This window comes from Helianthus annuus, chromosome 8 (genome assembly GCF_002127325.2).
Source record: "Helianthus annuus cultivar XRQ/B chromosome 8, HanXRQr2.0-SUNRISE, whole genome shotgun sequence".
Lineage (NCBI taxonomy): Eukaryota > Viridiplantae > Streptophyta > Magnoliopsida > Asterales > Asteraceae > Helianthus > Helianthus annuus.
The window spans coordinates 108018252-108090340 of NC_035440.2; the positions used below are offsets into that span (position 1 = coordinate 108018252).

Genomic DNA, 72089 nt, shown 5'->3' on the forward strand with positions numbered 1-72089 from the left:
TAACCTCTGATTTCTTCATCCAAATTTCTAAAAAAAAAGAATCATCACAAAAATTCAGAAACTAAAAAAAAAAGAAAAACAAATGGGAAATTGTGTGAGAAAAGATTCCGGCTACCAATGGGGTGGTGATTACTGGGGATCTCCGGTGGCTTCACCGGAAAATGCCTTGATTTCCCGCGAAACTCGCCGGAAAAGTGAAGTGGCAGAAGACGGTGAAAGTTCCGGTGACCGGCCGGTGACGGAGGTGAAGATAAAGATAACTAAGAAACAGTTGAAGGAGTTATTGTGTATGAAGGAGGTGCAGGGGCTTACGATGGAACAGGTGTTGACTCAGCTGATTAAGGGTGGTGATGGAGTGTTTGACCTTCATCAACGGTCATGGAGACCGGAGCTTCGTAGTATCCCTGAGTGATCCTCTACATGCGCATGTATGTTTAGCAAGTTTTAAGGTTTTCTTTTTTTGTTTTGTTTTGTTTTTTGTTTTTTTTTTGGTTTAGCAAATTAAGTGAGGTTTAGTTATTGCACATACTTTTTTTTGTTAATTGAGGTTTAGATGTACTCATGTACATATTTACATTTGAACCGAAGCCCGTTACGAGTTACCAGCTAACCCGAAACTAGCTTGGCCCGGCCTCATAGCCGGGCCTTTGTTATGAAGCTTGAGGTTCGAGGACCATCAAGCTCTAGTTTTGGTTAGTTTGGGTGTGTTGAAGTTCAAAATGTCAAATATCTTTTGCGTGTTTAATCACGAGATTGTAAGTTTTTGGTTTGACGCCAAATAGGTGGTAATCGTGTTGGTTTGATGGGTTGGCAGGAGACGGGTTTGAACTTTAAATTGATGAAGGGACACAAACCCACATTTACTTGTGTCCACAACATCGGCCTCAACACATTACTCTTTTAAAGTTAAAGTCGTGTAATGTAACATATTTATCTAAACGAGTCAAACGCGAAAACGGGTTTACTGTAATTAAGTTGTGCTTGTTCGGATTCAGTGTTTTGAGTTCTATGTATGTTTTGAGTAATGTAAATACCTATAGTAAGATACTTATGATATATATATATATATTTTTTAATTTGTGCAAATGTCGACCATACGACCCAAGATTTTGTATTGGGGCAAATAACTTAAAATATTACTATTCTACAATAAACTAATAGAAGATAATGACATGCAAAAATATATAAAACTATATGTATATTGATAATCATAAAACAACCTTTCCAATCATACATGATCAAATATCATATCGATAAAACAAATAATATAATACAAAGTCTAAATAACAAAATTTATAAAGTCAACTACAAGATGGACGTAGGCAGGACTAGTATACAACGTCCACCGACCTCTCAATTTATTATTTTCATGTGAAACTTATATTACGATTTTTCGACCGGCCCTGAGATTTTTAAACGAACTTAAGGTCAATCTACACACGTTGCACGTGAGACGCAAAGTAAAAAAGAAAAGAAAAAGGAGTACTGGATTTGATTAAACACATTATTTCGTTAAGTTATCATTATTTCGTGACCAAACCCAAAATAAGAATGTAGCCTCGAGTTAAGAGAGACCTGAGCACCGAATAAAACCGACCCGTTTAATTACGATATTGACAAGCGCTCGATTATTGAAAAGAAATGAAATATGTTAAGAATAATTAATGATCACTAAACAAGTTTTATAAAATCAAAATCTATACCATATAATAAAAGAAACCAATGAAAGGACACATGTGCATCTATTTTTTATAGTTAATTAATATAATTAAAAGATAATTATAGAATTAAATTTAATATAAATTTAAACAATTCGTATAGGAGATCTATACTATATAATAAAAGAAACCAATAAAGGGACACATGTCATTCATTGAAGCCATCAATTAAAAGATAATTATAAAGTTAAATTTAATATAAATTTAAACAATTCGTATAGGAGATAATCTAATATTTTAAAATATTTATCCGATTTAATAATAATAATAATAATAATAATAATAATAATAATAATAATTTCTCTAAATGAGTGGGTAATATTATAAAATAATTTAGTAAAATTAAAGATGTTATTTTGGAGATTAAAACGGAGTATATAATAAAAGAAACCAATAAAGGGACACATGTCATTCATTGAAGCCATCAATTAAAAGATAATTATAAAATTAAATTTAATATAAATTTAAACAATTCGTATAGGAGATAATCTAATATTTTAAAATATTTATCTGATTTAATAATAATAATAATAATAATAATAATAATAATAATAATAATAATTTCTCTAAATGAGTGGGTAATATTATAAAATAATTTAGTAAAATTAAAGATGTTATTTTGGAGATTAAAACGGAGTTATAGACAGAAGAAAGATGGATAAGTTGTTAGGGAAATATCATTAAGAATATAGAGATCAGAAATAACTTAGGTAAAATTAATTAATGTTAACGAGTCAAAAAAATCCTAGGAGGCAAATCATGTGAAAAATGATTGCGTACACCAAGAAAAGTAGCCACCAGATATATTTTTTTATTAAATTTATTTAACTTGTGTAATAAACGCGGTTTTTTAAAGATATAACATTTTTATTTTTTACCATACAAAATTACATTTATGCAACTCGTGTAATACACGGGGTTTTTAAAAATATAAGTTTTTTTATTATGTAGTATATAAAATTAGATTTATTCAATCCATATAATATATAGAGTTTATAAAGATATAACTTTTTATTGTTCGATATATAAAATTACATGTGCTCAACCCGTATAACACATGAGATTCTTAAATATGTAACTTTTTTCATTATTTAATATATAAAATTAAATTTGCTCAACCCGTACAATACACGGGGTTTTTTAAAATACAATATTTTTTTATTATTTAATATATAAAATTACATTTATTCAACCTATATAATAAACGGGATTTTTAATTATATATTGTTTTATTATTTGATAAATAAAATTATATTTATTTAACCCGTATAATAAACAAGATTTTTAAAGATATATATTTTTTATATTATTTGTTATATAAAAATACATTTATTCAATCCGTGTAATACACGGAGTTCTAACCTAGTAATATAGTATTTTAAAATATTTATCATGTAAAGACTTTCATTTTCTTGTTATTTGAATAGTGCGTTCATGTAAAGTTATCTGAGGTGTTAGTGTTTGAAAAATATTGATTATTTTTCTAAAGTCTTATTAAGATAAATATTCAATTATTCATTTACTAGGTTATGGACCCCGTGTGTTACACGGGTTAAATAAAAAAATATCTCACGTAAGTAAAAGATGATAAATAACATAAAAAAAATGCTTAAGACCACTCATAATCAGAAAAATGTTAATTTCTTTAAAATTTGAAGAAAAAAATAAATTTACACAATTTGAGATGCTGATATATCAAAGATAATTATTACTATTTATTAATATATACATAAGCTAAAACTTACATTTAACTTTTTCATTATTTGATATATAAAATTAAATTTATTCAACCCGTACAATACACGGGGTTCTTAAAAATATAACTTTTTTTATTATTTAATATATAAAATTACGTTTATTTAACCCATGTAATAAACGAGATTTTTAAATATATATTGTTTTATTATTTGGTATATAAAATTACATTTATTCAACTTGTGTAATAAACTAGATTTTTAAAGATATATTTTTTATTAATTGGTATATAAAATTACATTTATTTAACCCGTATAATACACGGGGTTATAACCTAGTATATGATAAAACAAATTAAACTCCTTTAAGGATTTTTATACCCGTGTAATACACGGGGTTATAACCTAGTATATGATAAAACAAATTAAACTCCTTTAAAGATTTTTATAAAATAACTTAAAGTATATTGAGTACCGTATTAATATACACTGTAAAAGTATAACGTATTAATATACACTGTAAAAGTATAAAATTATTTACTTGGTCTCCCACATGTATTATAATTTTAAATTAATATTGACTCATTTGAAACTAAAGTTAAGGTTAGCGGTGTAAACTAGTCGGGCCAAGCCTGATCCCGACTAGGCTCGAGCTCGGCTCATCATGTTTTTATGAAGCTAGAGCTTGACTCGGTACGTGCCTACTTATTTGAGCTCAAGCTTGGCTTGAGAGTAAAACTCAAAGTTCGAGCTCGGCTCGAGCTATTTTAAGAATAACCTCAAACGAGTTAAAAGATCGGGTCAAGCTCGCTTCAATATCACTTAAACGAGCCAAAGCTTGGCTCGTGCGCGGCTCGCCAATGTTATCATCATTATTATTATTATTTATTATATATAAAAAAATTGCCGATCTGTCAGTTCTATAGGGTATGAAGCTCTTTCCTAGTATTGGGTTCAGGAATTCATGCTCGCAGGTAAAGAGACTAAAGAAACAGAAACCACGCAAAGGTGTACTAGTATCAAAAGTGAGTAGACAAGAAGGCTGTCATTGGGGGGACCCTGCTTTGAGACTCTATTACCTATAAGATATCAGTAAGACGTGATATGAGGAAGTTAATGGAAAAGTAAAGCATAGTCCTTAGGTACAAGATCAGAGGAGTCAAAGAGGAGATGCCCTACCGGATTTTGTTTGGTTTCGTTTAGACTCGTGAGTCTAAACGAGTTTTGTATTTCAGGCTCGAACTCAAGCTCGTTAACTAAACGAGCTCTATTTCAAGCTTGAGCTCAGGCTTTGGCTCATTAAGGCTCGGCTCATTCGAACTTTTAATCAAGCGGATCAGGAGTAGCTCTTGAGCCTTTAGGCTTGTTTACACCCCTTGTTAGTTTAAGACCGTAAATTTTCGGTTGTGTAGTTGGAGGGTTTTTTAAAGCATATAGTTGGGGGAGACCATACTTTCTATCCTCTTGGGCATAGAAAATGTTTGTTCTCGTCTCTCGTCTCATCCTTTTCATATTGTATAAGTAGTTTTTCCTATAAGTGTAAATTTGTTTATTTATTTATATGCGAACAAATGAATTTCAAAAAACAAAGTTACAAAACCGCCAACAGATTGAGGATCAATCATCGAATTCGGTTTTCACTTTTAGGCTTTATTCTTTGCTTTTCTTCTAATCCAATGCATTGACTACACATTTAACACTTATCTCTTCCAAAGCAAAAAGTACACTAAAAAGTAACACACCTATTCTAAAATGACATCTCATATTCCTAAGATACAAATTCAAGTTCTTGATGGAAAAGCTATATTATTTGTTAGCTTAATTGTAAACAACATTAAACACATTTTCACTAATTATCACTTTTAGGATTAAGATAAAATAATCTTTGAACACTTGTCACTCTATAAATTTTTATTACACTTCTTATAATTAGGAGTACTTTGTAGAATAACTTAACCCATCACTTTTAATACATCAGTGAGATGAAAAGTTATAGTCACCTTGGTTTAAAAAACCATTGAGTAATGCATGTTTTGGTTTGGGTCGGTTTCAAGCCAAAACCAAACAAAATCGAAAATTCAGTTTTATGGTTTTTAAAAACCATTTTGTTTTAGGATATCAATTTTTCCATTTAGGATTGAAATTTTTGAGCCTGAATGTTTTTGTTAATTTTTTATTATATGTTTGAGCCTTTTATACACCATTTTTTTCATAAATTACTTGACATTCAAAAATAAAATTTACAAAGAACTTGTAACCGAAACCGATCTCTTATAAAATCTAAAAAGCAAAACATTAGTTATCGAGGCGGTTTTGATCAACAACAAACAAACCGACCCATGTTCACCCCTACTCTTGGTCCTCCCATAGTCACCAACGTACACAAAGCCCTCCAACTGTTCGATCAAATGCTTCTTTGGGCAACCTCAGCCTTCCCTAATCGAACTTAAGCCAATTACGTTTATCTTAACGATGAAACACTATGATACCGCGCTTTTACTTTACAACATCTACAAGGTTTTTGTTCCCCCTCCAAATGATGATTTGTTCATCTTTATACAAGATAGGGACACAAGGCACCAAATCCTGTGCAACAAGACACAAATACCATAAAACTTGTCTTCCAAGAAACATAAAAATCAAAACTTTTGTCGCAAGTTTTGTATGTAAAGTGGAAAACACATACCCTTAACTTCACAGCAATCCTTTTGCAGTCACTCATACCCACATGGGTACAATCAATCCTTAAAACTTCTTTGGATTCAAAGGCCTCTCTCACTTTCTCTACCACATTAACATACACGCCGTTTCTTGCTGTGCAAGGAACGTAACACACTACGTCAAACTCCAGTCAACCAGAATATTATGACATTTAAAGGGTATTTAAAACATTGATTTATTTCATATATACCCTTACAAACTTGAAAATTTTCATATATATATATACCCAATCAAAACTAAAAATATCATATATGCCCTTACAAAATAGTTAAATATCAAGTATATCCAATTTATTAAAAACAATCTAACAAATAAACTTTTACCCTTATTTTTTTAACTTCAAGTTTTCATATATGCTCATCTTTTAACTTCATATTTTTTATATAAGACATTTTAAGCTTAAATTTATTTTTACCCATTTTTTATTTTTATTTTTTCCCATAAACAATAGTATTCTCCATATATAATATTAAAGCTATAAATGAGTATATATAATATTTGAAGTTAAAGATCATATAGGAGATTTCAAAGTTTTAGAAAAACAAGGGTAAATTTGTCATTTATTAAATTGTTTTTAATGAATTGGGTATATCTGATATTTTAACTACTTTATAAGGGTATTATAATATATGATATTTATAATTTTAAAAAGGTATATATATGATATTTTACAAGTTTGCAGGGGTATATATGAAATTGCCCCTTAATAATACATTTGTTAACCAAACCAACAGAACGAACAATGAAATCACATACTTAGTTTCATGGCGGGTGGAGAATTAAGTCCTCGGTTCCTCATTTCCTTCGTTTCTTCAAACGTCAACCCATCAGCAACATTCTTTATAAGCTTGGGATAAATCGGTGGATACGGCTTCCACAGCATTAAGGGAATAACGGGCCTATCTTTAGGGTTATAGTGTCGTCCCCGATACAATAGCAAGATATTAATTTGTCGGTATATAATCTTCCCACCAGATTTATCCTGCAAATTTCTACAAACCAGTCAGCCAAGAGCTTTTTTAGAAGATCTGAGCACGTAAAAGAGCATATGCTAAATGGACAAGTTGAGTAACGGGTCGGGTTGACCTGAAACACCTTTTGACCATAATTAATTTGTATTATTTCTGTTTAAGATATTATTACTAAAAAAGAAACTATTACGATTAATCTGGTTTTAAAACAAAACATGATTTAGTAGGTAGTATACTTGTATGCATTTACAATGAAATTTAGGTGACTTTTGACCCATCGGGATAGAAAATAACACGATTTTGTAGGTTTTATGAAATAAAAGAGCTAAAATTAAGATACACTATTAGAATAACAATCAATTTAAAAAAAAAAAAAGACGATTTAGTAGGTTTTATGAAAAAAAATGCGGCAATTAAAATACACTACTACAATAATAATCATTTTTTTAAACACATTTTAGTATGTTGTATGCATTAACAAATAACAATATGCTTTGGACGACTTTCGACCAATTTGACCCGCTAAAGCAAGTCAACCCTTATATAAGTGTGTGGCGGTTGAAAATGACACTTCTAGTAAAAAAAACTATGATAAAGAAAATCTACATTACTAGAATAATAATAATGTAGTAACAATCAAACTTTTTAAATAATAATACAATTTAGTAGGTTGTATGGATTAACAATACACTTTGAACAACTTTTGACCCGTTTACCTATTTTACCCATTTAAAAGGGGTTCACCTCAAAGTAAAAGGAAGACTAATTCAAACCTCGAGATGGAAACACACGTTGTCCATGTCAAGAGTTGGGACGCCTAAGCATTTGATCCTCACAGCTTCGGCTTTTTTCCAATGGTTATGGATGTCATCGATCATGTTGTGAGTGACCCCGCCCTTTCCTAACACAACATATGTTTCAGTAATCACATGTTATTAGATAATCAAAAGTTAAGATATAATCAAATGTCCCCTTCTTTAGCTTCAACAAACAAACCCTAACGTTCGCTTATCTCGAGAGCCAAGAATCAATATCTCTTAAGAGTAGTGGTGTAACCCAAACAAGACCCAACATGGTAAATAAAGTGATTATCACAATCTGAAGTACCCTAGATAACTTCATAGTGTTTGGCAAAAGTCATAATGACTATGATTAATTGATTATGATTTCTTACGGTAAAAACTGTTAATGACTAGATTTGCACATGGTTTTAGAAAGCGCACCTCACATGTAGGCACGAGGCAACGCCTCAGGGTCGGCATTTCTTGCACATGTGGGTCAAAATTGGTCAAAACTGGGGTATGTAGCAGGAGGCTTTTAAGTAAGAACAACCAAGTGATGAAGAGATTATGAATGGTTTACTGGCTGACATACGTAAAAAAAGGTGATAAGGATGAGGATGAAGCTTTTGGTAGTACATAATTCTTATTTGGTTGGACCTTAACCAACACTCGCATAAGTGAAGCTCATGCCTTGGCTTCAAGACCTAAACACCTCTAAGCTCTTAATTTGTTTACGTAGGTAGAAGTATAGGTGGCAACCATGACCCATTCTTCAAAGAACGGGTTGATTTAGGAAAAATAAATTGTATATGAGTTCATTTGGGTCACCTCAAACTAGTCAACAGATGAATTTGGGTCTACATCATCATCATCATACTCAGTAAATCCCACCAATAGCAAAGTTAAGGTAAGGTCTGAGGAGGGTAGATGTAGATAGCCTTACCTCTACCCCGTAGGAATAGAGAAGCTGCTTCCAGTGAGACCCCCGACTCGATTGTAGTTTTGTATCAAGCCTTGGACCTAAGAGACATAACACTCAAACAATCGAGACAGAGACTGATTGGTGCATGTACCCCCGTGTCTTTCAGCTATCAACGTCACTACATGATGCATGATTAACCATCCGCTGCTTTTAACGTTATTTTCACGAGATTAGTAAAAAAATTGGGTCTACTCTAACCCAAATTAGTCAACAGGTCAAAACAAGCAACTATTATAAAACTTGTTAGCTTAAAAAGGGTCCAAATGAACCTGTACAAAATTAAGAAGTTTTAAAAGTTAACAAGTTTTATAATTGTTGCCCATTTGACCAGTTGACTAATTTGAGATGACCCGAATGCACCAAGATATATCAATGTCTATACGGCTATGTGCTATCAAAACATCGTGTGGGCTCCGGAGGTGCCACGTCAGGGTCGTGGGGTGGGTACACCGTACACCGCCACAGGGCGGCGCGGTTGAGGGCGTCGGGTGATGTGGGAGGGCAAACCACGGCGTGAGCAAGGTGCTTAAGGTTTTTTTTTCTTAACATTAAATATATACACACCCAACCATATCTCGCCACCTCAATCGCCAACCAAGCTCCCTCCACTACACACCTTTAGGGGATTTTAGGCTAAAATAAAAAGTGCGCCTATAAGCACTTTTTTCTCAACCAAGCTCCCATAACACATAGTAACAGAAATTCACCATCTATAACCTGATCAAACATTGCATTTCTACAAAAAAACATGTAACAAAACTGCTGAGTACTAAAGATTTAAGATTTTACCCAAATTGATTTGTCTAGAGCAATCACTATGCCGATACCGTTCAACAAGCTCCAACACTTCCTCCTCATCCAACGGTTCCCCAACAATCTTCCTCCTCTCTTCTTCAACTTTCATCACATCCACCACCTCCTGCAACGGCGCCGCCGTGCCGGTCCATTTCCGGTCAAGCCGACCCGGCCCGAAAGGTGAGAACTTGGGTGTTTCCCGGTACCCAATTGGGTCAACAGATAGGTTTGTTTCAGAGTATGAGTACCTGAAATCAAAGGGTAAGTTGGACTTTAGAGGATAATTGTTTTGGGGTTTGTTGTTTGGTGAATCTTGTTTGTGGGGTTGCTGATTTTGGGGTTTTTTGGGGATTGGGGAGAAAGGGGGGTCGTCTTCAAAATGGGATTTTGTTAATTGGCGGGAAATGATGAAGGTGATTGGTGGTTGTTTGTGGTGGCGCCGCCGTGAAATAAGTTTTAGCATTTCCGGCAACTCGGCAAGAACTCAAGACGACCTAAACCCCAGCAAAATCAAGCCTTATGGCTATATTTATGGCTTGAACATATGAAGGAAGACATGAAAACAAGCCGCAAGCGTGGATTCTGGTTTTGTCTAAACTCTAAACGGGTGGATTTGGGTTTAGTCTAAATGGGTTGTAGTTATTTTCTAGTCGGACCCCTACAAACATTACAGCTAAATGGATTGTGTTTTCGTCAACGCAATGAGTTCCGGGTTGCCTCATTTAGCCAATTAATTTAGTATAGACCGGTAACTCACACGACCTGTGTGACGGCCTTTTAATGATAGTCTAAGTTCAAACTAACTTGTTTCACCCATTTAATTAAATATGACGGCTATCAACCATTTTAATTGTAACATAAAAATATGTTTTATAAGATTGCCTACCGTCAATTTGTTACCACAATGTGTTTACAACAAGCCAAACCGTTTATGAAACTTTAACATCATTACAACTTGATTAAACCTGTCAACGCGCCCAAAATTACAACTTGATTAAGCCTGTCAACGCGCCCAAAACCCGTCAACGTGTTTTATTCATATAGAAAATGTGTAACATGAGCGCAAATATTCGGTTACACGATTTTAAGCGTGTTTGTTAAGATTGTTAACTTTTATACGAAATAATATACGGGGAAAATCACGAAAATGGCCACTGCAACGCCGTTTTTTTAAATTTGGCCACCTGACACCCCTTGACGAGCCGTTTCAATATGCTGAAACGGCACAAGAATTTTGGTTAACGGCCACCCAATCGTTGTTTGACACGTGTCCGACAAAGCCTGTAACGACTTGAGAAGCATCCAGTTAACGCCACGTGTCCGACAGTGTGGAAAGATCTTAGCCAAGCCGTTACAATCGGCTCATGTTCAAAGATCTTAGCCAAGTTCCTTCAACGAGCCAAGCCGTGTTCTTACGATGTAGCCGAGCCGTTACCGTACACGCATGGACCCCACTTCTGCCAGCCGAGCCGTTACAGCTGGGTCCGAGCCGTTTCGCTTACCTGTTTGTGCCGTCTCAACTGCTCCGAGCCGTTTCAGCTGCTCCGAGCCGGTACAGCTGCTCCGGGCCGTTTCAATATACGGTTCGAGCCGTTTCGAGCCGTTTCAATATACTGTCTTTTAAAGGTTCTTTTAAATAATGAGCAACAACATTTGGGTTTGCCTGACGAACATGTGGGTACGTTAGCGTCTTCGAGCACATGTGTTTATCGTTAAAACTCTTAACAAAAAACACCCCACTATCTCCAAAACTCCTTGCACGAAAACGCCAAACGCAACCGTCCACCAAACATGACACTTGGTACCGAGTTTTAGAGGATCTATCTACTTTAAACTCAAAGTGTTCTAACAAACATTTTTTTCCCAACTCAAGTTTCATGTCTTCTTTGTTATTAAATACGTGACCTGGTTCAAAAGTGTAACACCCCGTGTTTTCCCAAAAGTCAAAGTCAAGAGTTGACTGTTATTGGAATTAAAGATTTATAAAGGTTAATTTCATTTTAGTTTCATTTTGATTTTCATATTATTTGGAGTAAGTGTTGTATAATCAAACTAATCGACCGATAATCGAACTGTGAATCAACGACCGACTGTGAATGATAGGAAGTAACAATGCAATAAAGCTAGTCAATCAATAATCAAGCTAATCAAATCAATCATCAAACTCAAGTGTGGATAATTTTAATGCTTTATACGTGTGTGTGTGTGCCTTACGTGTTACTTGTGCATGTTACTTTATGTTAAAGTGTGTGGTGAATCAATCAAATCAAATCGAGACTCAAAGGTGAATCAAACTCAATCGAAATCGAATCCAAATCGTGGTGTAAGGATGCTTGTATGTTAGATATAGTAGTTGGGACTAAAAGTAATTTGATTAGGAATTCTATCATTCTCAAATCATCGTTCATCGAAGTCGAAATATCAAAAATCGTCGCGAAACACTCAAAACCAGGCAAGCCGATCGAACAGGGCAACCTGATCGAACAGGCTAGCCGATCGAACAGGGCAACCTGATCGAACAGGCTAGCCGATCGAACAGGCTGTTCGATCGGGCAGCTGCTCGATCAGGGATGCTGTTCGATCAGCTGACCCTTTCCTCTTTTGGAAGCCTATAAATAGGGCTGTCCTTGTCAAACTTTCCACTTTTGGAAAAGCTCTGACCGACCAGCCTCTTCTTCTCACTAAATCTCAGATTTCTCTCAAACCGGTAAGTATTTCGCTCTAATCCTTGTACGTTTTTGTTCATTAATCGATTCTACACCTTTCTATCTTTCAAAACTTGGATTTCATCCATGAAATCACCAAGATCTAGGTGTTCTTGGGTGATGTCATCATGTGTTCTTCAAGAACACTAAGTTTTGGCATCATTCCACCATGAATAACTTAGATCTAACCGATTTCCACATAAATAACCTAAAATCTTCCAAAGATCTTAACATTTCACGGTGGAAAAGGATTGGAAGATGGGTTTTCATCTATCTTTCAACTCTTTTACACTCAAAAAGGTGAAAACGAGACTTGAACCGACTTACAAATCAATCTAAACAAACACATGGTTCCAGATTCGGGTTCTACCGAGAGATATACCGATTTCGGGTTAAACGTTAAACTTGGGTTCCAAACCGTCTCTGACCGAGTTTGGGTGATTCCTGCTCGAGCCAGTAGGCTAAGTGGGGACTTCAGTTTTGTGGTTCAACTCGTAGTCAAAATATCTCTAAAACATCAACAATTAATGGGAATAACCAAGTGTTAAGTGATAGGTTAACCGAATCGAGAAGCTGGCCGAACGGCTAGGCTGTTCGATCGAACAGCCCAACCGAACGACTACGCCAGCCGATCGGCTAGGCTAACCGATCGACTAGCACTTAGACCCACCAACTCACAAAGTGTAGTATTGACGAGGTACTGTTCGATCGACTACGCCACTCGATTGTAATCATTACTGCTCGAATCATGAGATACTATACACTTCAAAACACTTAGACTTTTCGAACATTGGAATGTCATCCGATCGAGCATGCCAACCGATCGAGTGGCATATTTGAAAACATTGAAGTGCTAGCTGATCGGTTGGGCTAACCGATCGAACAGCTGTTCGATCGGCCAACCTGAAAGGTAGCACAAACCATCATACACAAACACATCCTTCACATCAAAGGAAGAAACAATCCACTTGAAGGAACCAGCCGATCGAGCCAGCCGACCGATCGAATGGATGTTCGAACGGACTTTCAAACCAATCGAACAGCCCACTCGATCGAACTGCCGTCCGATCGAATGGCCTACTCGATCCAAGTACATTGTTTACTTTTTCCGCATTACTCATCGTTGTGTTATCGAACTATTCAGGCTAACCTATTCTCAGTGCTCCTTTCAATCCACAACCAACCACTGTGAGTATACTCGATCCCTTTTTGCTTTCAGCACTTTTGGGTGTTACATACGTAATCTATCAAATTCACAAACAACACAAACTATTTGAACGCTAACCTACTTGCATGTATTACTTGTCTAAATGATTGCTGTTTATTATGTTTACACGTGGAGTGCTATCTGCCTGCTTTAGCAACGTAGTACTATAGTTTGGACTCAGCACCCGTTCACACGGGGGTTGCTAAGGACAATTACTTGCATGGGTTACGGTGGTAATCATGTATTGCGAACTGTCTCGGACAGTCAACTTGAAGTCGTTGGTATCGATGGTCCCATGTTGATAATTTACATGCATCGTTTGCCCTTGTGTACGTGCTTGGTTATGCGTAAACTATTCGAACTCTATATGCTATATCAAACTTGTGTACTCACCTTTACATTATATGTATTGACTTTTATTTTAACGTATGTGACAGGTGTTTAAGCTACTAGCGTGCTAGGGAAGCGAGGCAATAATAAGCTTCTAGGAGCCTGTGACCTTAGGACAGTGTCCACATACCTGCTCCAGGGTCATAATTATCTGTAGATCTTGTACTGGCACCTGTAGTCAGTGAGATCTACAGTTAGCCGTCTAGAAGTCTTAAAACAATATTTAAATTCGGTCTGTAATAATTAAGAATTTGAGTTGTCGGAACAGTTCCCATATTGTTTAGTTGATTTCTATGATAACTTGTTATTATTTGGGACACGGTATGGGACGTGTTATATAACTGAATTGTATGATAGTTGTTGTGGAAACTTCTGAACAATCTGTTTCGCTCAGTGCCGCGCCCCGATGATTCCGCCATCGGTTGGGGTGTGACAGATTGGTATCAGAGCCATAACTATAGGGAATTAGGTTAGACACGATCTAGTCCGGATCGCTGTCTTAGAGACCTAGACTATAGCTAAGGAACCAAGAGACCAAGTTTATGTGCTTATTTTATGTTGTTTCCTTCTATTCTATCATTACATCCGAACTCCGAGCCAAATTTTGTAATTTGGACGGGATTAGGAGTGAAACCCGCGAATTCCTGCCTAAATTACAACTTTTTGCCAATTATTTTGTGTGAATTTCTATCAACAAACAGGGGAGAATTATACCAAATTAGGGCTGAAACCCGTAATTTGATAAGAACTTTCCTCTAAATTTTCTTAAAACAAGGAAGAAATTGCTGAGCTAGGGGTGAAACCCTAACCTTGGCAGTTATTTCGACTTTATTTTATCTCGCCAAGGCAATTGACGGACTCCAACGACCTGAACTCACGAGTATGGCCTAGAATGCGCATGCATAATGCCCAAGAATCGAGGCAGAAACATGTCCCCTAGAGTCGAAAGTGACGACAAGTCAACTGTGAATAGTTAAATTGCCATGGTTAGTCAAAGTCTAGTAGCCGCAGACAATCCATTTTCCGATTTTGAGTGTTGCTTCGTTGATTTTATATGATTTACCTGTTTATGTGTTTTAAAGATTCGTTGATTGCTCCATTGTTTATCGATCTGCGTGACTTCTGTTGCTATCCTATCTCGATTCGAACCCCTGTTGATGTGATCTAAACGAAACCAGTGTGCTATGCTACGCTATACGACTAAGTTAGACGATACAGTGTGATGCTATCCGATATGCAAAACGAACGATACTCGACTCGTAGTTATAGGTTTCTGTTTTCTGACCGCCTCTGTGATAAAATTTCATACGTGTTTAGGAAATTAAGTGCTCTATTTGCTTACTTGCTTATGTGCTCTAATTGCTTCTGTGCTTATGTGCCTCTATGATTATGTGTTTATATGTGTTACGTGACGTGAGATGCGACGTGATTCTAAGCTTTAGTAAACTAAGACGTGCGAGATTCGAATTCGTTGTGTTGAGCCCTATGGCGATGTCTATTGCAGACCATGTCGTCATCATCAAGAACTCGCCAAAACCTTTCCCGTCAGGAAAAGAGAGACCGACGTCTCGCCAAGCTCATCTCGAGGTCTGTAGCGAAAGCTGTCAGTGAGGTGTACGAAAACACGAGCAAGTCGTCGGAAGAATCCCGAACCCTCACTGAACCCAGCAAAGCTCCGTTCAGTTTCAAGCAATTTAAGGCATGTGGACCGAAGGAGTTCACCGGTGAAGAGGGCCCTACAGGCTTATTTCACTGGTTTGACTCTGTGGAAGTTACCCTTCGTCAAAGCGGATGCCCGGATCATCTTCGAACTCTCAATGCTACCGGTGTCTTCCAGTCGCGGGCGTTGGACTGGTGGACAGCCGAAAGGAATAAGCGCGGGAACGACGCTGCCTACGAGCTGACGTGGGAGGAACTGAAGGCTATCATGCTGGACGAGTTCTGTCCTCCCCACGAACGCCAAAAGTTGGAGGATGAGTTCTGGACCATCAAGCAGAAGGAGGGCGACAACGCTGGTCTCACCGCCCGTTTCAAACAACTGAGCATTATCTGTCCAGACCAGGTCAAGACTCCCGAGATGACCATCAAGAAATACATCCGTGCTCTTCCGGATTGTGTTGCAGATTATGTGTTCGCCGCCAAACCCGCATCAATCGAGGAAACCTACCTACTCGCTGCCGAGATTAACGACAAGCGAGTTAAGGCTGGTGTCTGGGATAAGCCATCCAAGTCGTTGCATCAAGTTACTACCGCATCAACCGACAACCCTACTGCTCAAGCCTCCAAGTCCTCGAGAAGAAGAAAGAAGAACAAGGGTTGCGCCGCCGCAACCAATGCTGCTCCTCTTCAGTCAGTACCGCCACAACAGCAACAACCACAGCGCACTGCGCCAGTGATCAATGCGCCGCCGGCTAAGCGTGCGTACACCGGCCCCCACCCACTCTGTGCTACATGTTCTTATCATCACCCGGTGGGTGTGGCCTGCCGTTTCTGTGTCCACTGCAACGTTTACGGGCATTTCACTGCGAATTGCCGCTATGGTCCTCGTCAAACGCAAGCTCAAGCCGCTGTTAACCAAGCCCTGCTACAAGCTCCTCAAGCTCCTCAAGCTGCACAGGCCCCGACAAACAATGTTCGGACCTGCTTTGCATGTGGTGACCCTAACCACTTCGCAAACCGGTGCCCGAACAGAGTGGTGAAACAAGAAGCTCAACAACCCCAGCAACAACAACAGCAGCCTCAACAACAAGCCGCTCACGCCAGAACCTTCAACATCAACGCACGACAGGCTCAAGCTGACAACAACGTGGTCAATGGTACGTTCCTTGTGAATGGTATATATGCATCATGTTTGTTTGATACTGGAGCCGATAACTGCTTTGTGTCATTTGAATTTGAGAAGCTTCTTAGACGTAAGCGCTCTTATCTTTCGTCACCCTTCGAAGTAGAAGTCGCTACCGGAAGAACCATTGCTGTCAATTCTGTGCTCCGTGATTGTACTCTCGAGCTCAACAATCATATATTCCCGATTAATCTCATTCCGATGCAGCTCGGAAGTTTCGATGTCATAGTAGGCATGGACTTTCTTCGTGAAAACCATGCTGAAGTTGTGTGTGCCGATAAGATGATTCGTTTTGTGCTAGCTAGTGGTGATATTCTATGTGTTTATGGTGAAACTACTGCAAAAGATCTCAAGCTCATGTCATGTCTTCAAGCTCGCAAATATCTCCGCAAGGAATATCGAGCCTTCTTGGCCAACATTGTTGTAGCAGAGACGGACAAGAAAAAGAAAGTTGAAGTCAAGGATGTTCCCGTTGTCCGAGAATTTCCTCAGGTGTTCCCTGATGATCTTCCTGGATTACCTCCAAGTCGTGATATCGACTTTCGAATCGACCTTATTCCAGGAGCCAACCCAGTGGCCAAAGCTCCGTATCGACTCGCTCCATCTGAGATGCGAGAACTCTCAAACCAACTCCAAGAGTTACTTGAAAAAGGCTTCATTCGCCCGAGCACTTCTCCATGGGGCGCACCAGTCCTTTTCGTCAAAAAGAAGGACGGGTCGTTCCGAATGTGCATCGATTACCGGGAATTGAACAAGCTGACCATCAAGAACCGATACCCCTTACCAAGAATCGATGATTTGTTTGACCAACTACAAGGTGCTCAGTGTTTCTCCAAGATTGACCTACGTTCAGGCTACCATCAGTTGCGGATTCAAGAGGAAGACATACCCAAAACCGCTTTTCGAACCCGATACGGCCACTACGAATTTGTTGTCATGCCTTTTGGTTTGACCAACGCACCCGCGGTCTTTATGGATCTGATGAATCGCGTGTGTAAACCGTTCTTAGACCGTTTCGTCATTGTATTTATCGACGATGTCCTGATCTATTCCAGATCGAGGGCCGAACATGCGCAGCATTTGCGATTGGTTCTCGAGTTGCTTCAGGGAAACCAACTCTACGCCAAGTTTTCCAAGTGTGAGTTCTGGTTGGAGGAGGTTCAATTTCTGGGTCACATTGTGAATAGTCGGGGTATACACGTTGATCCTGCAAAGATTGAGGCAGTCAAGGGATGGGTTACGCCAAAGAATCCGTCAGAAGTTCGCTCTTTTCTCGGATTAGCTGGTTACTACCGGCGATTCATCGAAGGGTTCTCCAAGATTGCTGTGCCGCTTACCTCCCTTACTCATAAAGACAAGCCTTTTGTGTGGGGAACCGCACAGGAGACTGCTTTCCAAACCCTCAAACACATGCTGTGCCATGCACCAGTTCTTACACTGCCGGACGGAAGCGATGACTTCGTTGTCTATTGTGATGCTTCAAACCTTGGACTTGGCTGTGTTCTCATGCAACGAGACAAGGTTATAGCTTACGCATCTCGACAGCTCAAAATCCACGAGAAGAACTATACAACCCATGACCTCGAGCTAGGCGCAGTTGTCTTTGCCTTAAAGATTTGGCGACACTACCTGTATGGTACAAGATGTACGATCTTCACCGATCACAAGAGCCTACAACATATCTTTAACCAGAGAGAACTCAATATGCGTCAACGCCGTTGGGTAGAACTTCTCAACGATTACGACTGTGAGATCCGTTATCACCCAGGCAAGGCGAATGTAGTTGCAGACGCCCTCAGCAGAAAGAATTACGTGATAGGTGTTCGAAACATCCAGGCTCAGTATAACCTCGAAGCTCTCATCCGCGAAGCACAACACGCTTGCTTTAACGAGCGTACGTTGAAGAAAGAACGAATCTATCACGATGGAACTCAGCTCGTGAGCAAAGCCAACGGGATATTCTATTATCTGGACCGAATCTGGGTTCCGAGGAGGACAGATTTGCGAAAGATCATCATGAACGAAGCCCACAAATCCCGATATTCCATTCATCCCGGTGCGGACAAAATGTACCAGGACCTTCGCTACAAGTACTGGTGGCCTGGGATGAAAAGGGATATTGCCCTGTATGTTGGTAGCTGTTTAACTTGTGCAAGAGTCAAGGCTGAACACCAAAGACCGTCAGGCTTACTCGAACAACCGCCGATACCCGTATGGAAGTGGGAAAGCATAGCTATGGATTTCATAACTAAGCTTCCGACCACGCCATCAGGTCACGACAGTATTTGGGTTATAGTCGACCGTCTAACCAAATCAGCCCACTTTCTGCCAATACGAGAAGACTATAAGGTGGCCAAGCTAGCCCAAATCTACACCGACGAGATCATTAAGAATCATGGTACGCCTCGAGACATCATTTCTGATCGCGACGCTCGGTTTACATCGAGATTGTGGGAAACTTTTCAAGCAGCTCTGGGTACGACGCTGAATTTGAGTACCGCATTCCACCCGCAAACCGACGGGCAGACTGAAAGAACGATTCGTACTATCGAAGACATGCTCCGTGCGTGTGTTATCGATTTTGGTGGTAGTTGGAGCAAACACCTACCGTTGGTCGAATTTTCGTACAATAATAGCTATCACTCCAGCATCGAAATGGCACCTTTCGAAGCCTTGTATGGTAGGAGATGTCGCTCGCCTATTGTATGGCACGAGGTCGGTCATTCACAATTGACTGGGCCCGAGATTCTGCAAGAAACGACTGACAAGATCCACCAGATAAGGGAAAATTTGGTAAAGGCCCGGGACAGACAAAAGATGTACGCCGATAAACGACGCAGGCCCCGCGAATTTGCAGTTGGCGACTACGTACTCCTAAAGGTATCACCTTGGAAGGGAGTAGTCCGATTCGGCAAAAGAGGGAAACTTGCGCCTCGATTTGTTGGACCTTTTAAGATTCTGGAAAGGATCGGTAAAGTTGCCTACAAACTCGAATTACCGGAGGAACTCAGCAATGTCCACCCGACTTTCCATATTTCAAACCTTCGAAAATGCGTAGCCGACCACGACGCAATAATACCACTCGACGATCTTCAGGTTAATGAGACGCTACACTTCGTGGAAAAGCCTGTTGAAATCATGGACCGACAGACCAAGCAACTCAGACGCTCTCGCATTCCTATTGTAAAAGTACGATGGGAAGGCAAACGAGGCGCGGAGTTCACTTGGGAACTCGAAAGTGACATGAAGGCCAAGTACCCGCAGTTGTTCAGATAGATCTGAAGCATCAAATTGGTAAAAATCACACGGCGATGTACGGTTCTCGGCCTAATTTCGGGACGAAATTCCCTAAAGGAGGGGAGACTGTAACACCCCGTGTTTTCCCAAAAGTCAAAGTCAAGAGTTGACTGTTATTGGAATTAAAGATTTATAAAGGTTAATTTCATTTTAGTTTCATTTTGATTTTCATATTATTTGGAGTAAGTGTTGTATAATCAAACTAATTGACCGATAATCGAACTGTGAATCAACGACCGACTGTGAATGATAGGAAGTAACAATGCAATAAAGCTAGTCAATCAATAATCAAGCTAATCAAATCAATCATCAAACTCAAGTGTGGATAATTTTAATGCTTTATACGTGTGTGTGTGCCTTACGTGTTACTTGTGCATGTTACTTTATGTTAAAGTGTGTGGTGAATCAATCAAATCAAATCGAGACTCAAAGGTGAATCAAACTCAATCGAAATCGAATCCAAATCGTGGTGTAAGGATGCTTGTATGTTAGATATAGTAGTTGGGACTAAAAGTAATTTGATTAGGAATTCTATCATTCTCAAATCATCGTTCATCGAAGTCGAAATATCAAAAATCGTCGCGAAACACTCAAAACCAGGCAAGCCGATCGAACAGGGCAACCTGATCGAACAGGCTAGCCGATCGAACAGGGCAACCTGATCGAACAGGCTAGCCGATCGAACAGGCTGTTCGATCGGGCAGCTGCTCGATCAGGGATGCTGTTCGATCAGCTGACCCTTTCCTCTTTTGGAAGCCTATAAATAGGGCTGTCCTTGTCAAACTTTCCACTTTTGGAAAAGCTCTGACCGACCAGCCTCTTCTTCTCACTAAATCTCAGATTTCTCTCAAACCGGTAAGTATTTCGCTCTAATCCTTGTACGTTTTTGTTCATTAATCGATTCTACACCTTTCTATCTTTCAAAACTTGGATTTCATCCATGAAATCACCAAGATCTAGGTGTTCTTGGGTGATGTCATCATGTGTTCTTCAAGAACACTAAGTTTTGGCATCATTCCACCATGAATAACTTAGATCTAACCGATTTCCACATAAATAACCTAAAATCTTCCAAAGATCTTAACATTTCACGGTGGAAAAGGATTGGAAGATGGGTTTTCATCTATCTTTCAACTCTTTTACACTCAAAAAGGTGAAAACGAGACTTGAACCGACTTACAAATCAATCTAAACAAACACATGGTTCCAGATTCGGGTTCTACCGAGAGATATACCGATTTCGGGTTAAACGTTAAACTTGGGTTCCAAACCGTCTCTGACCGAGTTTGGGTGATTCCTGCTCGAGCCAGTAGGCTAAGTGGGGACTTCAGTTTTGTGGTTCAACTCGTAGTCAAAATATCTCTAAAACATCAACAATTAACGGGAATAACCAAGTGTTAAGTGATAGGTTAACCGAATCGAGAAGCTGGCCGAACGGCTAGGCTGTTCGATCGAACAGCCCAACCGAACGACTACGCCAGCCGATCGGCTAGGCTAACCGATCGACTAGCACTTAGACCCACCAACTCACAAAGTGTAGTATTGACGAGGTACTGTTCGATCGACTACGCCACTCGATTGTAATCATTACTGCTCGAATCATGAGATACTATACACTTCAAAACACTTAGACTTTTCGAACATTGGAATGTCATCCGATCGAGCATGCCAACCGATCGAGTGGCATATTTGAAAACATTGAAGTGCTAGCCGATCGGTTGGGCTAACCGATCGAACAGCTGTTCGATCGGCCAACCTGAAAGGTAGCACAAACCATCATACACAAACACATCCTTCACATCAAAGGAAGAAACAATCCACTTGAAGGAACCAGCCGATCGAGCCAGCCGACCGATCGAATGGATGTTCGAACGGACTTTCAAACCAATCGAACAGCCCACTCGATCGAACTGCCGTCCGATCGAATGGCCTACTCGATCCAAGTACATTGTTTACTTTTTCCGCATTACTCATCGTTGTGTTATCGAACTATTCAGGCTAACCTATTCTCAGTGCTCCTTTCAATCCACAACCAACCACTGTGAGTATACTCGATCCCTTTTTGCTTTCAGCACTTTTGGGTGTTACATACGTAATCTATCAAATTCACAAACAACACAAACTATTTGAACGCTAACCTACTTGCATGTATTACTTGTCTAAATGATTGCTGTTTATTATGTTTACACGTGGAGTGCTATCTGCCTGCTTTAGCAACGTAGTACTATAGTTTGGACTCAGCACCCGTTCACACGGGGGTTGCTAAGGACAATTACTTGCATGGGTTACGGTGGTAATCATGTATTGCGAACTGTCTCGGACAGTCAACTTGAAGTCGTTGGTATCGATGGTCCCATGTTGATAATTTACATGCATCGTTTGCCCTTGTGTACGTGCTTGGTTATGCGTAAACTATTCGAACTCTATATGCTATATCAAACTTGTGTACTCACCTTTACATTATATGTATTGACTTTTATTTTAACGTATGTGACAGGTGTTTAAGCTACTAGCGTGCTAGGGAAGCGAGGCAATAATAAGCTTCTAGGAGCCTGTGACCTTAGGACAGTGTCCACATACCTGCTCCAGGGTCATAATTATCTGTAGATCTTGTACTGGCACCTGTAGTCAGTGAGATCTACAGTTAGCCGTCTAGAAGTCTTAAAACAATATTTAAATTCGGTCTGTAATAATTAAGAATTTGAGTTGTCGGAACAGTTCCCATATTGTTTAGTTGATTTCTATGATAACTTGTTATTATTTGGGACACGGTATGGGACGTGTTATATAACTGAATTGTATGATAGTTGTTGTGGAAACTTCTGAACAATCTGTTTCGCTCAGTGCCGCGCCCCGATGATTCCGCCATCGGTTGGGGTGTGACAAAAAGTAATTGATGAAGATCGCAAACAATTTTCAAATGAATTATCAGGATTTGGCTGGTAGTCGTTTACAACATCATAATTTTCTTCATCAGTACAGAAATTTAAATCAGGAACTAAAAATTTTTTTGGAGGTGAAAAACTAGATGATCCAGCACAAAACCCTTCAACGACATATAATTTATAAATTTCAAAAATATTTTCCATAGCAAAAATATAAAAAATTGCAAGATCTTCATCGTTTATTATATCTATTGGATCACTAAAGGAAGACAACCGATACGATAACTTCGTAATGTTTGTACAACTACACATGTTTGACACTTTACTTAGAAGAGCAGTGTATGAAAGGTTGGGTTCAATTTCTAAACCACGTCTACTTGAATCAGCATCAGCAACATACTCCAACTTTCCGTTAACGATTTCCCACTTTCCGCCGTTGTATACAACCAAACGAATCTTCATAATTTTAAGTTGGAAACTTCCTTCTACAAAAGCTAAATGTTTTTATAACTTTAGATAAATCTGTTGCACAAACAAATAGAAAAAATATATAAGGGTCACTAAATATAAAGTAAAGGATTGAAACAGCTCTGAGCAGTGGAAACGGCTCGAACCGTATATTGAAACGGCCCGGAGCAGCTGTACCGGCTCGGAGCAGCTGAAACGGCTCGGAGCAGTTGAGACGGCACAAACAGGTAAGCGAAACGGCTCGGTCCCAGCTGTAACGGCTCGGCTGGCAGAAGTGGGGTCCATGCGTGTACGGTAACGGCTCGGCTACCTCGTAAGAACACGGCTTGGCTCGTTGAAGGAACTTGGCTAAGATCTTTGAACATGAGCCGATTGTAACGGCTTGGCTAAGATCTTTCCACACTGTCGGACACGTGGCGTTAACTGGATGCTTCTCAAGCTGTTACAGGCTTTGTCGGACACGTGTCAAACAACGACTGGGTGGCCGTTAACCAAAATTCTTGTGCCGTTTCAGCATATTGAAACGGCTCGTCGAGGGGTGTCAGGTGACCAAATTTAAAAAAACGGCGTTGCAGTGGCCATTTTCGTAATTTTCCCTAATATATGGGTAATGTTCAATTCGTCAATCCAACCTCTTTATACAAATAGAAAGCAAGTATTATATGAAAAAAAAGGAAGGTATTTTTTTTCCTTTGTTAAGTACTTAACCGTATTTTTCAAAAATAAATGAGTATTTCAACATTTTATCTGTGCTAAATAAGAAATTTAGGTTAGGCACTCACTCTTTTAACATAGAAACCACCAAGCTAAAAAGAACCACTACTATGAATGATAAACTACAATCTCAAATTAAAATGGATCAAATGCTGCTTTCAAGATTCAATCTTTCATTCATGCACCTCCTCTGATCTACAACCATAGACTCAAAAACATCCAACAAACTATCCAAACCTTGATGATCATCTTTCCCAATTGCCTTGAGTGCATAAACAATGCTTTCAATGGATGACAAACATCTTGCTTTTGGTTGTCGCCTCACTTCACCATACAAACTCAACTTATCAACTTCCAACTTCACATGTGGCAACAATCTCAACCATGGATTCTCTTTGTACATTCTAAGTGCTTTAGCCCATGTCCCATCCAACACAATCAAGTTCTTCACATCGAAATCGACATCTTCGATCCCAATCGATTTCTCACTTGGGAACAAAAGCATCGATCCTGGAGGAACCACAATTTTGAATTCTTCAATATTGTTTCCATCAATCTCTTTTTGAATCTTTGTCACAACAAACCCATTATTTAAACAAGACTGATCAACCAAAAGCTCATCAAAATCTTGATTGCTGACACCCCTTCTTTTAACAGTGAAACTGATATCAGCAGGTCGTAAAGATTGAATCTTTTTGTGATTTTCAAGTGAATCTTGATGACCCAGATCAAGATTTGAATCAAACAAGTGTAAAGGTTGAATCTTTTTGTGAATTTCAACTGAATCTTGATGACCCATATCAAGATTTGAATCAAACAAGTGTAAAGGTTGAATCTTTTTGGGAATTTCAACTGAATCTTGATGACCCATATCAAGATTTGAATCAAACAAGTGTAAAGGTTGAATCGTTTTGTGAATTTCAACTGAATCTTGATGACCCATATCAAGATTTGAATCAAACAAGTTTAAAGGTTGAATCTTTTTGTGATTTTCAACTAAATCTTGATGACCCATATCAAGATTTGAATCAAGAAAGTGAATATCAAAGTGGGCTTGTGAAACAACATCTGAAACATAAGCAAGATTGACATTCTTGAGACCTAAAGTTGCAATCTTGGCTGAATTTAGGGGGTGTTTCTTCTCTAAACGGTGTTGGAGAAGTGTGACAGCTATGGAGTTGTCAAGAACTGAGGTCTTGAATCGGTTGCAGAAACAGACTCGGGTCGGTTTGGAACAAGATGGGCATGTGGGTCTTCGATTATCTGGACCAGATAGGGTCGCCATTGCTAGGGTTAGGGTTAGGGCTTGAGTTGGGGTTTTCAGAGGTTTGAATATGGAGAACAAGGGGTTTATGGGTCCAAAAGTGGACAGCATTTCTTTTGGTTTAACAAATTAGATATTTTGGCATTTAAACAAACATCTTCAAGGCATATGTTGGTTATTCTTTGATTCCAATCTCTCAAACCAAACACACCCTAAAACACAATTCGATCCATTTTTCTTGGTATATGTGTTGAGAAGTATATTTGGTTGGCTCTTAGACACCTAAAGTTGATTAAATCATTTAAACAAGATAAACAAAATATAGAATTACAAATATAATGGTTTTATATGTGTAATGACCCTAGTATCATGTCAGAAAAAAAGAAAACACTCTAATATAACACGTGAAATCTTAGTTATGTATCTACTTTTACTCGCGTATCAGACTTTTTCTCATCAGTACAGACTAATATATATGATACATGACTTTTTTCTCATTCACACGTCTTCAGTAATAGTTAGCTGACAAAATTCAATTTATACACAAGAGTAGGTTGAACATCAAGTTGTAATACATGTCAATAATAGTATAATTTAGACACACACTCACGATTACAAAGAATGAAAGAAATGCACTAAATTATCATTGGAGTTTAATTAAAAGGCTTGCTATATCTTACCCCGTGAATGACTTGTGAGCTTCATGACGTTCATATGCTATGTTCTTGCCTTACTATATGACGAGAGCATGATTGGCGGGTGTGGTAGCTCTAGGTTTTCATGGCACGTCATAAAAGGATGGGGCCTACTTTCTGCTCATTTTTTGTGCTCTTGACTTGTCATATGATGAGATCACGACCTGTGGATGGCTTATGTGCTAGCCACACGTTCAACTTGACCTCAAATCACACTTTGTCACCATGCATATCCATCAGACCCCAACATAAAATACTCACATTCCTCCAAATTACCTTCCATATTTTTGCCAAACACCTATTTTGTTAATTTTAAGCATATATCGCGTGCTCATACATGTTTTTCAGAGGTTTGTATATGGAGAAGAATGGATTGCTTATGGGTCCAAAATTGGACAACATTTCTTTCGGTTTACCTAATTACATTTGCTGGCATTTGAACAAACATATTTAGGGCATAAACAAAAGAGAAAATCACCAACATAGCAGTTTGATGAGTATGTTATCCCCCTATTGCTATTTTGGGAGAAAAAAAATCCCTTATATTATACGTGAAATCATGGTCATGTATCTACTTTTACTCGCGTGTAGACTTTTTCTTATAGGGTAGACTCGAATACATATGACACGTGACTTTTTCTCATGCACATGTCATTATAAAATTCGGTGACAGAATTTGAAATATACTATAGCATAAGTCCCACGTCAAGTTATAACATGATGTGGGACTTATTTTGTTATTGTAGTTGAGCATGCATCTCGTGCCCATGTATTCATTTCGTTTACCATGTTCTAGACTTAACATAAGATGACGCTTCAAATCCAACCATGTCTTTCTAACGATTTGCACATTGTTCGGACCTTCAAAATTTAGTAGCCAATGATAACAATTAACAATACAGTCTGGTTTGGTCGATTATGATGAATATTATGAAAAATGAAGAACAGTAACAACTTTAGTTATAGTTATCAGCAATAATTGACAAAAGATTCCTTCAAGATCCAGAGCAGAGCAGAGTAAGCACACACATGAATAACTTTACAAATATACCATAATTCATTTATTAAAACACATGTTTGCATCAGACACTTAATGTGAATTAAAAACACACACGATGAACAATCATGTAACCCATTTACTGAAATATAACCCTAGACTACACATGACCCTAATCGATTAAATACATATACACAACGTACTAATACATTATTAGTAGACTACTTACTAGTTACTACTGCTACTGCTATTCAGCAGTATTTTGGTCTCAGATAATCTGGGGGCATTGACGGGCAATTTTCAGCCATATGCGCATACGGTTCTATAGTATTGTATCCAGGTAATTCCATTCGATACTTTCCAGTAAGTTGACAAAACGGAAGCTTTACTGTGTCCCCGTCATTGCACCATTTTGGCAGGCGGGTTATGTTGTTTTCAAAGAAGTTGAGCGTGTATGCATCCTTTATCTGCATAGGTGTTGTTGATTCATAATAGTATTTCAAACGGGTCGATTCAGGTTATGCTATGTTATTGCAGGTACAGTTATTATAATAAAATCATTTGGCTTCAAAAACTAGATTATCAGTATAATTTTTCTAATCATATTTAACAAAATAATTATTTATAAAACTCAAGAAAAGAGAAAAAAGGTGTCAGCCTGCTGGACCCACACATTTTTCCGCCTTGGAAGAGATAACTAAGCGAAATATTTGTAAAGAGTAAAATGCCATTTTCGTCCCTGAGGTTTGGCCAATTTTGTCCAAAGGTTTGTTATTCTGCATCTGGATCCAAAAGGTTTATCTGGCTCGTTAATTCCATCCATTTTTCTCCGTTAAGTCAGGGGTATTTCCGTCTTTTTTGTTAACTTAAAGGGTAATTCAGTACTTTTCACTTTATGTACAAGCATTTAGCATAATGTAAAAGTATTGCCTTTTAAGTGAAAAAGACCGAATTGCCCTTTAAGTTAACAAAAAAGACGGAAATACCCCTGACTTAAAGGAGAAAAATGGATAAGAGTTAACGAGCCGAATGAAAATGCGAAGATTTCAAACCTATTGGGTCCAGATGTGGAAAAACAAACCTTTGGACGAAAGTCGCAAAACGGACAAACCTCAAGGACGAAAATGACATTTTACTCATTTGTAAATCTTGAAAAAAGTTGCTAAATTCAACAACTTTTTTTTGAAACCCAGATGGTTATTAGCAAATCTTGAAATAAATCCTACTGTAAATTCAGTAACTTTTTATTGAAACCCAGATGGGTATACGCAAATCTTGGAAAAACTTACTGTAAATTCGGTAACTTGAATCTCATTTGCGAGATCACCAAAGAGTCCTGCTTCTTTGTACATTTCAAGGATGAAAGCAACACAAGAAGTCGATTTTCCGTCAACGTATATCCAGTCATCCTGCTCGGGAATCGTTAATAACTGTGCAAAAGACGAACCACGCCTTTCAACCTCTACCATGATTTCAGGAAGGTCAAGATCCTGCAAATAAGACACACTGTTATTATTAACCACTAATATTTGGGATAGTTAAGTATTTGCTACTTGAAAAATCAGATATCCGATTAAATTTAGAGATAGTTACATTTATCTCAAATCTCAATAATCTTTTTTTTTTTTACTTTTACAAATCTAATTATTTTCACCCCTTAAGTAATGCGAAAAGCCCAATCAGAATCAAAATTTTTATCAAATACTCAGAAAACTTATAGGTAGCAAGTCCAAATCATTAACGAATGAGAAGGTCGATTTGTTTTTTTTTTTCTTATTTTTTTATTTTATCTCAAACAGATCGAATGGGTCAAAACCGTCAAATCACATAACTTAGTTAGAAAAATGAAAGGGTCAGATACTTCAAGTTCGATAATTAACTTAAACGCACATCCAAACACTCTAAACCATTGTGTGTTTTGACTTATACGTGCATGTGGGATCATCGATCCTAAAAACCAAACCAAATACACATTTTAAAACAAATTCAAAAAATCCCGAAACAAACCTGAGTACCAAGTCGCTTGTTCAGGGCTTCATTCCATATGTTGGCTGCATATGCCGGTTGTAATTGGTTCCATACGGTCATAACAGAAGCAACCTATATACCATAATCCGAAATACTTTACACTTGCCAAATTAGATACCATATATCACTTGCCTCAAATATTTCAACGGGTCGATTTGGGTTGTGTAAATGGCCAAATGGGTCAAATAAATAATAGCTAAAACGGAAAATTTCCGAATTTTTTTTATGTGGTGTAAATTATTGGATTTTGAGAGTGCCCCCCCCCCCCCCCCCCCCCCGGCCGCGATTTTACCGAAAACTAAGTTCAAGATCCGCCAATGCAATCTCCAAAATCTTTTTTGTTCAGACATGGATTATTATTGTAAAATTGTTACTTTAACCATAACTAATGCGTTATTTATTTATAGAAAATCGTTTAAAGTGCTGAAAAGTGTGTGTGGGCCTACCCAAACACATTTCAATCCAAAACCAAGGCTTTAACCACCTCTAAACAACTGTCCAAAATGGGAACATGGAAAACGATTTCAACGACAATACCAGATGAGCATCAAGTGGCGGTGGATAATTTCCATCGATAGTGTCGATCCAGCTAAATATCAAATTATGATAACCGTATGGTAATCCTATCATGCTTTGTGCGTACTCCCATGCAGCCGATTCATTAAACTTAGCCCTGAGTTCGGGATGCAAAGGAAGCAATGCAATATGTGGATTCGTATTATCTTTCGTGAGCTCGTAACTCCACCATTCGTCCCATGGTAATAGAACAATAAGGTTATTACCCTACAACAAAAACACAAACAAATTCAATTCATCAAATTAAGTAAACTTAACCGAAAGCATGCCTTTTTTGGAATATATGATTGTAGAGTTAACTGCCATTTTCGTCCCCGTGGTTTGTCCAATTATGCCAGTCCAGGCCAAATTTCAAATTTGTACCATTTCCGTCCCTGACATTCTTGAAAAATGTCAGTTCCGTCCAAAAAACTAACGCCTGTTAAAACATGTTGTTTAATGAAGGGTAAAAACTTCATCTTCCATTTTTCTTTTATTTCCCCTTTTTAAACCCTATTAAAATCCCACCCCTTTTAAGAAAAAAGGAAAATGACGTTTTTACCCTTCATTAAATAGCAGGTTTTAACAGACGTTAGTTTTTTGGACGGAACTGGCATGTTTCAAGAATGTCAAGGACGGAAATGGTACAAATTTGAAATTTGTCCTGGATTGGCATAATTGGACAAACCATCGGGACAAAAATGGCAGTTAACTCATTATTGTATTACCTCTTCATCTTCATGTCCTGATTCTCCGACCCATAACTTCCCTTCGGGGTCTCGTAAGCAAACCGCAGAGTGACCCGCATAAGCCCCGGATGCCCATTTCTCAAGAGTCTCAAACCCGCCCCATAACCCGCGGATCTTTGATATTGCAAGAAAGTCACCCGATTGTATATCATCTATGGTAACATTTGTAACCCATGGCCCCGATCGTTCTTCAAATTTAGCTCCCATATTCTTTTCAAGAAAAGCGAGGTTCGCGTTCTCGCCCCATCCCGTATTCGTAAACAACGGGAATACTTCCCACAATGCTTGTAGGGTTCCTAACATTCCCGATTCCATGAGGAAAATAGCAACACCTTTGTTTTTTACCTTCAAGTATGAAAATAAAAGGGTAATATTAACTGGAGTAGTAAAGTACACGGATGGTCCCTGTGGTTCACCAAAATTTTGGATTTGATCCCTAGCTTTCCAAAAGTACATGGATGGTCCTTGTGGTCTGCACTTTGTAACACATTTAGTCCCCAACTTTTTCAAAAAGTACATGGATGGTCCCTATGGTTTGCAATTTGTAACGCATTTAGTCCGACCTGCTAAAACCTTTAGATTTGTTGGTTGGAGACTGTACGTTACAAAGTGCAAACCACAGGGACCATTCGTGTACTTTTGGAAAGCTAAGGATCATATCTAAAATCGTGTTACACCACAGGGACTATCCGTGTACTTTACTCTATTAATTGTAAATGGATTGAAAATGTTGATGAATTGTAGTAACTTACATAATCGTATTCGGCTTTTCCTTCCCATTCGTCAAACTCGACTTTATGCTCTCGGGATAAGAAATAGTAGTCCCATTTTACGCGATATGGAGTAGCGAAGATATATAGATCCATACATGTCCAACTGTGCGCGTTGCTTACCTAAAAGAAGAAAGTGTTGTAAGAAGAGCTATCGTTGAGATATCATGTATGATTGCTTAAATACCGTTGCAACAATTGGTTTGAAATTTGACTCCAAACATCCCTTGAAAATAATTAAAGATGACAGTTTTCTTGTTTTGCCGTTTAGTTGTCAAGAATCTTGTAAGTTTTAGGCTATAAAAGGGATGTTTCTTTATGTTTCATGATTAGCCGGAATTCACTAATCATACTATGTGATCAATACATATGATGTATGCAAATTGTTTAACCACACAAATAACATGTGCATTTTTTAGTTTCTTGATGTTGTGGATGTGATTAAGTGTAAAAATTTAAAGTTCACACTTCAAGAAACCCTTAAAAACCCTGAACCAAAAAAAAAAAAAAAAAAAAAAAAAAAAAAAAAAAAAAAAAAAAAAAAAAAACTATTCTTAAAGCCACATTAGCAGCAATTCAAGAATCAAATGATACTTAAAAGAACAAGAAACCAATAACCTAATTTTCAAACATATCAAAATACAAGCTTTATCCTAAATGAAAGATCAATTAATCATAATAATGTGATTAAGGATTCAAGAAATCGATAACACACAACTCAAACATATCATAAGACCAAAATCACACAAATATTAATCAAGAAAATGTGATTAAAAGCATAGAAGAAAGCAAAAATGAACATACCTCAAGAAACCCTAAACATTTAACTCCTAGATCAAGCAACTTTAGTAGAAGCAATTCAAGAATCAAGAAAACAATAAACCACATGCAAAAATAGATGATCATTAATCAAGAAAATGTGATTAAACACAGAAGAAACATCCGGGGGTGAATTTCAGTTGTAACATACATCAAGAGATCCTATAATTTTTAACCTCTGAACCATAAAAAAAAACTACACTAAAACTTCCACATGTCAAATAAATGATTAGTTAATCAAGCGAATGTGATTAAATTAAACACACAAAAGAAAACAACCATCAAGGTGTGAATTTCTAATGTAACATATATCAAGAAATCCTAATTCTTAACCTCAAAACCAGAAAAAAAAAAAAAAAAAAACAAAAAAACAAAAAAAAAACTACACTAAAACTTCATATCAGCAATTCAAGAATCAAGAAACCAATAAACCACATGTCAAAACAAATGATCAATTAATCAAGAAAGTGTGATTAAACACAACCGAAAACAAAAAACCATCAAGCTCTGAACTTTTACAATAACATAGTTCAAGAAATCATCAATAAATAAACATCACACAACCAATTCAAGAAACCAATAACCCACATGCCAGAACATACATGAATTAAAATCCTATAATTTTAACCTCTAAACCACAAAAAAACCTACACTAAAAAATTTCCAAATGTCAAGATAAATGATCAATTAATCAAGAAAATGTGACTAAACACACAAAAGAAACCAGCCAAGACTTGAAGGTGTGAACTTTAACTGTAAAATACATCAAGAAATCCTAACTTTTAACCTCTAAACCAAAAAAAAAAAAAAAAACATAAAAAAACAAACCTTGATATGAAGAGTGCCCCCACCAAACTCACTACCAGTTTTATTATGAAGTTCCAACCAAGCAGTGTTCTCATAAAAGCAAGACCCTTTCCAATTCACATCAGAATTGTTGGATAAAGAAGCTGCACCCACAAAGGTGGGCAAGATATCAGTGGCAGACCTGAGGGTTCTAAGAATGGGCCATGAGATTTGTGTGGGTAAAAGTGGAAGCAGGTCTTGTGGGAGAATTGGTGCTTTAAAGGCTGCTTCTACTTTTGGATTGCGGGTACAAGCCAAGGTTAAGATGGTGATGATCGTTATGGCGTAATATGGTGGTGGGGGTGAGGAGGGTGCCATGATGATCTGGAGAGTGGAGAGTGGTGATGATTTGGGTATCTGATTCTTTGATTTTGGATTTGGATTTGGGTTTTTGTTTTATATCATTAAATTTGGGAATTTAGTGACATGGTCGATGATATGAATGGATTGTGGGGTGAATTAATTGGCACGTAAGAAGAGTCATGTGGAATGTGGCCGATTGATTTTGCTATCTCACGCAATTGCTAGAATTCTAGGGTCTGTATTGGGTTGGTAGATTCATGGGTTATTGGTTATATGAGTTGGCGGGTTGAAATGTACAATCCGAGCACAATCCATATTAGTATTCGTGTCTAAGATCTTAACCTAACAAGCATAGATATATTCAGGTTAAACTGAACATAACTCGTTTAACCCGTATTTTTAAAAAGATTCTTACTTAAGTAAATATAAATAAATCTATGTGTGTGTATATATAGATAGGGGTTAGTTAACGTACAATTAACGTACGAGATTGAAATACAACATGCGAACTTCATTTTTCACCGTGCGATTTTTTTTATAACATGGTATTTTCTCATTTTTACAACATGCTATTTTTTTCATCTTTCAACACCACGACAACGACTCTTAAAAGCAATCAGGGTGGGATGAAGATGTTCATCTTATAAGTACAAGATATGCTACCATTTTTCCATTGAGGCGGTATACCATAATGGTTATTGAAGAGGTAGAGTCCGAGACCCGACCAGATTAGAGAAGAAATCATTCTTGTGGGACCACCAGTTAGTTGGTTATGATGTCCGGAAAAAAGTGTACAATCATGACAAAAGGAATGTTCACTCTCAAACAATGGAATGAAAGATGTCACTGTCAAGACAGTTATGCACACCTTAGGGGACCACCTTACGTGATAGTGACATTAGCCCCAAAATCCCTCCTATAAATAGCAAGTGAGAACAAATGGGAAGAGTCGCAATATTAAGCATAAGGCCATAAGTCATGGACGATGAATAAGAAATGGTGGGTTGAACTGAATATGTATTGGTATTGGTCTTGAAGATGGGTTCTATTTATGTCTGTTCTTAATTAGTAGATAGTTTTGAAACTCTGAAAAGAGGTGAAAATGATCTTTGTTCTTCAAGCTTGGTCTCCGTCCGTGGGCGTTGAGTCAACCAAACGCTGATTCAACGGAGGCTGAGGATTCTCCGACGACTTTTTCCCACGATATTTCTCAAGTATATATCATTTACAACTGAGAAGTTCATTGCACCCTACATACACTCATGTGGCAGTATTGACATGTAAAATATAAAAACGATAAATTTTAGGAGTAGATTTTAAACGGGTGTGTGTTCAAAAACTCTAAGAATGCCTCATGACACTTACAGGATGAATATGTGACACCAAGGTGCTTATTCTTCTCCCACTTTGAGTTAGGCCCACATGCTAACAAGTAATAAAATGGATTGTAGATAATGTTTGGATTGGGGCAGCTGCTGTATGATATTGCATTGATCAAATGCTGAATGTGTTCATTTAAACAGTAAAACCTCATAATAGTAAACACCACATAATAATAATAATAATAAAGCAATATTTAATCTTTTCAATATTACAAAAAAAAAAAAAAAAAAAAAAAATTCTGCCCCTGATTCTAAAATCCAAACAGATACAGGACAACAACTGTGTATCACCAAAAAAAAAAAAAAAAACAAACCCACACAAAACCAATCCACTCTGTAATTTGAAAAATATATTAGAGTGACTCTCATAAGCCTTGGTTCTTCTATACCAATTTGATGTCAAACCTAGTAAAATCTGTATCAAATACACCTCTACTATATATATAAGAGAAAATCACGAAAGTGACCATTTTTCCGAGTATGTTGAATCTTAATGATCATATCAGAACAATTTGACACATTGCTGTATAGGTATAACACACCCAAGAAAATGATTATTTTTGTGACTTTCTCTTAGAATTTATCGTATAATACGCACAAGCGTTATTGTTTTTGTAGCTGTTGCAGATTAATGTCCCAGGCTAATGCCAACTGCAATAAAACTTGATCCGGCATTAAACCTTCCCAGTTTTCCGGAGGATGTACAGATGATGAAGCTTCACTCAAATTCGCCAAAATCTCCATTTTCAGTTCCACAGGGATTCCCAGATAATCTTTTCCGTTTTCTATGATCTTATCAAGCAACTGCAAACATAATCACATAAAAAAAATTTAATCAGAATCAGCGTTAATAAAATGGCGTATAAAATTGCTGTGGACACGCTTCTGCTCCTTGAAGTTGTAATTTATAAATAACTAGTATTTTGATCCGCCGTGCGTTGCAGCGGCGTCGAAACTTAAGGTAACTTGAACTTATACCGTCAAACATTTGACCCGACTTGTTTTCGAACAAAATTACGTCAAAACGTAGACCAACTGAAAACGCACATGAAAATAAGCACAAAAACGTATTATATTTGACCTAACTCATTACCGAGAAAATTTACGTTGAAACGTAGATCAACTTGGATTTATAACGAAATGTAGTTAAAAATAAACACGTAAATAAATAGTGTTTTTTACGTTAAAGAATGGTACCACGCGTTGCGGCGGAGTCGAAACGTAAAGTAACTCGAATTTATAGTGCCTAATGAAAACGTATTATATTTAACCCCACTCGTTTCCAAACAAAACGTAGACCAATAAAAAACGTACATAAAAATAAATATGAAAACATATTATATCTGACCCACGTACATAAATATAAGCACACGTAAAACCTGAGGGGGGGAGTCAAAATGACATTTTGCAAAGTTTTTAGAAAGTTGAGGGGCTGTAAGTGGCAATGCTAAAAGTTGAAGGGTTGAATACAGAAAAAGGAAAAAAAACCATGGGTTGGCTGGCATTGTTGTAAATTTGGCAAAGAAAAACAATAAACAATAGATGTGTCTTAGGTAGGTACTATTCCTGAGACACCCGATGATGACGATGACGATGATATACATATATTTAATATAACATGTTATACCTGTTGAATCCAAGATAAACAGATGTCAAACAAACTCGGTTCAAGAAGAAACTGTGCAACCGCACACAAAACTTCGTTTGCCACATCATCTGAGAGCCAATCAATCACGGGTCCGGTTTTATCCATTAGTTTCACAAGCGAAAAATCATCCCCACTCGACAAAACTTCACCAAACGTCATATTAATATCCCGAGCATGTCCAATATTCTCGTTTCCAATCACACGTGCTGGCCGCCCCCCTCTAATTGCTTCCAATGTGGCTTCATCTTTTGATGCTTTCCAAACACTTCTTGCGGATGGACCGTCTACAAATCTAATGGGCCCGGACCGGTTAGGTAACCTATTGTTTACGGCTCGTCTTGAGCCCATTTGTGTGTTTGGACCATGTGTATGATAGTTAGAATAGCCGTTGTATTTGCCAAACGGTCTTTCGGTAGATTCGTGAAAGCCGTTATTATAACAAGTTCGTAAAGTATTCACGGATACTGACAAGTTACGTGCCATGTCATCAACCATTCTCTCTAGGCCACACACTCGATTCTCTAGAGTTACCATACCGTCACGAGATCCACCCTTAAAAGCCTGTAAAAAACATAAAATTGGTCAATTTTATAAGCACCACTATGGATTTTTGACCCATTTACTTAAGCACGTGTCGGTTTGGGTTGTGTTTTATTTTTAAAATGGTCAAATGGGCCAATTAGAAAGATAAATACAATTGCGAAAAAAGAACACGTCTAGGCCTGTAAACGAACTGAACGTTCATGAACTGTTCGTGAACTTGTTCGGCAGGAAGTTCGTTTATTTCATAAACGAACGAACATGAACACGATTTTTTGTTCATTAAAATAAACGAACAAACACGACCACATGTTTTGTTCGTTCATTTATGTTCGTTCCTTTATATTCATTTATGTTTGTTTCAATTTAAATACGAAAGTAGTTATGTTTATATAAATATTAAACATAAAAGGAACTTTCTAACTACTTATATAAATATAACTAATTGGTAATTGGGCTTTCTAGTAATAAGAATGAGTTTTCCAATGGAATTTATCGTAATGAATCACTAATTTATATAAAAAGTTACTTCATGTTCGTTTATGTTTAGTCAATTATGTTCATTTGCGTTCATTTATCTTTGTTCAGTTATGTTTATTTGTATTATTTATTGTTTGTTAAATTATGTTCATTTAAGTTTGTTTGTTTGTTTATATTCGTTTACGTTCGTGAACTGTTCGTTTAGGTTTTAAACGAACGAACATAAACGAACACGAACATGCCCATTATCTTGATAAACAAACATGAACAAAAAAACGTGTTTGTTTATATGTTTGTGTTTGTGTTCGGTTAAAGTCAAATGAACGAACACGAACATGCTCAGTTCATTTACATGCCTAAACACGTGAAATGGGTCAAAACGGGTTGAAAGTTGTCCAAAGCTCTATTTTTAATGCTTACAACCTTGTAAATCACATTATAAAGGCACACAAGATTAACGCGGATTTTACCCGAGACCATTTTGACCCATTACCGACCGACTGACCCGTTCATACCTGCAACATGTTCATAAGACGAGCCTGCTGCCTTTCCAAGTGTAATAACTGCCTCTGAATTCCCAACAAATTCCCATTATTATCAGATTCGGGCCTTCTGAAAACCGGGCCACCGCGTCCTCTTTCCAATCTACAATTTTGCAAGTTGACCTGCCCATCTGGCTCGTTTGACTTTGACTTTTCCGCATCATTATTATCATTGACCTCTGACACCTCTTCACTCGGTAAATTAACAGATTCACCATTGACAACGACTTCAACGTCACCTGAAACCGTTCTTAAGAGTCTACGAAAGAATTCAGGGTTCAGTTCCTTGTCACTTAGAGGTGGGCCCTTCTTTTTCGTTACAGTTGACTTTTTGGATGTATTTTGACCCTTGGTTTGACCGTTCTGAACTGGGGTCAAAACTCTTTTATCGTCCACCTTTGGAAGGTCCTTTCTTGACAACTTGGCTGATTCAGAATCTTGACTTTGACCAGACATTTTTTGATCTTCATGATCTCCTACAATAAACTTCCATAGTTGCAGGGCCTCTGTAATACTATCTCTCACAGGTTTTATCTGCACAAGTCCACATATTGATACTGGTTAATTTAGAGTAAAATGCAATTTTCGTCCCTGAGGTTTGGCCAATTTTGCGACTTTCGTTCAAAGGTTTGTTTTTCCGCATCTGGACCCAAAAGGTTTGAAATCTTGCCATTTTCATCTGGCTCGTTAACTCCATCCATTTTTCTCCATTAAGTCAGGGGTATTTCCGTCTTTTTTGTTAACTTAAAGGGCAATTCGGTCTTTTTCAGGGGGTATTCAGTCTTTTTACATAAAGTGAAAAAGACCGAATTGCCCTTTAAGTTAGCAAAAAAAGACGGAAATACCCCTGAGTTAACGGAGAAAAATGAATGGAGTTAACGAGCCGGATGAAAATGGCAAGATTTCAAACCTTTTGCATCCAGATGCGAAAAAGTAAACCTTTGGAAGAAAGTCGCAACACTAGCCAAACCTCGGGGAAGAAAATGGCATTTTACTCGTTAATTTATATAATAAACCAGTAGTAGGATAGAATATGGTGTGATTTTGATCCAATTAGTAAATTAAATGACGTAAAACTAACCTTATCGAAGCGGCATGCCTCGAGTACTGTTATGGTATCGGTCGGTTTTTCTCTTATTAAGTTACTTGAATGCAAAGCCAACGCATTTAGCGTGTCAGCAGCTGCCTTTCGAGTTGACCAGTCAACACTATTAAGACAGTCATGAATACTTTGAAGCAGTGGCTCCCAATATTGTGGCGAAATAGCACCAACCTGCCACAAGTATATAAATTTTACACATAATACATCATATGATTATAGCCTTATAGGATTGACTCATAAGATATTCAAATAAAAGCCTAAGGGCGTTTGGAACTTTTATCTGAAATCTAAATAACCAGTTTCTAATGCTTGGATAAAAAGATTATGCTTCAAATGTATTTGATCATTTAGGGAAAAGATAAGAAGTTTCATAGAAGCTAAAAATGAATAATATGAAGTAATATTACCTAGGGATGAGCTCGATACCAACCGGCACCGAAAATCCCAAAAAGTGGGTACTGGTACAGAAAATACCCGGTACGGTACGGTTCGTACCGGTATTTGAAGGTAAAAACCAGTAGCTCAAAATGTCGGTACAGCATCGGTACCGAAAATCAAACCGGTTCAGAAAATTCAGTAGCGGTACCAGTTCGGTACCGGTACCTGGTACCATTTGCTCATCACTTCTCTAAAAACGAATTATCAAATCTTTATTCGTAAATTTTGATAATTCGATATACCATGACATAATCTATAATCTAATGGCCCATATCGATTAGAACACAAACACCAAAACACAAGATTGAACGAATTGGCTCGACTCTTTTTGTACATGGATTACAATAACTCTAGCCATCATTCTTGGAAAATAAGAAACCTAGACCACCTAAACAAAGATTCAATCTTGACTCAAAACTCTAAAAATACGACTCCATAACTAAAAACTCCTTAAAAAAATTAAATCAACAATAAAGACACTAATACCATTCGGTTACATGCTAAGCAGTTAATATCGGTGATATATCAGTCCCTTGGTAAAATATCGGTCTCAAATATCGGTAGCGATAATATCGGCAACATTGACCGATATATCACCGATATTTGACCGATATAACCGATATATCACCAATATTCGACCGGTAAAACCAATACATCCCTGAATTATTAGTGTTAAATTGCTATATATATAAATTCTGCATTATATTAAAATTACCGATATCCCACCTATATCTCTAATATCGGTCCTTGACCGATATCCGATATTTTACCGCATTAACTGCATAGGTTACATGAACAAAACGATTAAGTCCAACAACATAATCTACACATGAATAAATGAACAGTTATCCAGCAGTGACTATTTGACCTAACCTGAGCAAGACTTGAAACAACAGGCAAAAGAGCAGCATTAGCCAAAAAATTAGGACTATTCAAAAACTTGCAGATCCTCCCACAAAGTTTCTGAAACCCCAAAACAGGTGGATCAGAAGCCATATCCACCACTCTACCCAAACACATTGCAGCACCAGCTTGCACCCACTTATTGGGCTCACTCATCGCCTCAAACAACGGCTTCACAAACCAAGAAACAACACACCCACCATTCTTCTCACCCTCACCAACAAAACCCTTCAAGTAAATACAAGAAAGATGGCCAATGGAGTCACAGCAAGAATCTTTAACCCCAAAGTCGGAGTCTTTAAGCCTTTTGACAATGTGGGTGATGATTTTGGGCAAGTGGGTGTGTGTGGATTGGGTGTGGGAGGCACAGAGGAATGAGAGGAGTTTGATTGCTTGTTTCTTGATGGTGGGTTTGTTGATGGTGGTGTCAGATGTGGATTCAAAGAGGGTGTTGAGGATGGTGGGGATTGAGTCTGGTGAGGTGGTTTTGATTAGGGTTTGGAGATCTTGAATGGCGATGTGGTGGGTGTCTCTGTCTGTGAGTTTGGAGAGTGAGTTTAAGATTGTTTGTTTGAGTTCTACTGTTGCTAGGTGGGTGGATTGGGGTGGTGGGGGTGGGGGTTTTGTGGGTTTTTGGTGGTGGGTTTTGGGTGGCATTGTGGTGGTGGTGTGGTGGAGGTGGTGGAGGAGCGTGAAAGGGGGTTGCTTTTTTGTAATTTGGGTGGTGTACGCAACGTGAAAGCAATACAATGAAATATGAAAGCTGGAAAATGATGTTTTTGGAAGAAAAAAGTTTAAGATTGTTTTGGTTTTAAAAATGATATATAGGAACCTCTTATATTTTGAAATTGGAAATTTAGACCGCTAACTGCCCTTATAATTATTATTATTTTATATATCAATTTCCATCACCCTTTTGCGCCAGTGATGTTTCTGACTTTTGAGTTTTTACCACGGCAATTTGTTTTTTTTTTTTATTTTCTCCTACGTTTTATTCAAGACATAATGGTTTTGTCATTTTACTCTGTTTCTACCACCACCTTCATATCTGTGTCCCCCAACTTGACAATCTTTCACTTCCAACTTCTATACAGTAAACCCTTCTTAGTTACTTCCTATGAAGTCCTAGATCGTTACCACCACCGACACCAACAAAAATGTCCGCCTTTTTTAAGGATCAGCTCTCTCGTAAAACCTCAATTTTCGGCTTAAAATTCTGGGTTGTTCTCGGAATTCTCTTCGGAGCCACCATTGTCATCATCATCTTCTTCATCTCACTCTTTTTCACCTTCAAACGTGAAAAATCCTTCGAAAAAACCATCACAGTTCACCGAAAACCCAAAATCCCCACCATACCTGACGAAATTCAACCAACCCGGGTCGACCCGACCCAACCCAATACACTACAAACCAGCAACCCGAGTCATTTAGTGTTAGAAATTCGTGTTTTTAATTGTTTTTCTCGACTTGGTCGTCTTTGATTGCTACTTGGCATGATTTTACGCTCCATGCCCCGCAACGGGTTATTATTTAATATGTATACGGTATACCTAATGTTTTGAAAAGGGGTTAAATGCACACACTTTAATTTTTTTATCACAACCACATAGTCACTGACTCACTTAGAAGCTGTTTGGCAATATCTGAATGGTTAAGTGTTAAACTAGTAAGAGGTCTGAACTATTAAGTGCTGAACCAGTAAGAGGTCTGAACCATTAAGAGCCTGTATAATGTTTAACCGTTCAGAGGCAAATGTCTGACCAATTCAGATTAGAGGTCTTAACCATTCAGACTCTGTATAAATCTTAACCATTCAGAGGCAAATGTCTGAACCATTCAGACATCTACTCGTGAAACAAACAGTCTGAACCCTTAAGTGCTGAACCAGTAATAGGTCTGAATCATTAAGAGGTCTGAACCATTAAGAGTCTCATTAAAAGGTAAACAAACAGCCCCTTATTAACTTCTATGAACTATGAATGAAGTACTTTTATGATGTAATGATAGAAAGGAAAAAGAAAAGATCATAAGAGCATACTAATTATTATTCAGCAAAGGGACGATGAATGGGTATGGCAGAGTGATGATGTCGATACTTTCTCGACAAAGTTGCTTCGTCTAGAGCTGAGTTCAAGAGCTTCGGTTCAGGGTGATGTTGCATCGTTTAGGTGGAACGCATGGGCTCCTTTGAAGGTAAATTATATGGTCTGGAGAGCAGAGATGGGTAAAGTAGTGCCAATCCAGTGTGTCGTGTGCTGCAGATGCGGGATAAAAGAGGAGTCGTCTGACCATATCTTTGCCTCGTGCCTCCTTACAAGAGTAGTTTGGTGGCATATTTTTTGGTGGATCAAAATCCTGATTCTGGTGGATTGCGAGGCAGCAACCCAAATCTTGGACCGTATTATGGAATCAGGTTGTGCAGATAGTGGCTGTTGCAACTTTTTGGAGATTGTGGTTGACACGCAATGATAGAGAATTCAACGGCAACACGGTTTCGGTTTCTAGAGTGGTAGATTCAATTAAGGAAGACACTTTCCTTTGGTTAAAAAATAGGTGAGATATCAAGTCGGTGTCGTGGAGGATTGGCTAGATTCCAATATAGTTTCTATTTTGTAACCAAAACTTGTTTGTTCTCCAACTTCTGGTTGTGCTTTGTTGTTTGATAAAGCAGTTGACGTTCAAAAAAAACTTATTGTCGTTTGTGTGGAGTCCACAAATGGCGAAATGTACAAGTTCAGTGGGTTAGTTTGCGAGTTATTTGAATGTGATTATTTGTATTTTAATTTTTTAAATGAGATTAAACTATAATCGGGGAAAATCGATTTGAATTCAAATTAGGGTTAATTTGAATAACCTGAATTATGAAAAAAAATAAACAATACATAAAAAATATAAGTATTTTTTATCAAAAGGATAAATTTTGTATGATTCAAGTTTATATATTTGGTCGAATCGGCTTGAAAACCATAAATTCAAATTTGATTCAGAACTCGAATTCGGATAAGGGTCGTCCGATTCGATTCAAAATTCATATAAGGACTTTATTCGAATCGAATATACAAAACTAGAACTTCATCATTCGAATTGGAATTTGGTTCAATTGGAGTTTCGGTTTATTCAAGACTGGTTCAAATAAAGAAAACTTCTAGAGCAAGCCAAGAACTCCCACATATATTTGCAACTGGTCTAATCATTTTATACATATATAGCTATAGCAATATGTACATTCGTTAATGTGGTTTTTGTAATTCTACTTAAACTAGATGTAACATCCGCCGCGTTGCGGCTAGGGCCTTACAAATTACGACACACTGAATCTATTTTATACTGCTAGGGCCTTACAATTACGGCGCAGTGAATCTATTTTATACTTCTCTATCGACCCGCTCGTCGCGTTTTAAAACCACAAACCTAAGGATTAACTACTACATCTTTGTATCAAGTTAGATATCCAAACGATCATATTGTGTTTCCAAATGTCTTGTGGAGGGAAATACAAATATTTGATGTTGATTAGGGATGAGCATGGTACCCGTTCGGTATCAAACCGGTACCGGTAGCCAAAGTATCAGTACCGAAAAACGGGAAAAGTGGGTACTGGTACCGAATATACGAGTTCGGTATCAGTACCAGTATTTACCGGTGTTTTACCTGTAAATACCGATACCGTTCCGATACCGGTACCGAAAAAACGGGAAAGTGGGTAACGATACAATTAAAGAGAGTTGGCCAAAACAAATAATCCACACAAGCTAGTTGTTTTGTAAAAAAAAAAAAAACCATTGTCCAAGAATATATGCTTAGAGTACCACTTCTAATGCACCATAATGTTAAAAATTAATAGTATATTTGGTGAAAAAAAACCATTGTCTAATAATATATGCTTAGAGTACCACTTCTAATGCACCATAATATTAAAAATTAATAGTATATAAATTAGTTACGTATTTAAAGGTGCTCCATTTTAATTAGGTTTTATAAAAAAAAACACACATATTTAAGAATTTTTATATAATTAATTTTTAATTTATTGTGTTTGACTGTTTGGTTATCGATCATTGATCGCCCAAAAACTGCTAACATGCATTTGACATAACTTTATATTATTATGTCTATCACCACATTATCATGTGTACCCCCAATTTCTTCAATTTATTGTCCCACTTACAATTATACAACTTTACAAAGTTATTATCCGCCCATCAAACCGACATCCTCAATAAAACCTTTATTTTTTTTTATATATATACGTTTTTCATATGAACAATAACTTTTTTTTAATAAAAATGTATTATTTTTTATACAAACAAATAGTATTTTTGTAGAAAATTCAAATGAATCAAAATGACAACTAAATGTTTCTATCATGAGTCGAACAAGAATCTCGTCTCTTATTAGGCTACTCGATGGGCCTAAAATATGTGTATATATATATATGTGGTGTATGTATATGTGTGTGTGAGAGGGGCTGGGCGATATTGACAACGACGTGCCACCCGAAATGGTGTTTGGGGGCGTCGCCGGACCTGGACGACCCGCACACCGAGTGGCCTTAACGCCCACAAGTTTAAGGTAACATGTTACTTAAAATGAATATGTTATATCTACATAAAGGTTCTGGGCGTCCCTAAAGCTTTTTTGTGTGTATTCAACTCAACATCTTACTTATCAGTAATTTTGTAATATTAAACGAATGTTGTACGTGAAGCGCTAACCTCACTCGTTAGCTTTCGAAACCTAAAATTTTTAGGATGATCTCACGTTTTTTAAACCAAGTAATTTTTAGGATCGTCTCACGTTTTCTAAACCAAGTAAGTGAGTTTTGGAATGTTATAAGTGCTTTTAACATGTAAAAACAAAGTACGTAAAACGATAAAAAGAATTAGATGGAGTTAAAAATGTTATGTTGGAGTTCTTACTATTTTTTTATATCTTTTACAAATGGTGTTAAAAATTATTAAAATTATAATTCTGGACTATTTTAATCGTAGTGACGTATCTTTTTAGTAATAAGTTTGTTTGGGAATGGCTTGTTACTTATTTAGGATATACGGTGTGGTATAAAGCCTATAGGGGCTTTATCACGTTATCTCATCGTCACGTTACACATGGGGCTTTAAAGCTAGGGCTATCTCCGAAAATCACAAAAAAAAAATTTGACCCCGTGCGAGATAAAAATTTTGGACCCTTTTCGCAAATTTTCCAGGTATTGCGAACTCATCAATATGTAATCACTAAAATTTATGTGAAAGTAATTTAAATAGTTATTTTTAGCTAAGTTTAGCTAGTAATTTATTAATTAAAGGGAAATGTTTAGTTGACAAAATTAGGCATTAAATGTCATATGCAGCTAAAATAGAGAATTTGGAGACATCGGGATTAGAACCCGCGTCTCCTTGTTGTTTAAGCAAGGCAATAACCACCCCGACAAGAGCTTGTTTGTATCATCTTTCGATTCAGTATAGATATATTTTAGCTTATACAACGTAAATTCTATACAAAATTAGAAACATTTGGGCCCCTAGAGGGTTTGGGCCCTGTGCCGTTGCCCACCCCGCACCCCCTCAAAGACGACCTTGTTTAAAGCTCTTCCTTTAACTTGCGTGCAATGGTTTAAAACTCACATCATCATTACCTAATTATTATTTTTTATTTATATATTTTATTTTTTAATTTATATGTCAATTTTAATAACTACAAAATATAAAAAAAAATTTCATTAAAATAAAAGAAAACATTACAGAGTCCTAAAAAATGCAAAGTTAAAAAATAAAGTACTAGAAAATAAAAACTACATAAATTTCGCTTGAATTTGTGCTTTACGAGCCTCCAAAATGACTCGGTCCTCCTCAGCTAGTTGTGAAAAGTCTTTCACGAGAAATTCCATATCTTTCTGGATTTATTTCTCCATTTTTAGTTCTTGTTCATTTTCCTTCATCGAGAGAAGCTTGTTGAGTCTATTATCGAACTCATCCAACCTTGACGGGCCATCCGATGGCGTTGAGGAAGAAGTGACTCGTGCTCGTGCTGCTGCCTTACTTCTATCACTACCCTTTGGTCGTCGCAGCTCTTGCGATTGTTCAAATTTCTCGAAGTCGTCGTTTAGATTAATAGTAGTACGAGCATCGGACTCGGATGGTTCGGTAGCGGATGTTGATTTGGACCGTTTTGACCTATGGGCGGTCGGGTCAAACGGCGGAACAAGATGCCACTTGGGAGATTTGCGAAGAAGCTCCCACGAAGGTATCATCGTAAATGCATGCCCATGATACAATCTATAGTCGTTGTGGGCGGCGATCATAATGTCCACGTCGCTCGAACCGCTTCTTCTTCTAAGATTGTTGACGAAATTATTATATATGTTGTTGAAATTGCTAATCTTGGTACGCATTGCGGTCCACTTGCCTGAAAAAAGAGTTGGCCATACGATATTCACCACGACCCATTGCGGCGAAAAACTTTTCACGTATACGCCTCCAAAATACTTTTACATCTTGGTCGTTTCCTATGTAAATGTATAATTATAAAAGTATATTTACAAAAGTATTTAAAAAAAGTTTATGGAGAGAAAATTCACCAACAATCTCATCTTCCGACACGTCGAGCCATGCTTGTGACAACGTAAGTTCTTCCCTAGGCGTCCACTTTTCGATCGTCTTAGGAGCACGTGCTTCGTTCTCACCCTTCTTACGATGCCTTCTCCATCGTTCACCTTTTGAGGAAGTGGGTTGGGGTTTCGGGTACGGTTTTCGGTTTCGGGTGTGTTTTGGGTTTGGGTTATGTTTTGGGAAAAAAATAGGAGTTGGGAATAATATTTGTAAAAACCCGGAATCGGTGGCATGGTCGGATGAGGGGAAGTTGGGGTGCTAGGTGGCATCGGATAATATCCAAGCTCACCCGTGCGCGGGTCTCTTCGATAACGGTCTTCTTGCTCGTTGTTGGGATTATTTGGTGCACTTTGGCAAAACGGATGGTTGGGATCCCACACGTTTTGGTTGTTGGGAAACATTGTGTGATTATGAAAAAAAAATGTAAAGATTTTGGATAAAGAGTAGAGGAAGAAGAGATGAAAAATATAGAAAAGGGGTAGGGTATTTATAGGCAAATTATAAATTTAAAATTAATTTTTTTAAAAGTCACTGTTGATAAGCGGATAGTTGACCAACATTCTCTCGATCCCTTCAATCTTGCTCGTTAGCACGGTGGCGGAAGGCCTATAGCGCCCCCCTTTTAAAGCCGACGGGATGGTAGATAGCGCCATGGGGCGCCATAAATGTTGAGGTGGTGGGGTGGCGTTAAGCCACACCCTATGGCCTTAGTGTTTTCCAGCAAACGAGTAAATCCAACGAAAACAATGCATGAGCTCAAGTCCCTTGGTTTTTTATTGATAAAGAATCGATCGAAAATTGTAAAAACTAATGGCATCAACAACTCACAAGTCCAAACACAAATATAACGATAAAACGATGATAAAATCTTATTATTAAACCAAACTAAAATGCTCCCAACCAAAACCCTAGATCTTACACGTAGTAAGATCTTATGAACAATAGAGTTCAGATCAATTGATTATTCAATCAGTTGATCACAGTACAATAAAACAAAAGGATACATAGAAAGAATACAATCGGATCTAAACAATCTCACAGGCGAGATGATCAACAAGATACAAACACTATCTGATCGCCACAAATCAAGATAGAACAATACAGAGAACAAGTGCGAGAGAATGAGCAGATAGAATGATCTGCAAACTAAGGTTTCCTCTTTTATACCAGCATCTTTAATACCTTCACTTTGCACCCTTCATCTTCTCTCTTATTGCACCGTCTTAACAATATGTTACACTAAAGTCTCTCCAGAGTTACATAATAACCCTCCAAGTTATATTCCAGATATATTACACACTAAACCAATAGACCAGTAACATTAACATGAAAAATATAACTTGTAAAAACATGTAACATATGTATGATATGTAACACCCTTAGTATTTGGACGGAATATAATTAATAATTATATTAGTTAAGGTATAATTAAGAGTTTATAAAAACTTTTTATCCTTTAAGGACCATACAAACACATTGAATTACCAAACCTTGTACAATAGTGCTTAACAAGTTAAAAGTTAACCCTTACTAGTAACTAATCACTAGTTTAAGGGGTTTAAAACATGATTAACGAAAGTGTTTACAACATAATAAAGTTCTAGACATGGTTATATTTAGTGCGGAAGCTTCAAAACGCGTGTTCGGTTCTTGACAACATGCTTGATCACCATCCGAGGGAAACTCATCCATACCTAAGGTCAAACACTAAAATATTAGTTTTGACAATAATACATTACGTATAAACGAAACTTAACAACACAAGGCATCAAACAAAACATAATTTTCCTGGGTTCCACCGTAACTTACGGTGTCACCGTAAGTTACGGTGAACCTGGAATGTCCCTTGTTCTACCGTAAATCAGGAGGTTCACACCGTATGCTTTTGATGTCCACCGTAACTTACGGTGGAGCCGTAAGTTACGGTGGGTTCTGCATTCTTGCCTCTTAACCATTTTTCAACTTTAAAAGTTTATAACTTTTTACTCGTTAGTCCGATTTCGTCGATTCTTTCACCTACGAGTCTGTAATAAGATTACGGACCCAACCATATAAATTATACATCACGAAAACCGAGATACCGACGTTCGGCTCATAATTTCTTTGTTTCAATATCTACAACCCATTATCAAGATACATGATCCCATAATTCCATCCCTATGACACATTAGACATAGTTACCCAACTTCCCGGGCTTATGACCTTGGAGTATACGCGCCATACCATGGCTTCGCGTTTTCTCCGAACTAAACACTTGTTTTCTCGGAATTCAAGCATCCCGTTTCAAACGACACCTTCTATCAACTTCTATTGTTTGACCCGATATACCGGGTTCATGGCTTAAAATGTCATAACCAATTTATTGATGCATTACCATCTATCACCTTGCAAAATATGAGACTTTTAAATCTCTACTCATGTGATCCGTTTTCAAGCAACATTTTGACCCGTTTGGCTATCTAGTGAAAACCATCACTTTATTATCATACCAAACCAAATTTCTAGTGTTTATTTTGACCCGTTTGATGATCTAGTGAACTTCGCCACTTTAACGATACATCAACGCATCAATTACAATCCGACATCATTTATACATTAAAACTAAACGTTATTACATAAATGCAACGAGACTAAAGTTACGTACCTTTAAAGCACACCTTTTCCGCGGGTATCACTTCCGGCGTGTCCACTTGACGTCCCGGATTCCTTGCCTAGAGAGTTCAATTTATAACAAAAATTAGAACTCTTTCATAAGCTTTAACGCATTATTTCTTAACATATTCAAATCTGCGTTTTGCCCAACTTTTAACATTTTAACCCTCTTTTAGGCATTTTATCAAACACCTAACGGGTCAGATTTTTACATGATCTAAACCAAGTTCATGACTCGAGTTTATCACCCAAATTAACTTCAATTTGACTACATGTCTATATGTTAACATCAACAACTTAGAGTTTTCCTCATAATTTCAGTTTACACTAGAACAAGAGTTTTAATCCTAGTGTTCATCAAGTTCTACTAACATACTAATCACCCACTATGGTGATTTGGATCTATACAATTATCATGCAAGAATTTGACAAGAAATCGTCTAGGGTTTGTCCCTAAACCTTACATTACTTCCAATTTCATGTTTACTACACATAATCAAGCTCTACATTAGATTTTTGATCACATACATGAACTTTGAATCGAATGAAAATGACCTAATTCAACATACCTTATGATCCCCTTGACGAGGTGATCACGATTCCATGTTCAGATTTCGATTATTGCTTGATTTAGGCCTTCAATTTACAGTTTTTCTTGTGAACTAGGGTTTGAAAAGTGTGGGTGTCGCTGTAACGCCCTGCTTCTACGTACTTTCCATAATTAGAAAGCTCGCCTTGTAATGTTATTTTTGGAAATCTTGTATTATTATAGTCGTCTTCTCGTTGTAAAATCCGAGACTTGGATCATAAATAAAATTCGTATTTCTTTAAATTCACCATCTACATATTCATACATGTTCATACGTTCGAATTCATTGTACATCGAATCCTTATTTATAATTCATACTTATACGATATTATTCACGATGCATGTCCATGCTTGTCCTTAAATTGTTGATACCTAAAAACCCCTAATAATATGCTTATTTATACAACGGTTAATCATCTAATATGTGACATATACTTGTCACTTACAAACATGTTACATACTTGTACATTACACTTTTTACCTAGTTAAATCATGTTTTATTTCATATTTCACCTTGTTACAAGTTAGGGGAAACATTGTTGCATATTATTACACAACTTAACTAACAAAATTACTCATTATAATGTTTTAAAAAAATAAAAAAATAAAGAGATATGGCAGCCCCAATTCAGCAAAATTCAGCCCCATATAGTTGGGTTTTGTGGGCTAGTTTCAAGGTGTAACCCCTTCTAAACACTTCCAAAGCCCAACCCATTGAAACCCTAATCCTTCCCCCTATAAATACCACTTATAACCAGCCTCTCTACCACTTTTGCAACACTAAAAACTCTCAAAACATCCTCCAAACCGTAGCTGAAAGCAAAGGTTCGAGCAGATTGACACCCCTTCACGAAAATGAGCATAACTCACTCATTTCTTAACGAAATCACTTGATTCTTTTTCCTACTTACTTGGATAATCATGGGGTTCGATTCCTAGACTTCTCCTTGGAGAAATCAGACCTGGAAATGCCCCGAAATCATCCATAAACTTTCTGTTTGTTTATATGTTCATCAAAAACTTGTTTATACCTATGTAACTTGTGTTCAACACATCTCATACCTATGTCCTAATGCTTACAACTTATCCCATGGTTGGTTAAGCTTAAAAACAAGGTTGAGACATTTAAAATCAGAGGATTAAACCTCATAAACTTGGTGTTTTGTCTAGGGTTTCAACCCACAAATCATATCAAACATAGCCTTTGATACATGAGTGATTAGGGAACAACTTGGGTTGTCCTACATACAATCCTCACGTGATTTGATGATTTCTCTATAGTTAGGTTGTTTATGTTATTGTGCAAATCCTAGTTCGTGACCCTCCTTGGTTGTTGTTACACCAAGTGAAGTGGTGAACATTCAAGGGGTTCCTAAATGGAAGCATGTCCTTCCTACCCCATACATGACATCTATGATAACACGAGGTGCCTAAATGAAGATTCTAATCTTCTACCTCCTACTTGAATTATTGGACTAAATAATATGCAGTACTTAACCTAGATATATATATACACTCATTCGAACCTTTGATGTTGAACTCATGTTTATATGTTAAAGTAGTAGAACATCACCTAAGACCTAAACCTTGTTGTGATTCTTATGGGTGTTCAACTCATGAAAACATTATCATAACTAGGGGTGTTCAAAAGTATCCGTATCCGAAAATCCGATCCGAAATATCCGATATCCGAATCCGAACTATCCGAAAAATCGGATATCCGAAATTTCGGATATCCGAAATTCGGATATCCGAATTTTTCGGATTCGGATTCGGATAGTGATTTTCAAAATTTTCGGATATTTCGGATATCCGAAATATCCGAAAATTTTAATTTTCATTTTTTTCGGATATCCGAATATCCGAAGTATCCGAAAATATCCGAAATATCCGAAAAATATCCGAAAATATCCGAAATATATCCGAAATATCCGAAAAATATCCGAAGTATCCGAAAAATATCCGAAATATCCGAAAATTTATATTCGGATATCCGAAAATATCCAGAATATCCGTTTCCGAATATGAAAAAAAATATTAAAAAGATAAAAATTAAATAAAAAGTTGAATTTTCGGATATCCGATTCACTATCCGAATCCGTATCCGAAATTTCGGATATCCGAATTTCGGATATCCGAAATTTCGGATACGGATTCGGATAGTGAAATCTAGTATCCGAAAATTTCGGATATCCGAAATTCGGATATCCGAATTTTCGGATATCCGGTTTTGAACACCCCTAATCATAACCCTTGTGGTTACCAAGTGTCATACAAGTGTTAAGTGTTGAAGATGATTATTTTCACATGCTATTCACATATCTTACTTTTTATGTTGTTTTGAATATCGAATCTCGACTCTAAGCATACTTGAACTTTAACCCTACACATTCAATCTTCTAACCTCATCAACTCGTCAATAATTGGATAATTGGAAAGCATATGCAAACTTTGTGAGTATACTCGTATTTCCCCTTTTTACTTTTATCACTTTTGGGGTGTAACATGTTTACCTATCAACAAACTTACACATGAATATTTTGCTTAAACAAATGAACATTCCTATAACACGCTTGTATACGTGATGGCTTGATGCTTTAAACTTGGATTTATCTTATGTGTTGAATTTATCATTAACTTCGTACGAGCCAAACCGTGACATATGTAGCGCTATAGGATTAACGACCCGCCCCTTTATCTCGGTTATGTCATGAGCATATTGCGTTTCCTTGGTTTGATATGTTAGACACATACCATATTTAAAGGCTTATCTTGAATCACATGCTTGCTATGAGGAATTGTTCAAAACTTATCTTTTGCTATGTACGTATCAAACTTGTATACTCGCCTTTGCTTTTGCATTGAACTTTATTTTAACATGTTACAGGTGGATGTTGACGATACATGGAATCTAGTAGGATGCTTAGATACCCACTTAGAAAGAATTGTATTCGTATTGTATCATTTTATTATTCATGTTGTTGTACTTTGTTTCAAAACCTTGTACTTGATTCTTTAGAAATGAAATGAAATGATTATTTAAATACTTGTCACAATTATTAGCGTTATGATGTCTCGAGCAATCTTCACACTTCGTCTCATCCCGATGTTTCCGCCATTGGTTGGGGTGTGACAGTCGCCCTGGGGTATCCTTGGTCGATCAGGCCTCTCTCAAATGAGGGGTTTGATTTGTTTTTTACTAATTTAGTAAATAAAATTCAAGTTTTGGCAGTATTAGTCCCTCTACTTATCTAACATAACTTTTGTTGTTTTAACCACAATGTAAGTTAAATTTTAGACTTGTTAGTTAACTAAGTTACAAAGTTCTAATTGATAAATTCTCATTTATTTAAACTTTATAATTCTAATATAAAGTTTTATATTTTCGGGGTGTTACATGATATTAATATTTCATTCTTCTAACACCACCCTGCATTCATATGTGAAAATCAGTTCACAAGGTTCAACTTCTTACAAAACAAACTATGTTGTGTAACACTCAAACCCTTTGTGAATCCATCTGCTGGTTGACTTTCAGAGTCAACCTTAGTAGTTTCAACAATCCCAGCTGGAACTTTTTCTCGCAAAAAATGCAGATCTACCTAAAAGTGTTTAGTTCGTTTATGAAAGACAGGGTTGGCTGCTATAAATATAGCAGCCTTAGTGTCACAATATAACTTCACAGGTATATCACATTTAACCTGAACTTCTCTAAGTAAATTCAACAACCACATAATCTCACAAGTTGCTAAGCACATAGCTCTATACTCAGCCTCACCCGTGGATCTAGACACTGTACTTTGTTTCTTACTTTTCCAAGAAACAAGTGAATTGCCCAGGTAAATACAGAACCCAGTCACAGACTTCCTTGTGGACAAATATTTTGCCCAATCAGAATCAACAAAACCAAGCCAAGACTATCACCTTTCCTAAACAACATTCCACTTCCAGGACTAGATTTTAGGTACCTTAGAACCTCAAGGCAATTTGAAAATGAATATTTGTTTTATTTTATTTATTTATTGTCGTTTTTTATATTGTATGATTGCATGGTAATTTTTTTTGGGATACCCCTGATTTAATGGGCTAGTTCCGTCACTGATATATTTTTTTTTTTTGAAAGTTAACTTTTATTAAACCACAAACACAAGGAAAACTATCTCCAAGGCGGAAATAGACCCCGAAAACCACAAATACAAAAAAACCTTACATTAAATCAAATCTACACCACCTATCCCAATCCACCACCCCTTATTTGAACCTATGTTTATACCACAAAAAACCCAAAGTCTTGATATCCGCGACCATCTCGATAACGTTAGGATCCTTATTCAAAAAATACATGTTCTTTCTGTTGGATACAATCGGTAATCAAAGATCAAATACGACACACGATCGATTAAGATTAAGCCCCACTTTCTATATAGGTAACTCGAGAAATATGTTATTTTCTTACATGCCCCTTCACATAATCGTATCTACTAAAAAAATAATGGCTTGGTCAAGAATTAAGTTATGGAAAAGAAGTTGTTTTCTATTATTTGCATAATGCTTCTTCAAGTTTTGAATTGTACGACTATAAGCTACTTCATTGTGCTCATATCCTTAATTTAAAGATATTAAATTTTAATAATCCTAAATTTCACCTGGTAAAATTGGTGGGTTGGGTAGGTTTGAGTAATGGGTTAGGATGGGTATGGGTTAGGATGAGTTTGGGTTATGATGAATTTATTAAGAAATGAGTTAGAATAGGTTTAGGTTAAAATGAGTTTTTGTTAAGATGGATTTGGGCATGATAAAAAATCAAAAAAAATCTAAAAAATTCTAAAAAATCCAAAAAATTATTATCGACCAATAAAACTTAGAAAATGTGTGAAATATTTCGATAAATTCCCAAGGAAGGGTAGAAGAAAATTTGACGAATAAAAAGAGTTAATTACATAGTTAGTCCCTGTGGTTTGCACAAAATAACATACTTAGGTACTAATAGTTTAAAATCACCTTCTAGGGTATTAACTTTTCATTTTGTAACGTTTGGAGGTATTAACTTCTAGGGTATTAACATAGTTAGTACATGTGGTTTGCACAAAATAACATACTTAGGTACTAATAGAATGTAATTTTAAACCTACAAATAACGTTAATACCTCCAAACGTTACAAAATGAAAAGTTAATACCCTAGAATGTGAGTTTAAACTATTAGTACCTAAGTATGTTAGTTTGTGCAAACAACAGGGACTAACTATGTAATTAACTCTTTTCCTAATTTCTATCTTTCTATACTAATAAACAAAAATCCTTTTTGGACACGTGTCATTCTCTAGTAATTTCTCACCCTTATTTTTTTTATTTATCTCTTTTATTAAATAATAATACTAATATTTAACATCAATTTAATTTAACTAAATCTATTTATCACTTTTATTTTCATAATCTGAAATTCATTGCTTTTTTAACTCTAAAGTTTCAATCTTTGGCAATTTAAGTCTAAAGTTTCAATCTTTGGTATTTTAACCCCTTTGATTAATTTGATTTTTCACTTCTAATTCAAAAGTTTTCATCTTTTCCAATTTAACCCCTTTATTTTTTTTACTTTCAAACCCAAAGCTTTTCATCTTTTGCAATTTAATCTCAATACTTTTTTCACTTTCAACTTTAGCCTCTTATATACTTTTCATCTTTCATAAATTCTAAATTCTTCGTTTAACGTGTCGTTCTAAATTTCCGAGTTAACACGCCGCAACGTGCGTGTGGGGTTCAACGTTTTTTCATCTATTTTTTTCCTGTTTAATATGTTCGTCGCAGCGCGTCTATTTTTCCCTTTTGATAGGTCTGTCGCATTGTGCAATTAATTTTTTTTTTCGGTTTTACACATAGGCTCGTGGTAATGTGAGAAACATTTGCCTTTCATCTTCATCTAACATGATATATAACTAATGAATCCCCGCCGCATTGCGGCGGATGGTAATACTAGTTTCTATATTATAATAAAGCAAAATATTCCTATTAGACTGGAAGGTATGGGGGCCGGCTGATGCCCGGCTTGGCCCGGCGCCGGACCCCCACACCGCCCCCCTCACCCGGCTTCCATCTCACCCGGCGACCCACAGCCGGGTCCGCCGCTCCACCATTCAAAAATATAGCCGTTTTTTAACGGCATTTTCAATAAAAAAAAAATTCATTTTCCTTTTAAATAAATACCACAATCTAATCCATTTTTATACCATTTTCTCTCATTCTACTCCCATTCTTCTCCAATTCTCTTCCTTTTTTATAAAAACACTCCATAATTTTTATACCATTCTCTCCCAATCATGAATCCATTCAACTCAAACAACCCCAACCCAAACAACCCCAACCCGAATAATCCCAATCCGAACCAACCTAATTTTTTTTCGAGTCCCGCTTACACTCCGACTATGGATCCTTCGTGGGGGGCTTCGCAATTTCCGTTTTCGGGTTTCCAACAAACACCCAACGCCTTCTCACAAATGTCTCAACTTCAACAAGTTCAACAATATCAAGCGCTCCAACAAATCATGCAACGCAACACGTTTGAACAACTCCAATCGCAATCGCAACCCCCGGTTCAACTTGAAGATGATGATGAAGAAGTCGTCCCCGAATCACCATCGCAAGAGCTCACGCGCAAAAAAAACAAGGGGAAGGGAAAGAAGGTTGAACCCGTTTTCGGTTTCCTTTTTTTTTTAGGAAATTTAAATTTTTTTTTACTAATGCACTATTTTTTTAAAATTTAGGAAACAACCAATCGGGTAGTAGTTTTTGGAAGAAGACAACGGATAGATTTAACGGGATTATGGAGCATGGTCCGGCTCGTGATGTCGAATCCGTCTCGGGCAAGTGGCGAAAAATGATCAAGGTCGTCAACGCTTTTAACGAAACTTATAACCAAATTTACCTTTCTCCTCCAAGCGGGAGTAACGACGCGGACATTCTTAACCTTGCTATCGCCAAATGGGACTCTCAAAATGCAACGCCTTTCCCGCACTTCCGAGCATGGAACGTTGTAAGGAAAGAACAAAAATGGAAGCCGATTCCAAATGAGGTCGCAACGGCCAAACGCACTAAAACTTCCGAGTCCGGAAGTTATAGTGCGGGAGGCTCCACCGCTCGATGTCAAATCGACATAAACGACGACCCGGAAGATGACGAGGATGTCTTGCCCGTTCACGAGTCGGAACGTCCCCCCGGGAGGAACAAAGCAAAAAAAGAAGCGGCCGGAAAGCGAAAAGTGGCCGGCTCGAGTGGAGGTGGCGGCTCGAGTGGAGGTAGGGGCGAGAAGGCATCGTCAAAAATGGACGACTTGATAAACGAATTCCGTTCGTTCAAAGAGTTCGCGGCCGAAAAGTATTCTCACAAGAAAAACGTGTCGTCCGACTATGCTCGAGCGGAAGATTTTAGGATTATGCGGTTGGATCTCGACTCGGTTCCGGAGGATGAACGCGAGGTTTATCGGAGGATGAAAGAAGAGGTGAAAAAAAAATGGACGTCGTAGATTTTAGGAAACGTAATTTTTTTTATTTTTTATTTTCGGTTTCTTTTTTTTTTAGGAAATGTAATTTTTTTTATTTTTTATTTTCGGTTTCCTTTTTTTTAGGGAATGTAATTTTTTTTATGTTATGAAATAAAATTATTTATGTTGTTTTATGTGGTGTTTTTTAAATTTTATAAAGTTTTTATTAACTTGGTTATTAAATTAAACAATAGGAAATTATAAAATAATGAGGTGGGGCCCCATCCTCCATCCCCCTCCATCCTTCATTTGGCTCATCCCCCACAAGCCGTCTACGTGGCGCCTACGTGGAGGCTTATCCCCGTGGAGATGAGCCGAACCATACCCACTAGTCTTAGGTGGCAACCCATGTACGAGATGCCTTCAAGTGCAATCTATCTTTTTACATATAGGGTGGTAAAGTTACTTTAAATTTCAAAGTAACCCACTAGTGGAATGAATGGGAAAAGTCGAGAAGAATAGTAAAGTTTTGTATGAATTAAATTTCTAAGTAACCCACTAGTGGAATGAATGGGAAAGGTTGAGAAGAATGGTAAAGTTTTGTATGAAGCAAACCTTGATTTCCAGGATATCTTTGTCTTACTCCGAATTTATTTTTCCTAACATACTTAAAAATTCACTTAGTATCAATTGGTTTGCGGAATTTTTTTAGGAGAATTCAAGAAAGGAATAAATTGCTTTGTATTTTTATATTATGTTTGGTTTGCAAATTTCTAAAACTTAATGGAGTATTAAAAATTTTAAATGACACGAATATCCTTGATAAACCTTCCTTATTTAAATATGTGAGAGTTATTTGGTAATTATATAACATTCCATAGCAAAAGTTTGAAATTCCATTACAGGAGTGAAGGAAAGTTGAAATCCCATGATTGAAGGAATTTGGACGAAAACATTTCAATTCAATTTTCTTGTGATGCAGACCAAACATGATTTATAATAGAAAACAATCCAATTCTAATTTCATATGGTCCACGAATCAAACGTCCCCTTAAAGTTAGTTAAAGGGTTGGAAAGTGAAGGTGGTAGCTAATAAAATGTTGATTAAGTTTAACATGTATTGGGTTGATTTTAATCTTTTATTAGCTACAGATTTGGTGCTTAATCCTTGGTATAAGCACTTGTTTGTTGAGTTTAGTTGTCGAAAACTTTACGGTGAAAATTCTTACAAGTTAAAATGGTTAAGGATGCGTTTTTAGACTTTTTAAAGAATACATGTGATCTTCACGATTCATCAAGCTTTTATCATATGGTGATGGTAGCGACATGAATCCTCGACAAATTATTGATGAAGACAATAAGGTTAGTAAAAGTATTATCTAAGTGGGTTCCTCTTAAGTGTAACATTTTGATGTGGCGGGCGGAGATGGATAGAATTCCGACGGTGGAAGCTTTGGCCAGGAGGGGAGTGGTGATTGCCGATGATGTGTGTAGCTTTTGTGGCTCCGGCCCGGACTCGGCTTCCCATATTTTCACAGCTTGTCCGTTGGCAGTGGGGCTTTGGGAAAATATCACTTTTTGGTGTCGAGTCAGGATTTTTTTTTTGTTTTTTTTGTCCGTGATCTGTTACATATCCATGAGCATGGTTCTAGGGGGTCGTCGAAGAAAGAGGCGCTGAAAGGAATCATTTTTGTGTCTTGTTGGTTTTTGTGGAAGGCTAGGAACGAGCGTAGATTCAATGATAAAAGAAGCGGAGTCGAAGAGGTTTTTAGTGAAGTTAGATCGGCTAGTTTTTTGTGGCTCAAATAGGGCTAAGATAGGTTCGTTAGCTTGGGAAGATTGGTGTAAATTTGTTAATATATAAGTTGTGCTTTGTGTTTGGTGCCGTCCCGATTTTCAGGCTCGGTGTGTGTTAATGAAGATCTCCTTTCAAAAAAAAATATTATCTAATGCACAACAGTAAAATTTAGCCAAATTTTGATTCAAACATTTACAACTTCTAAATCATGCAATCTTCTAAATGCATTTCCATTAGTAAGACTGACGTTTAATTTATATGATCTTGTTGCATTTTTGAGCTCGAAACAAAATGTCAGTTGTCGGAGTACCTTGACAGAGGTGTAAACGAGCCGAGCCGCTCATGGCTACTTGAGACTGGCTAGTTACAAACTCGAAAAACAGAGCTTTGAAGCTATTATTGAAGCTCACTTAGTAAACGACATCGGGCAGCTTACGAGACCAAATGATCGTTTATTTAATACATTTAATATAGTTGTATAATAAGTTAATAACTATCCATCATTTCATAATTTATAAACTACCCCCTTATTCCCACACCTCTTATATCTTATTTTCACATCCCTAGTGTATATGGGCCGTATACAAAATATACGGCCCGTAGAGAATGTTTTTTAATAGGAAAATGCGCAGAGAATGTTTTTTTTGATTTTACTATATACGGCCCGTATATAGTTATACGAGCCGTATACAAGTGTATACGATTTATAAAAAGTATACGGCTCAATGGATTTATTTATGAGGTTTTTATGTTTACCAAATGTATACGGGCCGTATAACTGTATACGGGCCGTATAGATTTATGTTTTTCAATTATCACGTTTTTTCCCGTAAAAACACCATCATTCTAGGGTTTCTAAACTCTTCATCACCTTTAAACAAACGTTGATCGGAACACTCCGCTTAAATCGGAGCACAAGTAGAGTAACGTTACCGATCAGTCCGTTGATCAAGTAACTAGCAGAAGAACCCGACACAAACAAGTTCTCCACAGTTTGTTATTCAGATCTCTATTCGGTCATCTTTCCAAACTACAACACATGATAACTTTAAACTTTATAGTGTGTGATTTGACCAGAAAATGATTGGAGGTGATTGCTACTTTTAATAAGCTGTCATAGTTGTCAAATTCGATTTCAACAAATCTTTTCCTTTTCCTTCAATTTCTATAACATTCTCCGTAACATGAAGACGTGTCGGGTTCTTCTACTAGTGGTATTTTAATGAAGTATTGAAGATTGAATGTGCAAACCCAACCGTTTTTTATTACGGAAACGGTGGCTATGCGAAATACAAACCGCAACCGTTTTTTACTACGGAAACGGTGGCTATGCGAAATACAAACCGCAATCTTTTGTGACTATGGGAAACACAAGTTTTCTTTTTGAGCTTGATGGATGTCCGTTATCTCAGTTGAGGCGGGCATTGTTTAAATCTGAATATAAGTAGATGTTACATATAACTTCATTAAACCAAGAACAAAGCCTATTTCGAAACACATGTGTTCGTATCAGCGTTGTTTATCACCCTGTGTGAGCATTGGAAACCCGACAAACAGTCTTGACAACTGTGACAGCTTATCTATCTGTGTGTGTCACATCCATCCTGTTATAGCAATCGATATGATTAATTTTACAGATTTTTTTCTAATTAGCGTTGTTAACTACCAAAAGAATGTATACACAAATAGTTCTAGTGGACGAAGCAAAGAGACCGTTGTGTATATGAATCACGTTTTTTTGTAATTAACGTTGTTAACTACCTAGAAATTGATATGGTGAGTTGGTAATCAAAATCAAGATGTCAGACAACGTGCCTTTCGAGATCCAAGTAATCAAACGGCTTCCAGTAAAATCACTGATTCGATTCCGATCAGTCTCCATATCATGGAAAGCTATTGTTGTTATTGTGCCTATCTTGGTTGTTCAGTACTTTCGTGATAATAAAACAAGAAATAATCAAACGGCCCGTATACATATGGTAAAAACCTCTGTAATCTTTATATAGTGTGTGATTTGACCGGTTGTATTAAGTTATCTCTGTTGAATTTGATTTCAACAAATCTTTTCCTTTTCCTTCAATTTCTAGAACATTCTCCGTAACATGAAGAGAAATCAATTGTATTTTTTTAGTTGCTTCTCTTGTTAAGTTTCTGAACCAACCGAAATCCACAAATTCCAACAGTTACTTCGTTTTTACCGTCCGGTTTCCAAACTCTTTCACTCAAAGTTAATATTCACTGTGGTGGATGCAAGCATAAAGTTAGAAAAATACTCAAAAAGATTGAAGAGTACACAACTGAAGGTTCAGTGCACGAAAAGTTTGTTACGAACGATATGTATCAGGAAGGTCAGTATCAACAACTTGTGAGTGGGAATATGGCTATGAAGAATAGTATGGATAAACAATCACCGGTACGGATTTTGGTGTTTTGGTAGGTTGAAAGAGGTGAATGGTCCTTGTTTTTCCATGTATCAACAATCACCGGACGTGTCGGGTTATTCTGCTAATAGTATGAGTCTGAGTCCATTGTGGTTCGTGAACGTATTGTTGAAATCGTCCATCACTTAAGACCTTGAAAGATTTGTTGAAATCGAATAAAAGAGTAACTAGCAGAAGACGTGTCGGGTTCTTCCAACAAATTGTGTATGTGCTTGTGCTGTAGAAACCGATGATGAACTTGTGCTGTAGAAACCGGTGATGAACTTGTGCTGTAGAACGTTGGAAACCCGACAAACAGTCTTGATAACTGTGACAGCATATTCAATCTCCATTGCTTCATTAAAATTACAACACACGATAGTGATTCGGAATGTTTCGAATCATCACAGAAGACGTGTCGGGTTCTGCTAGTAGTATGAGTCTGAGTCCATGCGACGGACACAATTCTTGCAACTTAAATCCACAATCAACGTATACGGATGCAAGAGAATGGCGAGTTATTTTCAGTTATTTCTGTTGATCCACAAATTCAATTGTTTAAATTAGAATCAGGTTCTCAAGACAAGGATCGTTCTAATAGATTAAAGAGAATAAACCATTTTTTACCATTTTTTTACCCATAGTATACGGGCCGTATAACAATATACGACCCGTATACAATCATCGTATACATAGTATACGATCGGTAAAAATATTTTTTACCAGTCGTATACGGCTGTATAAACGGTATACGACCCGTATACGCATGGTAAAAATTGGTAATAGGTTGTGGTTCAGCCAAAATGACATCTAGCATTACTAACTGAATCAGAATGTTAACTCTTTCACTCATAAACATCTGCTTTCTCAATCTGAATCAGAATGTTAACTCTTTCACTCATCAACATCGAGGGTTGTATCGGAATCAGGCGTTGGAAGGATTGTATTAGGACATTGGTACCACTGTGAAAGTTGCATCAGGAAGCTCAACATTAACGGACCGGTTATTCGACCGAGTAATCAATTGTATTTTTTTAGTTGAAATACTTCATTTGTCGAGAAACCATACTGTCAATAAACTACCATCTTTTACTCATAAACCCTTGAATCCCAACGCTTCTCTAAAAGAGCCTGTATTAGAAACCATCCTATGTCTTTTACCAACCGAAGAGGCAGCAAGGACAGATAATACTTCATTTGTCGAGAAACCATATTGTCAAGAAACTAACATCTTTTAATACTTCATTTGTAACCGTAATGATAATGCAAATTTGTACGTAAAGATCTCTACACAAACTGTGTATGTGCTTGTGCTGTAGAAACCGGTGATGAATTTGTGTATCTAAATCAGGTTCTCTGCCTTAGATCGGTCATTCCTTGTGATACATGAACGTTGTATTCTTGTCTTTCAGAAGAGTTGGTATTGAACCAAGAATACTTCAAACATTCTAAACCCTACTTGGAAACAAACCAACAAAATCCTTATACTCTTCTAGCAGAACCCGACACGTCTTCTATGATGATTCGAAACATTCACGAACCACAATGGACTCAGACTCATACTACTCACCCTCCCCTGAGGAAAAGTTTTCCTGACGACTCAAGACAAAGCAGTTGGTTTGGGTTCATATCAGCGTTGTTTATCACCCTGTGTAAGCATTGGAAGCCCGACCACTAGCAGAATCATTGCATTACATCCCCGTTGAAAACAAGTGATTAAAATGCTTCTCCTTACAACTCTCATCAAATGCCTCACCCTTCCTTTTTATTACAGTCATACGACACGTTTTTTTGTTTTTCAATCTTTGTTACTTGTTAAAGTTTTATTTTTTTCTACTTTTAGAAAGATTTGACCACCTAACGACTATAAAATGTCTCGTGTGATTGACACCTTAAATCCATTAAATACTTTGGGTAAAATCTAATTTTCTTTTCATACGGGCCGTATACAGTTATATGGCCCGTATATGTTATTCGTATCCATTATATACGACCAGGCAAATTCTTTACACATGGTGTATACGGGCCGTATACAGTTATACGGCCCGTATGGAATGAAAAAAACTGACAAAGTCTGAAGGCACAGACTTTGTTGGTTTTATTATATTATATAGGGGCCGTATAACTGTATACGGCCCGTATACACCATGTGTAAATAAGTTTTTACCATGTATTAATATTAGGACCCTTTATAAACTAAAGATCTCTCAATGATTGTACTTTTTAAGAAATAAATTGAAAATTTATCAATGCAAGCATGAAGTATTGACAAGACTCATCATAGTTGAGACTAGAGAGCCCACTAACACACGAAAATAAACAATTACATTTTCATTTTTTTTTCACAAATAACAAATGTATATTCTCAATTTAAAAAACACAAAACATATAGCTCAAAACCAAATCAACATCAAATGACAAATCTATACCTCAAAAAGAGCTATAACATTACATCTTATATGTAGATTTCTCATAAAGAACAAGAATATAACAATCTTTAGTTTTTTTTCAAGATAAAAGCATGTCTTTTGGGAAGAAAAACTTAGAATAAAAATCACTTGATGCCTTATCAGGTGCTGTTTTTTTCATCTACATCTTTAACATTATACTTAACTGTAACATTCCTATTTTTGTCATATAAGAATTATAGGTTTGGTTAACCACTAGTAACTAGTTTATTTTTAATATATATATATTCAACCCAAATAGTTTTAAACACAATTTTATATAGTTGGTTGAAATATTATATTAACTAAATTGGTCTGTATATAGGTGACCTTTCTAAATAAAATAAAAGTATATAAAAACTTATATATTTAAACGGGTAGATTACGGGTAAGTTGACTGTAAGAAATATGAAGTATTTAGACGGGCCTAGTAACTATTTAATAATTAAACTATAAAAATACATTATATTTGAACCTACTCCATTTTAACGAAACTTAGACCCAAATGTAGACAAAAATATACTCGTTCTAAAGACATATTTATTATTTTGTAAAACGTTATATTTTAGAAGTTATACGCGCCAAATAAGTGAAGCCGTTAAAATAATAATACCTATCTAGAAATTAACCTATCAATTTAAGAATATGTATGTAATGTACGTGTACACTTAAAATAAAAAGACCAATCAAAGTAATTAAAATAAATAATAATAATAATAATAAAATAAATGGATACATATGAATTGAATTGAAAGACCTGTCGTGTCTCCTTTTATTTCGTGTCCTAATTTTAATAAATTAATAAAATAAATAATATGGATAATCACTAAACTTACATATAGAATAAAAGAATAATAAAAGTTAGTTAAGAAGAAATACGTGTCTTCTGCTTCTTGATTCATGGTGAGTCATGATCCCAAGTTCAACTATATAAATAGACCCTTCTACAAACAAATCAATTGTCCAACCTTCTTCCATTTCTTACACCCACTCACTCGACATCATATATATATATATATATGTATATTCTTATTTTTATTATTTACACTATATATCATAATAATAAAGCCCTGTCTCGTTTAAGTATTGTAACTCCCAATCACCGCTACCCTTTCCGATTGATCTGAGTCTCATAATTTATGTCAGGGCTCTGCTCGACTAAGTTGTTGGGATTCTATCTCGGGACTTCGGGACAAGGTTAAATTAGGGGTACTATACTTACCACGAGTGCATTATATATTTTTATATAGCTTGGAAGTTATACCCAAAATTTATACCAGGAGGTTTTCTAGTTGAACCCTCAAGTTACAAAGTGGATCCATTCTCTTTTCTCACCGTTTTATTTCCTTTTTGTGATTTACCCAAAACTATTATTTATTTTGTAAACAAATCTCGTCAAAAGTCATATCTATTATTTTATTTACCCAATAGGAAACCCTAGTTGAGACACCCAAGTAATTCTGCACAATCCCTAAAATTTTCAGAATAAACAGAATCAGGATCAGGGCCCCTAAAACTCAAGGGGGATAAACCCTAATCAATATTTATCTTCTAAATTCGTTGTTAAAATTGAATTTGATCGTACAATCAACTCAGCAAAGCTACCCCGAAACGTGTCCACCCTACCCTACTTTTGTTACCCGTCGCGCCACGCGACAGGATCAGTGGTCCCTGTCGCGACACACGGGGGAGACCACTTTTCAGATATAAATAGGGGATGTTGGCACTTGCATTCTGTTGTTCCTACGACGTCAAAATTCATTATGCACGTCAAGTTATAACCGTTTTACTTCAAACACACACAATTCCCGAGGTGCTGCCGCAGAAACAGGGTAATAACCCGATCGCTATTACGATTCGACGTCCGATCGATTATAACTATCCAGCGATTGTTTGAGTGCCGCTCAAATCGAGTTTATACTTTGTTATTCATCGTGATTTCAACTTGAATGTTTGAGTGCTGTCCGAACTCGGACTATACTCTGTCATTCGTTGTGAATCCGCTGAATTGTTAAGTATTGCACTTTATTAATCGTTGTGAGGGTTTAATCTCGTGAATTGTCGTAAATGCTGTATTAGTTATTTACCTAGTTTCGTGTGCATCATTTCTTAAATTAGGTATTAGTCTTACCAGTAGACTAATCTTTACCCCCATACACTTACAATCAAAGTAGATGCTAATTCTCAGAAGGATCTGAATCATGAAGCTTGTTAATTCAAATACTGCATGCTTATAATGTGAGTCATTCTCTTTTTATCAACTGTTTTACAAAACTCCAAGTTATTTTCCCAAAGTTATAATTACAGGGATTAAGTCTTTGTAATCACCAAGTTACAGCCGGTATGTGGGGTTTTGTATACATTACTTGTTTCCCGTCACACTTGGACAAACGGGTGGCCAAGGGGTGATCTGACCACAGTCACAGACACCATTGGACAAATGGGCTAGCCAATAGATGATCGAGTGACAAATACTGTGGGTAGTTGGTTTGATATCAGAAACATTGTAATTGCTCTTAATACTGTGAATTATAACAAATCTGTTTTGTATAAAAACTGAATGAACTCACTCAGTATTTCCCGCTGACAAAACCTTTTTAAAACGCGTTTCAGGTAATTACAGTAGATTGGAGTAAGGATTGGATCCGGCACTGAAGGACTTCAAGAAGTGGCTTATTTTATTAATTGAATCAAATTAAGAAATGTTGTTTTATAAAATCAAATTTATTTATATTAAAGCTACCATTGTAAAACATGGGTTTTATTCCATCTATTTAAATAAAAATCCGGTGTTTTTTTAACTCTGATATTTTTCCTAACTCACGGTCCTGATGAAATTTCCGCTGCAATGTTTTTCAAAAATAATCACCGGTACCACTGGACTGCTCGCGGCTCCCGATTCCGGCCAGGATGGGGTCAGGGGTCGTGACATTAACTCCTGATCTCAGTAATTCCTCTTACTATCTCCTTTAGAAGAAGCCATCATCAATAAAATATTGATGGGATGAATATTTTGGCATAAAAGAGCTTCCATTTTATCGTATGTGCTTAATGCCTTCGACAACAAGCATACCCTGTAATTGAAGTACTGCAACAAATCAAGTAAAAAAGGATTCATTTATTCATCAAGATAAATAATCTTGACTTTTCTTGATTCTTGTAACGAGTCGATATTACAGAATTATAAAAGAACATGAAGAGGTGGCAAAAAGGGCCAGTTCAACAGGCTGGGTAACGGGTCAGCAACCAGAACAGGATTTTTGGTACAGGTTTGGGCCGGGTTGGCCCTAAACACTTTCTGTCTAAAAGTTGAACTTTTAATAAATAATTAGTGTCAAATATATTACAAAATCATAATCTTTCCATAATAACTTAAGTTTTTTTTTAATAAAATGAGGTAACATGTTTTATGCATTAAAAATGAACAAGGCAACATTTGACCCGTTAAGAGATAAAACATAACCCGGACTATCCCAGTAACAAGAATGGCTCGAAATTGCCGACCCTTGAAATCGGGTATCCTCCAAACCTGTAAGGGGGAGAGCATGGAAAATGACACCTGTTGATGCAACAAATAATAGACCAAACGTAGTAGCGAGGATGGTTAGGCAGAAGGGTTAAAGGGTTTAACCTTGCCTAACGCAGGTCGTGGGGTCCCTCCACGTTTGTAAGACGTGGAAGGAGGTTCACTAGTTTGTTTTTGTTGTTTGAAGATCCTATTCTGAAGTGTGTTCAGAAAATGATGAAGAAACAAAAAGAATAAGCGTGAGTTGTGAGTTGGATGTGAATGAGAGCAACTTGCATGAAGCAAGTACACGATGTGAAGGACCAGAATTTAAGGAAACAAGTCTGATCCGGAATGTCCGAACTCAGTAAATGAAGTGTCAATTATATAGGAGAAGATGTCTCCCAAAGAAGAGTGCTTTTGACTAGTGACCTCACTTGCAGTGAGGGGCTTACCCTTTCGGGGGTTGACCTACTGCTCCTGCGTGTGATGTTTCAATTGACAAATGTCCGGTTGGTTTTATCGCTCTTTATTGCCGTCACTTCGAGTTTTCGAACCTCCGTCATCCGTTTTCCCTGTTTGTATTGAACTTATTGGAGTATTATCGAGTCTCCTTTGGTCAGATTCATCCAAAGGGTATGGCTAGGGTTTTACATTTCGAGGTTTTGTGTCGTGCTCTTGGTTACGATCCTTCGTTTTTGCTTTTTCGTCGATTTTTCCGATTAGCCAAGAACGGTGACTGGTTCACCTTTGAAACGTCTAAGGTCGATGCTTGCCTTATTTCTTCCATGGTTACCACCCTTGGTGCCTGGAAGGACCGTTTTTTCTAGGTTTCTGACTCTATTGTCCCTTTCAAGATGGTGTGGAGGCACCCGGATGCTGTTCTCAATGAACCGGAACCCCTTGAATCTGATTTGAATGATGCTTTTCTGAAAGCCATCCGGGCATGCCCTTCAAGGGTTCGTCCCTTTCCTGAGCATTTGCTAGTCTTGTTAGGGGTTAGTAAGTCATGGGAAAAGGCTAATCGGGATCCGGTTCTGATGAGGAATGGCCTGGGTATGCATTTTCTTCTCCACTTTTCTTGTGTTTTTCTTAATTTATATCTTATGTTCTATCTGTTTGTTGTTTGCAGTTATGTCTGCCTTGGATTTCATTAAGAGTGACGACACTTCTGATGTGGTTTTTGAAGATGTTCCCGTTATCCCTGATGAGAATGCTGTGGTTAAAGGTACTGAACAAAGGTTTGAGGGTACTGGATATGTCGGTGTTTCTAACGTGAAAGGTTTTTCTAAGCCTCTTGCTCCCAAGACTTCGACCCGGCGATCTACTCGTCGTTTAAAAGGTGTTCCTCAATCCACCTCTACTGAACCGGTGGAGTTGAGTGATGATATCGAAGTTTCTGGGGATCAAGGTGTTGAAGTGGGTTCTGAAAAAGAGAAGAAGCTAGTTGTTCATGGCAAAAAGGCTTCAGCCAAAAAGGTTGTTGCTACTCCTGTTCAGGGTTCTTCGAGCATGGATGTTGAAGGGTTGGATCCGGATGCGGTTTATGTGTCAGGTTGGTCGGTGAAGATTGATGACAGTTTTAAGGATGCTACTGTTTGTGAAGATGCCTTGAGTCATATTGCTCCTCCTTCGGTTCATAATACTATCTCCGAAATGGATGATGATGTGATGTTGTCTCGTATGATTCTAATCACTTGTAATCTTGCTGCCATGCTTCCTCAGGGCGTTGCCTGTTTTCGTCAGAGGATGCAAGAATATGAAGAGTTTTCTAAGAAGAAAGACAAAATGAAATCTTCGATGGCCCAATGAAGAAGGAGATAAGTGGTTTTGCTGAGAAGGAGGAAGCTTGGTCAAAAAAGGTTGAAGATTTGTCGAAGCAGCATGAGATTGAGATGAGTGATTTTAAGAAGAGTTTTGAGGCCGATCGGTTGAAGCTAAAGGCAGGCAAGGAGGCTTTGTCTGTTGCTCAGAAAGCCTTTGATGAGGAGAAGGAAAGCTTGAAGGCTTTGGTTTCCCGGGCTACTAGTGATAACCAGTGGTTGATTGAGCAGGGCTTTCAACAAGTTGTTACTTATCTGCTTCATTCTGCTGAGTTTAACTCTGCTCTTGGTGAGGTTTATACAAAGTTGCTCAATTTGGGAAAACACCAAGGCCTCATTGCTGGTTATAAGTTGCATGAAGCTGGGCATCCTCTGGAAAAGTCTCCTTTGTTTCGTCCCGAAGCTTCTGATGTTTTTAAAGGCTCAGTTGAACAGATGGAGAGGCTGACCTATCCTTATGTTCATCAGGTTTCCTCTTGTTTTGGTAAGCCTCTTTCTGTTTTACAGGACTTGAAACCGGAAGGCCTTAATGAAAAGGTGTGTGCGGAAGTCTTGGGTTCACTTTCGAAAAAAAGATCCTATTCAGGAGATAGTGATGACACTCTTTCAAGTGTGCCGGATGTTTCGAAGGATGCAAGCTTGGAGGCTTCAGCAGTGGGTGGTGATGGTGGTGCAAAGGCTAAGAAGTCCAAGAAGGCAAAGAAGGCCAAAGCTGAAGGTTCTGGGGTCTCCAAGCCTTCTGCCATTGTTTAATGGTTATTCATAGCTTTCTTAGCAAAAGAATTTGTGGTTTGTAATATTAACTTTGAACAATATTAGGTTTTGCAGGAACCCTTAAGGTTTCTGTTGGTTGTGTGTTAGGCCTGTATGGCCGTTTGAACAATAGCTAAACTTGCAAGTTACTAGGACTTGCCTTAACTCTTGTTGGAAAGTCTTTTAGGGCTTTCTTTGCTATGGTATGATGTTTAACTATTTTATTTGTGTCATGTTTTTATATTTATGTTTGTTTTGTTAAGGCAGTTTGGTTGGTTTTAACCCTTCAAGCCTTTTGGCTACTCGTAGATGGGTTGAAGCCTTCGGTGTTTCGAGCTGTCACGTAGGTGGCTTGAAGCCTTGACGGCTCTTTATGACTTGATTTGGTTTGTATTTTTTGCCAAAGAATTTTTCTTTTTGCTTGTATTTTTCCTTAGATAATTTTCATTTTCTTGTAACTTTGTCTTTGTCGAGTTTGTGTTGCCTTTATGTTTTTTACACCTTAAAGGGTTCAGTGCTGCAGACACTTAGCCTTGGTGTTTTTTTAACAAGTAGACATAGCACCTATCCTTTTTATTATTTCTTTGTGATTTATTTGACTTCGTAAGCCTATTTGTTGGTTATATTTCTAAGGCTTAAGGAACGGTTGGTGTAGGTTGTTCAGACCTGTCTATGAGACAATTTTGCTTTGGCTTAATAAGTCTCATGGAGTTGTATTGATTTAGGAACTCACCCCTTATACAGGTTCATTCAACCTTTGAACCTATTGAGCGATGTGGCTTGGGAGCTCATCCCCTTACATGGCCCTTGTCATGGAGTTTTTTGCTAGGTTCTCAACCTGACCTTAGGATAGAAAGACAAGTTTGATAAAACAACTTCATTCATTCAAGCAATACTTGCTTTTACAAAAGGTATTCATAGTGTTGTTCGAAATACATTTTGATACAAACCAAACTTTCCTGTCTAAACATGGAACCTTCTCAGGGTTTTGCCATTCCAATGCCTTGGAAGCCTTTTCCCTTCTGAATCTGCTAGCTTGTAGGATCCACCTTTGTGTGCTTCAAGGATGGTATATGGACCTTCCCATTTTGGGCCAAACTTTCCTTGATTTTCTTTTTTGCTAGCTTCATTGTTTCTGAGGACTAGGTCCCCTGGCTTGAATCGTTCATTCTTGACTTTCTTGTTGTAGTAGGCTTCCATTTGTTGCTTATATTTGGCTTCTTGAATTGCAGCTTGATCTCGAGCTTCCTCTAGGAGTTGTAAATTCAACATGGTCTCTTTTTGGTTTGTTTCGGGATCCATGTTGACAATTCGTTGGGTTACAACTCCTATTTCAGCAGGGATTACAGCCTCGGATCCAAATACCAAGCTATAAGGTGTTTTCTTGTGGCTTGTTTTTTCAGTTGTTCTAATTGCCCATAGAACACTAGGCAATTCTTCAAGCCAGTTGCTTTCGTATCTTCCTAATCTTGCCTTGATACCTTCCACTATGCTTCAATTTGCCCTTTCAACCTGGCCATTTGATTGCGGGTAAACCACTGAGCTGAAGATCTGGTTGATCCTGTACTCTTTACACCAAACGCTGAAAGGCTTTTCAGCAAATTGCTTCCCGTTGTCGGTGACAATCACCCCCGGCAATCCATAACGGCAGATGATGTTTTCCCAAACGAAGTCAATGACCTGTTTGCCTGTGATCTTTGCGAGTGGTTTAACCTCGGGCCACTTGGTGAAATAATCTATTGCCACTAGCAAGAATTTTACTCCTCCTTTGCTTGGGGGGAATGGTC

At 37.2% G+C, this 72089-nt stretch overlaps 7 protein-coding genes across 7 annotated transcripts; 2 read left to right on the plus strand and 5 right to left on the minus strand.

The window, feature by feature from the left end:
- Positions 1-82: 82 nt before the first annotated feature.
- Positions 83-412, plus strand: LOC110870494. Its single transcript, XM_022119670.1, has one exon. It carries the CDS (start codon positions 83-85, stop codon positions 410-412), a length of 330 nt encoding a protein of 109 aa, XP_021975362.1.
- A 5251-nt stretch (positions 413-5663) lies between these two features.
- LOC110873621 (CRS2-associated factor 2, mitochondrial) lies at positions 5664-10269 on the minus strand. Its single transcript, XM_022122581.2, has 5 exons — positions 9658-10269; positions 7878-8005; positions 6890-7115; positions 6099-6226; positions 5664-5998 (listed from the first exon to the last, which is right to left on the minus strand). Exons 1-5 carry the CDS (start codon positions 10124-10126, stop codon positions 5909-5911), a joined length of 1041 nt encoding a protein of 346 aa, XP_021978273.1. The 5' UTR covers positions 10127-10269; the 3' UTR covers positions 5664-5908.
- Positions 10270-24225: 13956 nt separating this feature from the next.
- On the minus strand, positions 24226-25640 carry LOC110873632. Its single transcript, XM_022122599.2, has one exon. The coding sequence runs from the start codon at positions 25544-25546 to the stop codon at positions 24317-24319; it is 1230 nt and encodes a 409-aa protein (XP_021978291.1). The 5' UTR covers positions 25547-25640; the 3' UTR covers positions 24226-24316.
- Positions 25641-27164: 1524 nt separating this feature from the next.
- On the minus strand, positions 27165-33404 carry LOC110873633. The gene is made up of 7 exons (XM_022122602.2): positions 32877-33404; positions 31212-31352; positions 30439-30804; positions 29693-29938; positions 29135-29227; positions 28417-28617; positions 27165-27594 (listed from the first exon to the last, which is right to left on the minus strand). The coding sequence occupies exons 1-7, from the start codon at positions 33210-33212 to the stop codon at positions 27379-27381; spliced, it is 1599 nt and encodes a 532-aa protein (XP_021978294.1). The 5' UTR covers positions 33213-33404; the 3' UTR covers positions 27165-27378.
- A 1519-nt stretch (positions 33405-34923) lies between these two features.
- Positions 34924-41033, minus strand: LOC110873634 (microtubule-associated protein TORTIFOLIA1). The gene is made up of 5 exons (XM_022122603.2): positions 40203-41033; positions 38871-39062; positions 37763-38323; positions 36207-36788; positions 34924-35383 (listed from the first exon to the last, which is right to left on the minus strand). The coding sequence occupies exons 1-5, from the start codon at positions 40887-40889 to the stop codon at positions 35183-35185; spliced, it is 2223 nt and encodes a 740-aa protein (XP_021978295.1). The 5' UTR covers positions 40890-41033; the 3' UTR covers positions 34924-35182.
- Positions 41034-46131: 5098 nt separating this feature from the next.
- Positions 46132-46623, minus strand: LOC110870496. The gene has a single exon (XM_022119672.1). It carries the CDS (start codon positions 46621-46623, stop codon positions 46132-46134), a length of 492 nt encoding a protein of 163 aa, XP_021975364.1.
- A 9950-nt stretch (positions 46624-56573) lies between these two features.
- On the plus strand, positions 56574-57598 carry LOC110870497. The gene is made up of 2 exons (XM_022119673.1): positions 56574-56775; positions 56841-57598. The coding sequence occupies exons 1-2, from the start codon at positions 56574-56576 to the stop codon at positions 57596-57598; spliced, it is 960 nt and encodes a 319-aa protein (XP_021975365.1).
- The last annotated feature ends 14491 nt before the right edge of the window (positions 57599-72089 follow it).

Excerpts from the sequence above, each read along its gene's own strand:
- LOC110873632 (XM_022122599.2), bottom strand. The coding sequence starts at position 25,546 with ATGCTGTCCACTTTTGGACCCATAAACCCCTTGTTCTCCATATTCAAA.
- LOC110870494 (XM_022119670.1), top strand. The coding sequence starts at position 83 with ATGGGAAATTGTGTGAGAAAAGATTCCGGCTACCAATGGGGTGGTGAT.
- LOC110873621 (XM_022122581.2), bottom strand. The coding sequence starts at position 10,126 with ATGCTAAAACTTATTTCACGGCGGCGCCACCACAAACAACCACCAATC. Across the intron at positions 7,116-7,877 it reads ACGTGTGTTTCCATCTCGAG|GATAAATCTGGTGGGAAGAT; the intron begins GTTTGAATTAGT and ends AGAAATTTGCAG. Across the intron at positions 5,999-6,098 it reads GGATTGCTGTGAAGTTAAGG|GATTTGGTGCCTTGTGTCCC; the intron begins GTATGTGTTTTC and ends CTTGTTGCACAG.
- LOC110870496 (XM_022119672.1), bottom strand. The coding sequence starts at position 46,623 with ATGCGTACCAAGATTAGCAATTTCAACAACATATATAATAATTTCGTC.
- LOC110873634 (XM_022122603.2), bottom strand. The coding sequence starts at position 40,889 with ATGCCACCCAAAACCCACCACCAAAAACCCACAAAACCCCCACCCCCA. Across the intron at positions 39,063-40,202 it reads TTGTTTCAAGTCTTGCTCAG|GTTGGTGCTATTTCGCCACA; the intron begins GTTAGGTCAAAT and ends TACTTGTGGCAG. Across the intron at positions 38,324-38,870 it reads AGGCATGCCGCTTCGATAAG|ATAAAACCTGTGAGAGATAG; the intron begins GTTAGTTTTACG and ends GGACTTGTGCAG.
- LOC110870497 (XM_022119673.1), top strand. The coding sequence starts at position 56,574 with ATGTCTCAACTTCAACAAGTTCAACAATATCAAGCGCTCCAACAAATC. Across the intron at positions 56,776-56,840 it reads GAAGGTTGAACCCGTTTTCG|GAAACAACCAATCGGGTAGT; the intron begins GTTTCCTTTTTT and ends TTTAAAATTTAG.
- LOC110873633 (XM_022122602.2), bottom strand. The coding sequence starts at position 33,212 with ATGGCACCCTCCTCACCCCCACCACCATATTACGCCATAACGATCATC. Across the intron at positions 31,353-32,876 it reads GGGGCACTCTTCATATCAAG|GTAAGCAACGCGCACAGTTG; the intron begins GTTTGTTTTTTT and ends TTCTTCTTTTAG. Across the intron at positions 28,618-29,134 it reads ACAAGCGACTTGGTACTCAG|GATCTTGACCTTCCTGAAAT; the intron begins GTTTGTTTCGGG and ends TCTTATTTGCAG.